This window comes from Symphodus melops, assembly GCF_947650265.1.
Source record: "Symphodus melops genome assembly, chromosome: 1".
Lineage (NCBI taxonomy): Eukaryota > Metazoa > Chordata > Actinopteri > Labriformes > Labridae > Symphodus > Symphodus melops.
Genome location: NC_136691.1, coordinates 28,334,985 through 28,407,073, shown reverse-complemented (window position 1 = coordinate 28,407,073; position 72,089 = coordinate 28,334,985). Strand labels below are relative to the sequence as shown.

Sequence of the window (72,089 nt, the reverse complement as noted above, 5' to 3'; positions counted from 1 at the left end):
AGGAAGAAAAGAGGTCCTGGAGCGGCCTTCCTGCAGTTGTTAGCTGATGGCGGCGTGTGTGTCCAAAGGGGTTGAGCAGGGCCGTCGTGTCCTCCGTCGAGCGAGGTGATCTCCGTGGGTGTCCTTTCTTTAAAGGACGGAACGAGACGTAATCCTTACGATCTCTCTCTATACCGTTTTAACACGGGAGAAATAAACGATCTGCTTGGGAGATGCGTTCAAGTGGATGATCTAAGCTCGGAATTTCGGACGTCGGTGTGCTTCAAGGCCTTTGGATTAGCTGCGCGCCAAAACTTAAACAAAGAGCAGCGTGCTGGAAACAGGAACAAAGTTGGGTATCTTCGGACATCGGCAGGCGACGTTTGAAAGAGGCAGAACAATGAGACATGGCCGGCTTTATACCTCCCAGACTTCACACCTCTGTGTTAGGTGTGGCAAAGCATTCTGGGAGTACCTGCAAGGCATGCTGGGATAAAGAGTCTTTTGTTGTAGTTCTCCAAACATACACAGCCTGAACTTTGCCATCCTGGCTGGACCCAACATCCCCCCTGGCCTGAAGAGCGGGATGCAGGTCATGGTCTTCAGGGCACTATGGGCCACCAGTCCACGTGCTTTGGAGATACTTGTACAAAAGTTAATTTGGCAAACAGTCCATAAATTCAAGAGGCATTTGGTCTGGGCAGACATTGAGGCAAAGTCTGGGCAGACTGTCTAACTATGTCTAGCGCTAAACATCAAAACATAATCAGACATTAGCGAAGCATTGCTGCTCAAGGTGCATTCTTGGACAAAACGCATGAAACAAACAAACAAGAGGAAGAGAGAAAGAGAAGGGTTTCATGTGTAGATGTGTGGGCTAACTCCTTGACTGGGCAGGAGAAAGCCTGTGTGTGTTTGTGGCATGTCAGTGTGTAATGTACATGTACATGTAGAGTCTCACTATGGGTGTGAGGCCACAAAACAAAACAAAACAACAACAACAAAAGCGTGAGTAGAGTTACTGGATTTTGAAATGGGAGCTACTCACGCCTCCCCAATGTGGAGTCAGAACCTGGTTCTTTGTAAGGGCTGGAGGCCTGCCACTGTCTTACCCCAGCTATCACCCCCCTCGGAATTGTGCTAGTCATCTCACTGCTGAGACCTGCTTCCTTATGAAGCTCTTGGGAACTCTGGTTATACCTACCCTTCTGACTTAGGCTTCGGCCATCCCGAGAGTTCCATTCAGGTCTGTCAGTGATTGACTCCTCAGGCTGGAACCTACCCTATGGCTGGCTCAACCCTTCACCCCCCTGGCTCTGTCGTTTTCTCTGCCGGTGACGTGGTCTCTTGGACTTCTTCATAGCACGAGGCAATTTGTTGCCTTCAAGTGCTACGCCACCTCTGTGACTTTCAGGCTCAGGGCGTATGCGTGTCTCCCACACTGCCTGTGCTAACTCCTTGACCTCTTGCATACTCGGCTGATGAGTTCGGTAGTGCAGCTCAACAGTTGGCCGCACACTGCTATGCAGGTTGTACACGAAGATGGACTTGAGAGTTCCATCCTCGTCCATACCTGGAGCCCTATGTCCCTGAAAGTATGCTGACCTTAGGCGCTGGTAGTACTTTCTGGGGGCTTCATGTTCCTGGTGGAGGACTTTGAAAGCACCAACAAGTTTCTCTGCAGGGTAAACGAAGGTGGAGTATTCCTCGCACAAAACATTGCAGAGTGCAGAGTACTTTTCTCTAATCCTGGGCCGGAGGGTACTGATGAAGTCATGAACACTGCTGGAAGTTGTCTTCCAGATCAGCCTGAGTTTTTCACAGGTGGATGCATCAGGGATTTCACGGAGGAGCAGGTTGATCTCTCTAAGATAATCGACTATTTTAAAGTCTGTATTATCTGGATCAAAGCGGGTCGCATCATCCACCAGAGAATCAATGAGCTTTGTGCGCATTATTGGATATCTGGGTGAATAGGAGCCATCCGAGTCATCAGACGTGTCATAACTGCTCAGCTGTGTATCCTGTGGTGGGAACCTGCAGGTGGCAGCAGAGGGCCTGATGTACTCTCTGCCTGTGGGGGCTGAGAAGTCACCCCCCTTTCCATAGGAGCCATCCGACGTGCCATAACTGCCCAGCTGTGTATCCTGTGGTGGGAACCTGCAGGTGGCAGCAGAGGGCCTGATGTACTCTCTGCCTGTGGGGGCTGAGAAGTCACCCCCCTTCCCATAGGAGCCATCCGAGTCATCAGACCTGTCATAACTGCTCAGCTGTGTATCCTGTGGTGGGAACCTGCAGGTGGCAGCAGAGGGCCTGATGTACTCTCTGCCTGTGGGGGCTGAGAAGTCACCCCCCTTCCCATGGGGTGATTCAAACCTGTCAAGGTGTGAAAAAGTGTGACAACTGTCAGTGTACCGGAGCGTTTTCTCAAAGGGAGGGGCTCTACAGTCAAAGTCTTTCTGTTCAGGATTAACAGGGGGAACAATACTTTGTTCAGTCATTAGACTATCCTGGCTGCTCGGTTTTCTACTGAGCTTTTTCAGCAGGGGCGTTTGATCTTCTAAGGGGCTTGGTGCACGATCAGAGTCATATCCTGACGACGTGGCTTGCTCTATGCTTACCTGTGCTCCCTTAATTAATTCAAAGGCGTCTAACACCTTCTGCTTGGCAGTTCGTAGGTGCTGACGAAGAGATTTGTTCTCTTCCTGCAGGGATTGGACCTCTGGCTGGAGTGTCTCCATTGAAGCACTGACACTCTGTCTGGTCCATAGACCATGAGTTACAGCCTGGTGGGAGTTGCCCGAGTCGTCTGAAGACTCATAAGTCCTCTGGTCGTCCAACATGTCTGTCTCCTTCCTCCAGGGATCTGGTTCAGTATCCCATCCCTTGTGTAGGGCTTCCTCAGCTGGCGTGGGAGCTGCGGTGCGTACCTGCTCCTCCTGAATTCCGGGTACCATGACACTTTCTTTCATTCGTCTGGCTAACCTGCAGCTTTCTTGCAGTATTTTATTCTCCTCCTGCAGGGCCTTGCATTCGACTTGCAAGGTCTTAAGTCGGTCCTGCGTCCTTTTGAAGCCGTCCTTTAGGATCTGGTTATCTTCTTGCACCTGGGCGAGCTGTGCATGGTGTCTCTTTTGCTGCAAATATGATTTGCGCTGGAAAGGGAGGAGAAGTTGGCCGAGAACATTCGAAGTTGTGTACTGTGGTTTCCCCGTTAGATGAGTCATATACTCAACCAATTCATTTAATTTGTCTTCGCCTGTGCTGAGGGTGGAGGAGTTCAGACTGTTGACCTTTAAAGGGACATGGTTTAAACCTGCAACTCCAACCTGAGGGGGTGGATTGTGTGATCCACAGGGGGCCTTGGTCCCTGGCTGCTGAAGGTGTTTCGCAGACATTCTGTCTTTGTTGGGGGTGATCTTGGCTCGGGGGTTGGCCTGGTCACCTACCTTTCTCAAGGTGTTCTTACAAATGCTAATTAAATAGCTGTTCAGGTTTGAAATCTCCTCTAAGGAGCGGTGTGTCAGACCAGCAACAGTTTCTTGTGGTGATGTGTGGTGGTCTGATCCAAAAGGAGTCTTAGCTCCTGGCTCACAAGAAGTTTTGGTACCCATGTTAATGTTAATGTTGATGTGGTAAAACAGAATACCTTAGTGGATTACTGTTTGTGAAGCTGCAAGATAAAAAGTCAGCGGGAGGCAATTCTGACCTACGGTTCTAAACCGGATCAGTGCAGTCTGTCCTGGCAGCTAGGTGCGAACATTCACACCTCAAGTCCTTTTGAGGATTGGGGGAAGACACACCTCTCAGGCAGCTGGCTCTGTAACAATTTTAAAGTTACACTCCTGACTGAGCAAATGGCTAACTTGTTGTCTCCAACAACAATAAGCACACAAAAATTATTAAACTACTCACTCGTCAACACGCAGCAGCACAACTATCACACAACTTGATGTTTGCTTTGCTTTAAAAACAACAAAAAGTAATCTCCCAAAGAAAAGAGAATTTCCTTAGAAGAATCACTTCAGGATTAAAAAGTTTGGATCACTGTGAACAAACAATGTAACAAAGCTGGTTTATTAAGGGCCTCACACGGGGCACCATTATGTTGGGAATTTTCAGGAGCGAATACCTGACCAACTGCTATGTTGGGTTTTATGAAGTAAAATTTGATTGTCAAAATAAATTAATAATTAAGTTTATTTAATTATTAATCTAAATCAATAATTGTTATTAAACTGTGTTTAATAAACCTCGGGGCACCACCCTGTAAACAGGGAACAACCAAAATATTACCAATATCAGTCTCAAATTATTTAATTAAATACCAATATCATTAATAATTAATAATCTGTATTTAATTGAAGGTGTGAAATCCGAACACAAAGCCCTTTCACCCAGCCTAAGTCACAAAGCAAATTCACAGTGATCACAAACAACGACTTTGTAAAATATAATAGAATCTATTTAACAAAGCAACATCAAGTTAATCAATGAAACTCAATCAAACAAACAACCATCATAAGCCAAACTACAAGTAACAAACAGAACAAACAAGCGTGGCACATGTGTGTATGTGTGTGTGTGTGTGTGTGTGTGTGTGTGAGAGTGAGAGGGGGAGGGACAGACAGAGACAGACAGCGATCAAAAATGGCGGCGACCACGCGTGGTCACGTGATGGCGGACACAGAACGTGATCTACGTTTCAGCAGCGTCTGGAAAGCCACAGATCTCTATGTGTGTGCGTTTACCGAAAGGTGCGTGTGTGTGTAAAGCGAGAGAGCGGGAGAGATACAACGCCCCTCGACAGCTCAATCTCGGACTGGAGCTCACCACAACTCAGAGCATAGTAACTTTCACTTATCAGAAGCCAGCGGCTGGATTTGTATCAGACAGCGTTCACACTAGTCTTTCTGATAATGAGTCTATTGCCCGGTTATGACGCGGGAGCTCACAGATAAACACAGGGGGCACAGCGACACAAATAAAGGAAACAAAAGAGATTTTACTCTAGTAAAATCTAAGACACATCGGTCAAACACCAAACAAAATATTATCACCGTTTCACCATAATAACTCAGTTATTAAACACACTCTCTATATCTAACTGCCCAGACCTAGCTAAGCCTCACTTGTCACCGTTTCGTCCACGGTTGATGAAAGGAAGAAAAGAGGTCCTGGAGCGGCCTTCCTGCAGTTGTTAGCTGATGGCGGCGTGTGTGTCCAAAGGGGTTGAGCAGGGCCGTCGTGTCCTCCGTCGAGCGAGGTGATCTCCGTGGGTGTCCTTTCTTTAAAGGACGGAACGAGACGTAATCCTTACGATCTCTCTCTATACCGTTTTAACACGGGAGAAATAAACGATCTGCTTGGGAGATGCGTTCAAGTGGATGATCTAAGCTCGGAATTTCGGACGTCGGTGTGCTTCAAGGCCTTTGGATTAGCTGCGCTCCAAAACTTAAACAAAGAGCAGCGTGCTGGAAACAGGAACAAAGTTGGGTATCTTCGGACATCGGCAGGCGACGTTTGAAAGAGGCAGAACAATGAGACATGGCCGGCTTTATACCTCCCAGACTTCACACCTCTGTGTTAGGTGTGGCAAAGCATTCTGGGAGTACCTGCAAGGCATGCTGGGATAAAGAGTCTTTTGTTGTAGTTCTCCAAACATACACAGCCTGAACTTTGCCATCCTGGCTGGACCCAACAATGGTGTTGCGCTTTTGTTTCAAGCTGCGCACTATTCACAGTTGAAACTCCAGGTTTTCCCCCCGACGTTGAGCTGCACTGAAGGGGAACAACAGTGGCATAAGCCTAGAGCTATGGTGAGTTCATTCAATCCAAATTTATTTATAAAGCACCTTTCATACATACATTGTACCTGCTTTAAAACAGTCCGACTTGCCACATTCTGTTTTTATTTTTTACCATATTGCTATAGGGGATAAAGCTGGGAACTGTTGACAAGATGGCTGTGATCTCAGCCAAACCAAAAACCAGAAAGACCACAGAGGGAGTGCGGTAAGTGCTCTATTTATGGGATTTCAGAAAACAACATTACATTGGCCAATAGCATTTACAACCAGCGAGGGGAAACTGGAATTATTGTTACAATGTAGGTTCTATGTGTAATTAAATCCACGGTAGTGAGTTATAGGTCCAAGTAATTTCATCAATGAATGATTCCACTTACTGCTAAGTGTCAAATCCTTTAGCAGGTGTCTATAAAATTGTGTGTGTGTTCTATAATACAGGAGTAAACTGTACAAAGGCCTTCATGGGGAACTTCCTGACCTCTCGGTTCTTCGGGTGTCGGAGGCATACAAAGACTTCGCTGCTGCTGACCGCCCTATGAGCTGCACCATGGGAATAACTGAGGACATTCCACTAGTGGACTCGCTGTTCGGAAAGGTGCAACATGGAAGTCCCATTTCTTACCAGCAACCTGCCAAAGACCAAGCAAAGACTCTCCATGATGCCCCACCCCCTCCATCGTTGCCACTCCAGGCCTACAGACTTGAACCATCAGAGTGCATGTTTGCCTGTTCCAGAAAGCAACAGCTGCACATGCAAAGTCTGGAAGTTACCCTGGATTTGGCCCTTAAAATTGAACATGGTACCCGAGAGCAGAGCTTGTGTGCCGATTGGTATGATATTCGGAAACCACGGGTGACAGCGTCTCGTTTCAGAGAAGTTTGTCATGTGGGCAAGGCCTCTGAAGAAGGACTTGCTGAACGGATTGTAAGAGGGACACGTCAGACCGGGGCTATGAAGAGGGGTTTGGAGTTGGAGACTTATGCAATCTGGGAGTACTGCCAGATAAAGCGCATCAACCACTACAAATGTGAGTTTGTGGTACACCCAGATGCACCTTGGATTGGTGCCTCACCGGATGGGGTTGTTTTTGACCCCTTGGAACAGCCCCAGTTTGGCCTTTTGGAAATAAAATGTCCAAACATTGCAAATTACATTGACGCACCTTATCGATGGTTCAGTGCAGCTCAAACCAACCCATGCCTACTATTGGCAAGTTCAGGGCCAACTGCTAGTGACTGGTATGAGTTGGTGTGATTTTGTAGTCTCTGCCCAAGATGATGTTTTCATCCAAAGAATCCAGAGGGATGAGGGTATGATGCGGACAATGAAGCGTGGGATTCGCGTGTTCTTCTTTAATGTCTACATGGACAAATACCTGGCAGTGGCATGAATTGTTTGCTCGTCGTTCCTGAGTTGATACATTATAGCAGATGACACCTTTAAATCTTATCTTGTATAATTAACTTTGTCATTAGTCAATGTTAATTTGAATGCTTTGTTATTGAAGGGTAGTGACACGTCATGTTAACTATTAATGAACTTAAACGTTTTTCAAATACAGTTCACTTGCAATCTATATGTGTTTTTGCTTTCAGAAGAACAGAGAAATGGTCCTTTGCATCTTTACAAAATCTGTCACAGCTAATAGGAAGCACACAGAACAAAGCTGTAGACTACACTTATGAAGTAAAGCACTTTTATTTAAAGAGTAACAACAAATCACTTCCAAAACAGTACAGAGTATGGTTAAACAGCATGTTTATTTTGCCAGGAGAGTATGGTGTGAGAGTTCATGGATAACAATACCTGGCCACCAGAAAATCAGACCATCCATTTCTTGACCAGGGGCAACAGTGAAAAGTTGATTTATACTGCCACAAATAGAGACAGGTATGACGGTGTCAAAAAGTTTGTTTTCTTTGACCCTCCTAATGAGCCTCTCCATGGGACTCTCAAGCGTGCGATGGACTGGGTTTTAAGGATGTCTACCTCTGACATTTGCTCCTGTTTGCACATAAAAGCTGGGCGATGCACTTTCCCAGAAACTAGCTCATCTATCAAAAACCCCTTGTCTACCATAACCTCCATGGCGGGTATTAGGAAAGAGGTGATGCCAGAGTGACGGAAAATCTCCTTGTCACTGATGGAGCCTTCAAAAAGTGACGACACAAATGTCAATGCTCCATGGGGGGACATGCCAATAAGCGCTTTGAATGTATAGTGCGACTTGTACGTGGAGAATACCTCACTTTGGAGCAGAAGGGAGGTAGGGGCTTGGCATCTCATTTCTGTGCAGTCAAGGATGACCTGGGTGTTCTCATAAATCCCATTAAAATCTGTGGGGCAGTTTGCTCTCACTGATCTGCTGGTCATCCAGATTGAGAGCGATCCAAGCAAGGTATACAGAAAGTTGGACCATGTCACAATTATTCTGCTTACTGTTGCTCTGTTTGATATGGAACTGGTGACCAAGGTCCCTTTGTGTGCAGCAGTTTCTGGGGGAAATAGTTACTGTATTATTAATAGATATAAGCAAGAACAATAACAACATAACAATTCAATTAAAAAAAACTGTATTTGTCCCCGGGGGAGCTATTCAAGGGCACACAGCAGTAAATGAATGACAGTGCAGCTGTACAAAGTGTCAAGAGTGTTAGTACAAAGTTAGAATACAAAATTACAAAGTTGGATAAAAGGAACAGCAGAGTAAAGTGTCTATATGTTAGTACAAGTTAAAAAACACAAGTCACAGAGTTAGATTCAGAAAACAGCGAATAAAGAATAAATCAATCAACCAGGGTGTCAATGCCAGGAACCACAGGGACTCAAGAATGCAGACTCCAAATACAGTTTCCAAAAAAAGGGTAAATTTATTCCAGTCCAGGTCGGTACACAGGTCAATCCAAACAAGCAAACAAATCCGATAAGGGGCAGGCAGGGAATCAAAACGAGAAACAGGCAGAAGGTCAAAAAACACTAAACACTAATCAGGAACAAGAAACGCTGGAACGAGGGTCACGAAAACACACTACGAACTGGCAACATGAGGGAAGAAACACCAGGGATATAAAGACAGACAATCAGGGAATGACGAGATACAGGTGCGGGTAATTAGGGCGGAGTTGACACACAAGGCAGGAACATGAGGAGCAGGATCTGAAAGACAGAGACAAGGGTAAGTACCAAAATAAAACAGGAACAGGAACAATAATGCAAAACAGCAAATAAACATAACTTAAGACTACACAGATGTGACAGTACCCCCCCCCCCCCCCCCTCTAGGGACGGCACCGGACGGCCCAGGCTGGTCCGGATGAAGACGATGATAGTCCTGGATAAGGGAGGGGTCACAAATATTACTGGCCGAGATCCAGGATCTTTCTTCAGGACCGTATCCCTCCCAATCGACCAAGTACTGCCGACCTCGTCCTCGACGACGCACCCCCAACAGTCTATTTACATTGTAGACAGGACCGCCATCGATAAACCGGGGAGGGGGTGGAGGTTTAGAGGCTGGGACCAACCTACTCTCCTTAACTGGTTTAATCCGGGAGACATGGAACGTGGGATGGACCCTCATAGTGCGAGGGAGTTGAAGTCGGACAGCCACTGGGTTGATCACTTTGGACACTGGAAATGGGCCGACGAAACGTGGAGCCAACTTCCGGGACTCCACTGGAAGGGATAAGTCTCGTGTGGAGAGCCATACCTTCTGTCCAGGTGAGTAGGTCGGCGCAGGGGTTCTTTTGCGGTCAGCAGCTGTTTTGTAGCGGGCAGATGAACGGAGTAGCATCTGTCTGGCCCCCATCCAGATCTTCCGACAGCGGCGAATGAGGGCATGGGCCGAAGGGACATTAGCCTCCACCTCCAATGCAGGGAACATAGGGGGTTGGTACCCATAGGCGCACTGGAATGGCGAAAGGCCAGAGGACGAGCAAGGGAGAGTATTGTGCGCATACTCTACCCAGATGAGGTGTTTGCTCCAGGTGGAGGGGTTCTGGGCCACCAGACAGCGAAGACCAGTCTCCAGCTCTTGATTGACACGTTCCGACTGTCCATTAGATTGAGGGTGGTGGCCGTACGACAGGCTAACATTGGCCCCCAGCAGAGAGCAGAACTCCTTCCAGAATTTGGACACAAACTGTGGACCCCGGTCCGACACTACATCCTTAGGAAAACCATGGAGACGGAACACATGAGATAACATAACCTCCGCCGTTCCTTTGGCCACGCCCACATCTGACGCATCCACCTCAACTACAAACTGAAGCATAGGGTCAGGCAGGATCAGAATAGGGTCCGAAGAAAAACTCTTTTTCAGCTTGGAAAAAGCACAGTCAGCTTGGGAGTTCCACTGAAACTTGACATTAGAAGAGGCTAACTTATGCAGAGGTGCAGCTGTCTGACTAAAATTTCTAATGAATCTCCTATAGAAATTAGCAAAGCCTAAAAACCTCTGAACTGACTTACGGCTGTTGGGTGTGGGCCAATCAGCAACAGCACTGACCTTAGACGGGTCCATTTGAATGCCCGCCGGAGAAACCACAAATCCCAGAAAGGACACGGTGGTGATGTGAAACTCACATTTTTCTGCTTTGACGAACAGGTGGTTCTGAAGCAGCCGCTTCAGAACCTGACGAACATGTTGGATGTGCGTCTTCTCATCAGGAGAGAAAATCAAAATATCGTCAAGATATACAAACACAAAAATGTTCAACATATCCCGAAGAACCTCGTTCACTAGAGCCTGGAACACAGCAGGTGCATTAGTTAGTCCGAAAGGCATTACCAAGTACTCATAGTGACCACTAGGGGTATTAAAAGCAGTCTTCCATTCATCCCCCTCCCTTATCCTCACCAAATGGTAAGCATTTCTTAAGTCAAGTTTTGAAAATACCTTGGCACCTTTTAACAGTTCGAATGCTGAAGAAATTAGAGGAAGGGGGTACCTGTTCTTAATGGGGATGTCATTGAGTCCGCGGTAATCAATACAGGGTCGAAGGGTCTTGTCCTTCTTGTCTACAAACAAAAAACCTGCTCCAGCAGGTGATGAGGAGGGCCGAATAATCCCTGCTGCCAGAGAATCATCAATATACCTCTGCATGGCCTGCCGTTCTGGTGGAGACAGAGAGTAAAGACGTCCTCTCGGTGGGGCTGCTCCAGGTAGAAGGTCGATGACACAGTCATGAGGTCGATGAGGTGGCAACGAGGTAGCTTTGGATTTGTTGAAGACCTCCTTTAAATCCAGGTAACAGGAGGGAATCGTGGAGAGGTCAGGAAAATCAGAAGCCGATGAACCAGGGGATGAATTGGATGGTAGTGTAGGCAAAGCCACCCTCTGCAGGTCCATGAGGGGCTTGGGAGTGAAACCAGAAGAGCAACAGGTTAAAACACACTTGTCACTCCAAGACAATATCTCCCCAGTGGCCCAGTTCATGTGGGGATTGTGCAGAATGAGCCAGGGTAGACCCAGGATAAGAGGGTGAAACGGAGAGTCTTACAGGAAAAAACTAATGGTCTCTGTGTGATTACCTGTAACTCTGAGCTGAACTGGTGTCGAACGATGAGTCACTCTGCATAGAAGTCTGCCATCCAAAGCACTGGCTTCCAGAGGTTTGAGAAGCGGCACTTTTCCAACTCCCAGCCGATCAGCTAGTCTCCAATCCATGAAACTTTCATCTGATCCGGAATCGATCAAAGCCTGCAGGGAATTCCACTGGGAGACCACAGAAATCTCCACCGGAGTGAGACGTCGAGAGGAATAGTCTTTTGCAGAGGTGCGGCTCACCAGTGTCCTCTCCTTCGCTGGTGAGCCCGTTCTTTTAGCGGGCACTTGTTTACAAAGTGTCCCAATTGTCCACAGTACATGCACCGTCCCTCCCTCATACGGCGCTGACGCTCCTCAGGAGTTAATCTGGCTCGACCCACTTGCATGGGTTCCTCTCAGCCAACCCAGGGTGCTGAAGGGGGACGGAGCTGTTCCGGGAAGTCGTTCTGTTGACTTGAGGAGTTGCGGGGCGGCAGCCACTGCTGGTTGGAAGAACGTAAAGCAGAGAGCCTCCTCTCTCTTTCTCTCTCTCTCAGACGTGCATCAATCCGAGAGGCCAGGGAAATCAGGGAATCAAGGTCTGAAGGAAGAGTTAGTGGGGCCAACTGATCCTTGAGGGTGTCAGAGAGTCCATTGCGAAAATTAACGCGGTGGTGTTCCAGCCGCTGTCAGCTGCTAGCGTCCGAAACTTGATCGCATAATCCATCACAGTCTGTTTGCCTTGTTGCAGGGTAACAAGATTCTGGGCGGCCTCCCGACCGTGGTTAGATAGATCAAAAATCCGCTTGACCACGATGAAAGAGCTGGCTGTGTAATCGTGGTCTTCCATCAGAGGTGTCAAAGCCAACTCAGCACAACCAGAAACAGGTGTTTTCAGCCACCTCCATGTCCACGGTGGTGTCACCCTCGGGTGCGCGGTCCAAAGCCTGGGTTGCTTGAGGGCGGCGGTCCCAAACTCCGGGTCGTTGACTTTTTTTCGTATAATTATTCCAACCGAACAAGGATGGCATTACTTTAGGTTGAAGACACCGCTTTCCAGAAGAAGAGATTACTATCTCTTCTTCCTCAAAGTGTCGACTACACACTCTGGAGTTGGTGGTGAAACCTTCTCTTCTGATTTTCACAAGCCATTGGGCGCGTAAATTGGGTTCCTTTGGGAAACTATGAAAGCTCAAAACTTTGTTGAATCTCCCCCCGGTCGTTTTTTTAGGTCCATTGCGAACGATTACACAAAACCGTCAGTCTGCTTATGTCTGCTAATGTCAACAATGCGGCAAGCGGAAACGAGAGACTCAACTTCCGCCCTCAAACAGTAAGTTAGCATTTTTCTCATGCACAGGGTGAATTGTAACACCAACAGTTAAAACTTTTGGTACAACGATGTCTGCACTCGTATCCCAGGTCCTCAGTTCTCCAGAGTAGGAGTGTACCTGGATCACAGAGCAGGTATTCTGCCCTTCTAGGGGTGTCAAACTCCAGTCCTGGAGGGCCGGCTTCCTCAGACTGTTAGATGTCTCCCTGCTTGGACGCAGCTGAATCCAATGAGTGACTCGTTTTCAGGCTTCTGCAGAGCTTGATGACAACACACTGGTTTAAAGCAGGTGTGTTAGAGCAAGGAGACATCTAAAAGTCAGAGGAAGCCGGGCCTCCAGGACTGGAGTTTGACATGTGTTCTACAGCATCTCTGAAACCATGACTCTCCTCCACAGAGTCCAGACCACATTCACTCAGCCTCTACATGCTGGACTTTTTATTTATTATGGATGCCGTGCTGAGTTGATATAGACAGAATTCATTTAAAGGGACAAGGGGTTCATCTTTAAAGGGGACATGATGAAAAATAGGTCAAAAACCTTCTCTGCTGCTTGATTCATGTTGTATTTGGACCAAAGCATTTATGTTAGCTGTTTCATTTAGAGCACAGGGGGGCTGTTTGAAAAGGTGAAGAAAGGGGTTAATATGTCCTCTTTAATTTCTCTTACACTTGATCATTATTCATCTTTGTTGCTGAGAGCTGATTGTGGTTACATTGTTCACCTGTCAATCAAACTTTATGGGCGGTACTTTGACATCCTCCCACTTGTTCTGTAAATGTTTGAGTCTCTTTAAATAACTCTGTTTCTGTTTAGTCACAGAGGCTTTACTGCTCATGAGGATTTGAGTTCAGCTGAAGAGAAGTTTTCTCTGCATCAACATTTCAACTTTTCTTCACTTTAAATGTGTTTATAATGAGTACTGATTGTTTTTGTGCTAATTAAAGGGTCTGAAAAGAGAAAGCACTGGGTCTTTTTTCTTTCATATAGATTTGATGTTTTCACCACTTTGGACTTTTGATTTAGAGACATCTCAAATTAAATGTATAGAATGATTTATTTTTTGCAAAATTAAGTTTGTTTCAACTTAAATGGATTAAAAATGTACTCTGGAAAAATGGTAAAGACAAAGGATGAAGGGATTGAACAGAGTTTACTGATTTGAGGTTTGAACAAAGTGTTTTCTTCCTGTCTTCATTGCAGGATGTCAAACAAAGTTGATGGAGAAAATTTGAAACTAATATGAGAGGCAGTTTGTTGGTGTGGAGGCCTGTTGAGACAAGTAAGAAAAAATAAACTTTAAAATGATCAAATAATGCAATAATGATCAAAGTAAAAGTTGAAAGGCTCTGTTGTTTTGACATTCAAAAACAGAATGTTAAATCTTAGATTTCAGAGACACTTTATGAAAAATCTAAATAGTCTTTCATTAGAGCCCTGCTATAATAATGTGTCTACACTTTGTATCTGGCCTTCTCTATAGATGGCTAATTTTGTCTCTGACAACAATGCAGCAGCCATTTAAACGATTTTCTTTATTTCTAATTTAAGTTTTTATAACGTTTTGCATAATTAAAAAAAAAAAAAAAAGTACAATCAAAACACATTTCTATGTGCCCGAAATCAGTAATTAAAAGCAACGGGAAAAAAGGAGATCCTCTCCTAAACACACATTGTGCATATGTACACTGCATGTAGCCTGCATGTGCACAAAAATGATACTAGTTAGCAATAATGGATTATTATTATTATTATTGCATTTCTTTTCCTCAATAAAACTTGAATGGGGTTCAGATTAATGCACATTGATATTTCAAGAGTTTATAATTGTATTCTACTTCTTTCACAAAGAATGAACATAACTAAAGATGGTTTATCGACGATCATCATAATAATCATAATAAACTGAACCTTTAAATATAGTTGTACTTGCGCTCATCCTGTAGATGGTGCTGTTTGTTTCACGACCTCCAATCACATCATCACAAGCCCGTGTGCCGCCCGGGATATCCAGTAAGAACAAGGATGGGATGGGAAAGGGTTGGACCTGGTTTTATCCGACCCCGCCCCGTTGCGCGTGCTGCAGCGACCGGGCGGAGGAGGGACGGAGATTTCCTCCACTCTCCAGTTTCATGTCGGACTTGTTCTAGGACTACAGAGTGAAACGGACATGTTAAGGCAATGGGGAGAACTTATTCCTGGAGGTTAGTGAAGTTACTCGGCTTTTTCATTGCGCTTGTCCTGTCTGTTCAGATCTTAGTGGGTAGAGTAACACAGAGTAAACATCCGCCAGAGCCAAGTCCCCTCCCGGCGGAGGAGTACAGAGTGATATCCCCGGAAACATACCGCTTTATTCTCAACCAGCCGTCTGTATGCAAAGAAAAAAAACCCTTTCTGGTCTTTATGGTACCAGTTGCACCTCTGGAAGCTGCAGCAAGGGATGCCATCAGAAAAACGTGGGGTGCTCCAAGACAGGACACCCTTACCCTGTTTTATGTGGGCTTACCTGAGCAGGAACAGGGGTCAAGGACCCAGAAGGATCTAGAGGAGGAGAACAGGAAACATGCAGATATCATCCAGATGAACTTCCAGGACAGTTACCTGAACCTGACAATCAAGACCATGATGATGATGAACTGGCTGGCGACCCACTGTCCAAACGCCTCCTATGCCATGAAAGTGGACGCAGACATCTTTGTGAATGTGTTCTACCTCATCAGACGCCTGAGCGGCTCTCCCACGCAGGGCTTCATCACCGGCTCAGTGATATGGGACGGCAAGCCAAGGCGGGACATGAACAGCAAGTGGCGTGTGTCAGAGGAGCTGTACCCCGAGGACAGCTTCCCGCCTTATGTGTCCGGAGCTGGATACGTGTTCTCTGCAGAGCTGGCTGCCAGGATCTCCTGGGCATCCAGGTTCGTTCGGATGATCCCGCTGGAGGACGTCTACGTGGGTTTGTGTCTGCGTGTGCTGGGTGTCAGGCCCGTGTACTCCCGCAGCCTGCTCTTCCTCAGGAACCTGTTCGAAATCCATAATCTGGAGTACGACAGGTGCACCTTTAACAAACTGGTCATTGTCAACGGGTTTAATCCATCACAGCTCCTGCACAGTTGGCAGGATTTCTCCATGGGCCATTCAAGCTGCTGAAAGAGAAGATCACCAAGTATGAGGTCTTAAAACAAAGTTTAACATAAAGACACAAGTAGCCTTCTGCAGAGGACACAGAGCCATGAGGTGAGCGCTGCTGGCTGCTCACAAACAACCAAACAGTAACCTTTTCACTTCTCCCACTCACCAAATGAAAGTTGTTTATTTTTTTTTCTCAGAGGACAAGTTGACGTGTCACAGAAGGAAAAGCATGTGTGCAAATGATCAAAGTGTGAGTGTGGGCTGGAGAACATTCAGTGTCAGGGAGCTTTTATCGTTCATGCCTGCTTTGTATGTACTTAGCCAAATGTAGAGTTTCTCCTGGGCTTTTCCTTCAATGACAAACTAAAAATAACTGCTGCTTTAAATATGACCTCAATGATATCTTATATGTAGTTATTTAATAATTATTATTTTATTGTATTATATATTGCTTTATAACTGAGACTTACTTGAACAGGTCAGTGTAAGGAAAGGATCAGAGTGAACTCTGCTCTGCTTGTAAAACAGACTGGACCTTGAGCTGCAGCTTTATTATTCAGCTGGTTATACGTTACAGGGACAGAACAAAGAAAGGAAATGATTGGAGGAAGGAGATTAGTTGACTTTTGTGATTTTCTGAAGTCAACACTCTAAATGCATAAAGAAGAGATGTTTCAGATGTTTTTAGCCCGAAACTAATCTGTCGAACAACCACGTCAGGAATCCAACTGCAGACTTAAAGTGGCTTTGCCAAATAAAGCAAAGGTGGCTTTGCCTTTGTTTAAAACTGATCTCATCAAACCAGTTTTCCCTTCAAAGATCCGGAAAGTTCAGGTGTAAGGTGTAAGACTCTGGGTTGACTTTTCATTTGTACTCTGAATTTTTCCATCTGTGCTTTTTATCTGCATCAGTTTAGAAAAACAGGAGCCAGGGCCTATTGTGTCTCAAAATGTCCCTTAAGTGACCTTCACTCATAACGTTTGCACCTGAAGCAGAGGGCAAAAACAACAAACAGGAAGTGGTGACAGTGTGAGAGTCCAATAGTTGAACATTCAGTGTGGGAGCGGTGAGCCGAGCTGCCTCTCACTGTACCTCAGCTGTCACGCTGTCACGCTTTCACTGACTCCTGAAAACGTCCTGAAATAGGAGGTGAGCTGTCACTGTCAACTCAAACAGCAACATCCTTCACTCTGAGCTGACGTGAGAGCGCGTCAGGAAACATAGGAGGGCTGACAGCGTTTTATACCCTGTGACCTCAGACCACACGGCGTGTGATTGGTTATCTCTGTGTGATCGTCTTTGCTCTTTTGTTGACATGATGAAGATGTTGATGTTGAACTACACGTCTCACATTTATAGATGTAAAAAGCTGTCAGCATAGTGTTGAACTCTGTTGTGTGTCTTACTTTATAAGTCACATGTCAGACAGGGACAGTCTGTTAGAGACGCGTTTGAACAACCAACTCAGGAAGACTTCCACGGCACTGTTCAGACTGCAGACTGTAAGTGGCCCCCTCTCTGTACGCTCTGTGGAGTTAGTAACGGAGGTGTTAGAGGCGAGAGACGGTTGGAGCCAGCGGGGGAGCGCTGTGTGTGTGTAGGTGTAGGTGTAGGTGTGTGTGTGTGTGTGAGTGAGAAGCTTCCACTGTGCCGTGCTTCTGCAAACCCTCACAGTGTGGAACAAGAACATCACACTGTCTCGGCACCAGTAGGCGTGTTCAAAGACGTCGTGATGACGGCTCTGAACAGGGGTAGACTCAAACATTTTCTGGAAATATTCAGGAGTGAATTCATGAAAACAGCTGGAGATGCTGATCAATCTGAACACTTGAAAGTCAGAGGAGGCTCATACACACATTTGTTGTGAAACAAAATACAATTATAGTAGAAGCTCAATCATCCAAATCTGATGAGGCTGACCTAATTCTGAGTGAGGAGCAGATTCTAGTCCCATCATCAGTCCTGTTTCACCGGCTTGTTTAATGTGCACCTGCAGAAGCACCTTGAATAATGTCAGCTTTTGAAGCTTGCTGTTAGAATGAAGGCTGCAACATGAGAACAAAAAGGTGCAGGGAGAAGGAAGTGGAAAGCATTTCCCTTCACTCAAACTAATAAACCTTTATGCAATCAGAAGAGTCACTGTTACGCCCAGCCCGACTCTGGAGCGCAGCAGCCTTTCAAACTAAATATTTACTGCTGGTGCTTCACTTCCTCATCCCAAGTGCTGCAGACTGTCAATCAGTTCTGCAGATTTAACCAAAGATGATGTGATGTATTTATATGATTGATATTTATACTACACTTAGTGCTCGATGGGACGGGTTCAATTGTTGAATAAACAAAAGAACAAAAAAAAGAATAGAGAGAGAGAGAGAAAGGGAGAGAGAGGCAAAAAATCAAATTGCTGAGTTACACCGCTGCTATGACTCAAAGAGCTCCATGTAGTCTCGAGCGTTTAGAATAACTATAGTGTATTGTTCAGGTCACTGTGCCTTTTCTGTTGCTGCATGCCTGTTGTTGCATCAAACAACCAGCAGGTGGCAGTGTGTGCTAGGAAATGATGTGCAGTTTACAGTTATGCTGGAGATACAGTGCCTGACTTAGATATTTATGTCGCTGTTTTTTCTGATCACCTGTTGCCTTCTTTGTTGTCCAGGTAAAATTAAAGTCTTGGGCGAAATTGGAAAATAAAGTTTGTATTCATTTATGCCTTGAAAAGCGTACTGTCTTTGTTGATTTTGTAAAAGCAAAGTTCTGCAAAATAAAATAAAAATAAACTGATCTGACTGTTGATGTTTTCGTCTCCTCTCTACTTCTTTATGTTAGGATGATCATTGAAATCATCACTTCTTCTTTTTTTGCCTGTGTTGGACCTTTAATGTCATTTTTAGTTAAGTTTCATTTCAGAATTAAACAGTGGTCGAAGGTTTAAAGCTAAGAGATTTAAAGTAGCGTTAGAGAGAAATACTGACTCGAGACGTTCAAGCAGGTGATAGAAATACGGCGTCCAAACGAAACAGGATCACTCAACAGGGTTTCAGCTCTGTACGAGCAGCTTCCTGATGAGGTCAGAGACACGACACCGCAGGACGAGTGCAGCGATCCACGTGCTGACATTCAGCACAACATCATGACATCGTTACAGTCCACGCAGCTCATTCAGGAACAACATTAACAGCTGTCCCAAACACCTTCCTGCACTCTCGTATGTTTTAATGGTTATTTTTATAGATTTTTGTAATTATGCAAACAGAGAAGTAAAGTTGTATTATCTAGGACTTAACGCTGCTGTAAAATACTGTAACACTTCAACAAAAAGTCTGGGCTTTTTAACATTTTGTTTGACATACTTTTTTAATCCCATTAAACATTCAGGTTTACGTGCTGTTATTGAGAGACTTCTCACACACGGGTACAAACAGGACCTGTGCACATGAGTGGAAAGATGTCAGAGTGGGGCGCCATAGAATTCATACACAGCAAACATGAGACAGACAATGACATTCAAAATATGCAGCAACACCGTGCAGGCAAGAAGGAAGGACGAGGCCTTTAATTAAAGTTTGACAGTATTCAGAACAGTTGACAGAGGGATGTTTTACTATATATCATTACTCATGAGGTGCATGTCGCCCAATCAGCACACTGGCTGGGGACTAACTGATGTATAGAAGTACTCAGAGGGGCAATATGTAACTCTGACACCGAGTGTTTAAAGCTCTTTAGAGCAGGGGCTCTCAAACTGTTTTAGACCATTCAGCCCTTTCAGTAGAGACATTTTTCCAAGGACCTCCTGATTATTGTAACATTGTATATCGCTGCAACACCTGTTGACCTGATAACTGCTCTCATATCTGGCAAACCCAGGGGCGTCCAAAACGGCCTTCAAAGCCCCGCCTACCTTCTCTGGTCCAAACAAATCCTGAGCATTCAGGAGCAGAATCTAAAGTTAGAAGGAGGACATACTGGCTGCTGCATTGTTGTCAGAGAAGACAGCACTTCAACACAGCAGGTTTCCTTCATGTCTGATGATACAGTAAGATCATTTTATCATTTCAGCCAGTAGATATCTTACTGATTTGATCTTTGAATGGATGGAAATGTAAGGCAATGGTGAACATGAGAATTGAACCAAAATAAGAATACACATAGAATGATTGTGATGTTCATAAACTGTGAGAATGATGATATTAAATGAAAATGAGAGCTCAACGAGTCCCACACAGGTTTTATGAAAAGAACAATAATCTTAAAACCAGATCGAGTCATTTAGCTGGCTTCTGATATCAAAGGCCTTCTGTTACATATTAAATACACAGATGAGATGATGGTGAACTGCATTGACTTGAAGCTAATAGCATTAGATGCTGTTTAATGGGTTGCCCCTGGGACTCGTTTCTGGCAGCAGAAGCGGTGAGTGGGCTCTGAAATGGACGGCTGCTGCTTCGTGATTCACCGGTGTGGCTGAGAATCAGCAGATTGCAGCCTCACAGCGAAATGCTTCCACACCTACGGCAGCTTCACAACTCAACAATGTTCCACAGAAAATAAACCTCAGCTGAGGACTGCAAGTGCTTTTCTTCTATGTTAGCAGTGAACATATCTCTGTTTGGGAGAAAGCTGATAAGAGGAGCACCTCAGATTAGTGATGCTTTATATATTACTTGACACAACATATTGCGTATTACTTTACATATGATAACCTGATAAACACAAACAGGTATTCAGTCTTTTGTTGACACTGTCACAACCATTTTGAAATGTGAGGTTGGCAATAATTCAAAATGTACACAATTATTTAAGAAAAACATTCAAACTCACAAATATTTTTGCTATTTCAATTAAATGTGGGGTCAAAAGGTCAGCCTGAAAGTTGAGAACAGGTCCGTTAACAGGGGCGTGTCCAGACTTTTGCAGGGATGGCATGAAGGTTGTGCAAACGCTAAAGTTCATTTCATATATTCACTCCCCGTTAACAGACTTGTATGGAAGACACTTTTACAACATCCTCTTAGCTTAATTCTTTGAGGACTGAAAAAAAAAACATGTACAAAATCACAAGTTCAAGTATTTTGAAAGTTAGTTTTTGTAAACTATCTGCTTTGCAAAAATATATTTATTGGAAATGTTTTGGCCATCAACATCGCAATTCAGTGCTTTGCTTGTTTGCTGGGCTTTGACCTCTTTTCATTTAACAACCTGATGCTTAAAAAAAGTTTACAAAAACATTTTTGTAAAAAGATTTTTTGTAATTATTGTGCACAGTAATTATCTTGAACTGAGAGAGGAAATATGTAACACTGAGAGTTTGAAGACAACTACAGCAGCCTGTTGCGACAGCCAGAATTGCTGCTGTACATTTTGAATTTCAATTTTCAGTTTGGGGTGGCCAACCCGATGTCAAGGTGGGGGCCTCGCCTGTCGCTACCCCTCTGGACACACCACTGTCTGCTAAGAACTGGTTCATTTCAGCCCCCTGTGGCTGATGTAAGTATTACAACAACAAGCAAAGTAAGTTCTGTAAAGGACCCACAAAATCACAAACACATACAAAAACATGTATTTACGGATGTAGAAAAAACTTTTTTTTGAAAAGAACTTCTTTTTTCTCCTTTATGAATCCAGTTAAATAATGAATCAAGGAGAATGATTACGGCAATGTTTCTCCCTCTTAGAGGAAAAATTTAAGTCCATTTTTTTCTGTCCTTTTAGTTTAAAAATATGCCAGTGCATCTAAATATGATAATCCTCCACCAGGAGCTTCATTTGGTAATAAAAAATAAACAGTATGATAAAGCTGCAGCCCAGCAGCCTGTATTGGCCTGCATTGTTCCTCTGGCCGTTTCTCCATGTGAAGCTCTCCTCCATTCTCCGCTGAGGGCTCATTTGTCTGTTGTTTGTGTGCCTTGTTGTTCGAGTCTATTCATTTCACTGACTGAGTGGGAGTTGATGCTCTGGGCCTGAGCTCCACATTGTTTCAAACCCTCCCACCTCTCTGCTGTATCCAGAGACTTCTGATCGCTTTGACTCAACCTCATTATCAACTCTATTTTGTGTCTGTTAGAAAGACGCAATGTTGTTCTTAGGAGTTTTAAGTGTATATTTTTGTTTTAAGAGGATATTTTGAAAAGTTAAAAAAACATTTTTGAACGAATACAATAAATGAAATAATGACCTAAAATGCATCCTGTCCCGCAGTCTGTGGTCATGTCATCTCTGTTTTCCTGACACAGTCCGGCACTCCTGTCAGGCTGACTGCCGGTCTGATGCTGAGCTCCAGCCGCTCTCCTCTGCTCTGTGGGAGGAGTTTCATCCACCGACGCTCCGGAGAGGCTGGTTCCTAAGACAACACATAAAACATGCATTCTCATTTCCAAGGCTTGCCTCACCATAGAGTCACATCCAAGCGAGCTGCAGGAGCCTGAATGCACCGCCTGCACGCTGTAAGAGACCTTTTCAGAACTGAAGCATTCAAACAACCTGGAGCTCCTGCACGGACAATGACAGAGCCATGATGTGCAGCACTTCACCGAGAACATAAACCCGAGCTGCCTTTTCAACGGAACGGGGAATTTATGTAAGTAGACTATGAAGTTATCAGAAACATTGCATACAATGTCAGTGATATTTATTAGTAGTACGTTTATTCCTATTTTTCAACGGGCTAAACATTAAAATATGCATGCCACACATCACTACGACTAACTATAGCTTTTCAAAAGATCTTTTCAAATATTAAATAAATAAACCCTGAAAAATGATCTTTAGGTTGCTGCAAAGTCAATCAAACATTTTGTATTTGTATAGTTTTAATTCATATCAAATGTTACCTGCAGAAAACACTTCACATAAAGAGCAAAGAAATGTCCCTACTATGTATTATCTACAAAGACCCAACATTAATCCATCAAATTCATCAGTCAATAGCTGAATGGGTTCAGAGAACCCATACAAACATTTTTATAAGGTGAACTGGTTCCAGCACCAGGACCCCCAAACTGGTCCCAGAGTAAATCCACTGGTCTTCTACTCGAGCATATTTAGACGTAAGCTCAGAATGTTTCCTGATGGTTCTTAGTGTGGGGTTGTTTTATTAATTATTCATTAGTTCAACCCTTAATAAACATTATTTTATATGAACAATGCTTCATATTTAAAGATGAGTTGTTTGATCTTGTCTCTGTCCTTTAAGTCCTGTTCAGACTGCGTTCAAGGTGCGATATTTACTGTACGTCCCAGTAGATTTTATCAGGAGTTTCTCATGACGGCCCCCAATGTTTCCACAGATGTGAGAACGTAGCAGGATATATAATCAGGAGGATTCACCTCTCGTGTGTGGGCGACGTTTATTCCCTGCGTTCAGTGCACGATAATAGACGGTCTGAGTGTGACGGGTACGATGTACAGATATTTTCTGCTCCGCTCTTTTCTTGATATTGTTATTCAGTCATTACATTAAACGCAAATATTCTCGTATAGCATTGCTTCGTACATCACTTCCACATTATTCCCCTTGTCTTTCCACAGGAGACCCTCCCCATGCTTCTTTAATAATAATAATAATAACTTTATTTATTTAGCACCTTTTAAAACAGGGATGGTCTCCTGTTGAGGTGCATGTGTAAACAACTAGATCAGGAGGATTTCATTAGAAGTTCTCCTCAAAATTTTCCTAGAAATTCTCAGTAGTGTGTACAGGTGAAAATGGCTTTAGGTACGTTTCCAATATGGCGGCTGACCATCTTTTGGCTTCAAGGTCTCTTTAGAAACCGATGGGTGACCTTACTTAGACTATAAAGGCTTAGGATGCATCTGTGTTGGCTAAAGGTCTATAAACACTTCCAACAGTGTCACGCTAACCTGTGGTGGACTCGCTTACTTTAACCCACGAAAAACATTATTAAGACTGCTTGACTCCCAAGGTTTAGCTATACTGTCATACGAGCAGGAAATCAGTATTTAACTTCCCTCTATGCGTTTTATATGTTTGGTTATTTAATGCAACACATGTTGTTTTGTCCAGTCAGCATGCTTTCACCATTTTGGTATTCTCTCCTATATAACTTTAATGAAACACTGATGTGTCTGACAGTCATCTCTCCCACTCAGTATAACTCATCATAGCGCTCAGTGTTGCTTGCTTGACAGCCTGTGTGTGTTGTTTTTGTGTCCCGTCTCTGTTGCTCATGTTCTGTTGCATGTATGTGTGGTTCCTCCTCAGCTGCAGCACCAGACTTCTGCTTTTGTTCCAGCAGCCACAAGATGCACATGAATAGCTTATTAAATCAGTGGAGTAAGTATTGAGACTTTTTAACTACTTTTTTTCTTTCTAATGTTTACACGTCACATGTGACAGAAATGCACACATTCTCGGCTCGTCTGTTCGTGGGTGACGCACATGTGTCAGAGTGGACTCACTCAAAGGTATGTTGTCCACAAAGTCAGATTGTCTGGCACTGAAGTGAGAAGACACCACCTGTCCTGAGCTGTAAACTGTGAGCTGGATTTTTAGTGGCTCACATTTGTTGCAGCATCTTTGCTCCGTGTTTAAAACATAAATAGTCCTATGTCAGTGTGTCTTTAATGAAGTGCACCTTTAAGCAGGTGAGTCGGCTCTGTGCTGTGTTTGTGTTGAGCTCTGCATTGTTCTAAAATAGAAACACCTTTGCTCAGCGTCCTGTGTCAGAGAAGGAGTGTCTTGTTACCTGTCCTCCACGCTGAACACTTCCTGTTCAGCCCCTAGGTTACTCTTCATCTTACAAACTGCCTCTTGTTACACTTTTCTTTCTACTGTTCTACTTTCATAAAGACACAGCCTCATATTCATCACAGCCATGATGATGACCCTTTTCAGACACCTGCAGGTGAGCTCCTGTTATCTAGAGCAGCAGCAGGTCCCAAAGTGTGGGTCGGGGCCCCCTGAAGGGTCACGAGACACTGCGAGGGGGGTCGCAAGTCGCTTCCAAAAACAAATAGTCCTACAGTTAAAATTATAGTTATCATTGTTGCTCTTCATTAATAAAAACACAGCCTGAAATAACATCATTATTTTAAGTTGAAGTGTTTGGATGAAACCTCTGATCGAGAGCAACAACCTCAGTGATTGCTGCTGTTTTGGGTTATCAGTTTATTTTTAAACCTATAAAAGTAAAGAATAAAATAATTTGACTAATTACGAGGATAAAAGAAGTTCACTGCTGGGAGTGTTGGCGTTCCTACTAAATGTACTTGTCCACAACACTTGCCTGTGTTCTCCTCTTCATCTGATTGAAACATGTCATCCACCAAAAGGCCGCGTCTTCTGTCTTCTGTCTTCTGTCTGTGAATCAATGTGAATGCACTGACATGAAGAATGACCCTGATCATGATAGATCTTGTAAAAACTTCAGGTGTAATCTGTACCCATCAAACTTCCAGCATTTGTCTTTATTCTCCACATTTACATTTGTTCTCTGTAAATGCCTAACTTAGTGAGACTAAAATGATCTGCTTCAATAATGTGCATTTAATGTCAAGTTCCAAAATGCTGCAGATATTTCAAGCGACTTCAGGCCGGTGTGTTTAGCGTATTATTGATTCTCTTCTTCCCACAGTGAGCGTCACAGTCAGTCCCTTGCATGTGACATCAGCACCATTACGCTCTGCTTCGCTACAAATACGGAGTGAAACCGTGGAGCTGACACGGATTATGGGGAAGTTGGTAGTTACACCGTGAACTGGTCTTCATCAGTATGACCATTTAGCATGGGTAAAATTAAGAACATCAATAGTGAAGCAGTATCAAACTAACACAAGTTCTTAAACATGTAAAAAAAAAAAAGCAGATGTTTCTCCATGTTTCTGGTTGTTAGGACTGTAATGCATAGGCTGAAGGTTATAATGTACCATCTCTTTATTTAACATGTGGTTCCTCTTACATGTCTGGAAGGCTGGATACAGGCTCGTGTTTACACTGGCTCTGGAGGTGACAGGCCTTTGAAAACAGCTCTTAGCGAGCCATCTGTGTTGTTCACCTCGTCCCTCTGCGAGGACAGGCGCCGCCGTTAGCTCTGAGGGATAGAGAGGAAATCCTCTCTCTTCTCCCACTTTTCATGCTGATGCTTGGAGTTTAACGGGATTCTCTTTGACCAGGGATCACAATGATCATCACCAGTGTCGTGTCCTCTCAGCCCTAAGCTTCACCTCGCAGATGTTAAATGCCAAGGATAATCTCACTCGCACATGCAGACAGATCCTGTGAAATACTCGCTTGAGCATTTTTAATAGCACCATCTGCATTCAGGATTTCTATCAAGGGGTCTTGGTGTAACCCAACTATAGAGATGTGGAAATAGTCCGGGTGATGTTGTGACGTCCAGGTTACTGAGGGCCATCGATCCTTTCATTTCAGAAATGTTGTACAGCTACACCACGCCGGCCCGTCAGTCAGATCTGCCCCGCCCCTTTAGATGAATACCTCGCATCCTTCAAAGAATCAAAACAGCTGACTTATGAAAATAATCTCCCCAGTCCTGTGTGCCAACAAAAAACAAGAGTTATCAGACCACATGCATCTTTTTTAAACATGCAGTAAACATGCAACCTGCAGCTTTTTTTCCACTTAAGCATTGGCCCAATTTTTTTTTAACACTGGTCGATGGCGCTTGGGTGTAACCCGTGTCAGACACATCACCACAGCCTCTGCAGTCAGGTAGTTGATAGCAGGGCAGCGTCTTCTGCGAGACAAAGCACACTAATCAAAGAGACATTATTCTACTTTTAAAGCAATCCTTCACATACTTTACCAGGATGCTCAGATTAACTCTAAAGCAGTCAATATCAACACTTTAATTGTCTATATGGGTCTACACGATAAAGAGTTAATTTGACTCTTTTTGGAGTTAAGATTGAACACTGGGTAACACTAACCAATCTCACTGTTGCTTAACACTGAAATGTAGTGCTAGAATTTAACTCTTTCAGAGTATTTTTTTTAACTATAAAAAGTGTTACCTTTCTATGAACACTGCAGGGTGTAAACATCGGGGTAATAAATTATCAAAATATGTTTTCAAAATTATGCAAAAATAAAGATATCATGTTTAGTAAGAACTCGTTTATTTATCAAACATGTGCACCACAATGTAATTTCAAACATGTTCTCAAACATTTGGGAACACTGTATTCTGTTTCACTTTTCTTGGAATATTGTTTCGCAAAGAGTCTAAAATAAATAAGATTGTCAATGCACACGACACTGTATTCATTGTTATGCTCCTCTACACAGCATGAAAGTGCTCATCAAAGCAAAGTGTGCACATCCTACAATAAAAGCATACTGTACATGATAATATTGCAGATGTTCTTGAACACAGGTAGTTCGTTAGATGTTCCAGTACATACATATAAATGTATCTGATACTCAGTGCTGTTATTTTTGACCCAATCTGTCGATGTATCTCCACCATCCAAGTCATCTAGTTTTACAGGACCGACCTCAAATCTTTTACAATATGTCATTTTCATATCAATATGCCAGGTGACGCTGGTGTTGCTTGATCAGAGATTTAGACAATGTTACAGACTTTAAAAAAAAAGTTTCACTTCAAACGCATACACCACTGTAAGTAGAATCAGTTCGTGATTCCGCTGTAAGGTATATCTGTATATCTATATCTGTGTTGAATGAACGAGGAGGACATTATCAAACAGACTTGTGGATCATCTTAGATTTATTTATCCATGGTCAAATAACATAACAACATAACAGGCAATAGCTCAGACATGCTTCATGACCAGAACCTTGCAGTCACTGGCCTGCTGGTGGTGGACCAGGACTCTGCAGTCACTGGTCTGCTGACCAGGATCTCACGATCACTGGCCAAGTATTCTTCTTCACAGTGTTCCTTATATTCTAATACAAAGAAAGCCCACAAATACTTGACTCTGTATAAGGCATGAAGAACTCATCTCCTTGACCCAAATGTCAAACATCTATGTTCAGCTAAATCTCTCAGACAACAACAGACACTTGACTATTTGTGTACTTCTCTATAAGGCTAGAACAGAGAAGACCGTTGGCTCCAAACCAAATATAACTGCTGCTACTGTGATGTGATCTCTTACACACCTATGTAGTACATCTTCACAAACTCTTACTCTCACATGGTTAACACAATTAAAATATATATCCACAAATGTATCAAGATGAAAGAACAACATTAACACAGTGAATGTTGTTGTTCCATGTTCTGGGTTCATGCATGCATTTGTCTCTCATCTCTATGTATTGGTCTAGGTGAGTTTGGGAGTAGATACAATTCAGTGATTTGAATGGCATTCAAATTGGTGAATATTGTGGATGCAGACGTAGTGGTGAGAGGAGAAGATAACAGTGAGGCAAAACATCAAGTGCATGAAGTTGTGGAGTGAAACAGGGTATCTCCCATCTGTTCAACTTAAGCATGACACTGTGATGTGCATCGGTTCTCATCCTGAGGCCTGGACAGCTTATTCTCCACTGGCTGGAGGTGAATTCTCCTGAGAATATCCTGCTGTGTTCTCGGACTTGTTGCAGAAAACATACTTGGGTTCTGGCAGGAGAAACTCTGGGTGAGGTCAGAGCAAAAATTCTGCTGCTGAATTCATTTGCCGGAGCTTCTCCGCTCCGGCAAATATCCAGAGTTTTTCAGGAGTTTTTTGCCATTATGAAATACCTCAACCCAGACCTTTACTGATGTGAGATCGAGCAGGATGTTCTCGGGAGATTTCCCCCCGAGCCAGAGGGAGTGTGACTTTCTGTAACTGCTGCATAGAGCGTCCACACGTTAGCACTCTGTGCACTTAATTAAACTGCTGCTTTAGTGGTCGGGAAAATGATCAATTCTGAGATGCATTGCAATGCTTTGTTGAAAGATCCTGCATCGATGCAGGAAAGTCCATCATCGATTACTAACGCAATGGACGAGCCCACTTCCGGTTCTGGGGTTACTGCTACATAGGTGCATGTGCAGTGTTTATTCAAGATTGGAAAAAACATCTGATAGTATGTCTGCTCTTTTTCAGTCTTATCAGAAGGATATTTTAACTGTTTGTGGGATTAGTTTGTTGCAAAGATTTTGAATAAAAGGGTTTAAATTCACTTGATTGTTTGTATTGACGGGTAAATATGAACCATGTATAGATCCAAAATTGAGAAGTGTTGCAAAGCATCGAGACTCGTTTGGTAATCGAATGGTGACCCTCTGAATCATAATCAAATTCTCTCTATGCTGCATTATGTTTGCTGTTCTTCAGTATGTTGTCCTCCGCTCTTCACTTCACAGTGTGATTCTGTAGAACTGCAAATAGCACTGACGCTTCTGCAAACATTCTCATTATAGCGTCGAGTCGGGGACTCTGCTGCTTCGTCTGCTGCTATAAAGCGTTTCATGTCTGCGGAGACCCTGTCTTCTTCCTGGAGTTTCATGTTTTGGTTGACTCTGGATTATTTTAAATGACATTCAGTGACAGGACGCCATTCACACCAGCCAAGGTTACATCTGGCACTCACTCACTTTGGACGGGGAATATGTTCATCTTCAGTCATTTACATCTTGTTAGGGTCTGTGCTGGGTCAGTACGGCATTGCCCTTCAATGCGTGTCAACTTCGCCCGTTGCCTTCAGGAATGTATGTTATCCTGTACTAGCACATTTGGCAAACATTGCAGGGTTTGCAGTAACACTGGGTGAGTTAAGTCTTGTGGTGGTGTGAGGCAGTGAAATAGGACACACACATTGATGCTGTTTACACATTTTTCATGACCTCCAACTGTTGCTCCAGCCCACTCGCATGCCCCTACAAGTGGCATGTTGTTCTCAGACCAGATTTTTCTGGGAAGAAAACAAAAATGGAACAAGGCTTCTCGGTCTACCAACATTTCCACAAAGTTACAATTTCTTTTGTGGGTTAGAATCTGTTGGTGTGGATGCCACAGAAGATCTCAGTGGGATCCTGGCTGTTGTGGCGACGTTAAAAAAAACACGATGACTTGATAGTCGATAAAAAAATGTAAATGATAAGAGTTGTTTACAACCCTGGACAGCAAACCCACAGCCCCATTATACGTGAACCGTACACTTTGTCTCTGGTGTGACGTGCGAGTGAAGGGGCCCAGTGGATATTCGCTTACAGCCATGCGTGGACATTGTTGAAAGCTTGGGGTTCAACTCAACTAATAGCTTTTGAATTATTCACTGATTCAGAACGGGAGGAAGAAGCTTTTTGAATTATCATCCATAAAGAAGCAATCAGTCCGAGCTAACAGACATGATCAAAGTCTGTTTGGTGATAAAGAATCTGCTTAAGACGTAAGACATCACTTGTGTGTGTCTTGATGATGCTTGACTGGTGTGTGTCTGCTCTTAGCTGATCACTCCTGTTTCAAGACAGACTGCTCTCTACTTGACGTCTAAGGTTGATTACAGCTGGTCACCCAGCAAATAATGCAGCCAAAGTTATAGGACTGAACGTCATGACACCACTATAGTCTAACTAAAAAGTGGATTCAAAATTTGAGATGGTTAAACTGTTCATGTAAATTTAAATTAACTCAGTATACTATTGTCTGTCGCTAAATGAAAAGAAAAAAACAGTCCTAGGCTGAAACTGGAATCTGACCTGTGGCTCCTTTTCCACAGGTCAGTCCCCGCACGTTTCCATCTTGGTTTCGGATTCTATCCACTGTCCAGTCTCTATGGCACAAGAAGGCCCAGAATAAGAGATCATGTTTTTTTTAGGTGTGTCACCAGCAAAGGATTTACACAGTCCAACATGCCTACTGTCGACTGAACATCAAATTATGTTTTGTTGTGTGCTCATTAATCCTCCTGATTCACAAAGCAATGTTTGTCTGTAAGTGGCAAATTTGAAACCTCCAGTGTGGAAGAACATGGCCGATGTAGAAGTGCAAAAAAAAATGCAGTTCTTCGAGTGTCCACTTGAGACCAGCTGCAAAAGGTCCCATCAGGTGCCATATTCAAATGTTTACAGCTGATTCAGTGAATTCATTTGGATCATTACTTTATTTCTTTATTTCTACAAACTTTACATGGATTGCATTTTTATAACTCATCCATATGATTTGATAAGCCTGAGAGTTTGTCATATATAGTCAGAGGCATCACTGAAGTGACTGACAACCTACAAACATTCAAAAATCTTCAAATCTAATAAGTGGAGATGCAACATGTGTTTTAAATAGATTCTGTTTGGATGTATGTAAAGCATATAGGGCTATCATACCAGGTGTTGAGTGTGATGGATAATTACTGGATGGTTGTCATGGTCATGAACTTTGAGCGATGGATCTGATGTCGTGTCTCAGGATCAAACGAATCAAAGAGAAACCGTACTTACTCATACAGACATTCCTTTTGGATTGGATTTGTTTTTTACTTAACAATAAATCTCAAAAGTTTAAATTAGTTAAGAAGAACCAAACTCTTTTCTTGCATAAATTACGGAATGACAGCGTTTCTAAAGATGACGGAGGCTCAATTGTCTTTTGTGAACATTACTGCTCTGTTTTATTGAAAATGAACTATCCGCACTGACGGTACATCTGAGTACCTTTTTTTTTTTTTTTTTTTGAACCAACAAAGAAGAAGCGCCACTCTCAGTTCCAATCACGTCTTCACAATAAAAGACTTCCTGTCTAACAAAATCCTGAGTGACAAGATATCAAAATAAAGTGCAATTCCATTACATTCAATTAAATCACCAACTGTAAATTGTATCTCATAACAATAAAATGAAAATAAGTCACAACAAAACAAAACCCTCAGCAAGTTGTTGTGGCTCAAGAGCTGACAACTGAAAAACAAACCAAATAGAGTAACCTGAGTGAAGGCTGGAGGATGTGGAGACAGAGAGTGAGGTCAGTATCGCTTCCTGAGAGACATGAGACCGCTCCGAGGAACAACCTCCGAGAGCCAGGCTTTGGAAATGAGGCTTCTGTGTCCATCAGTTCTAAAAAGTTCTTTGTCAAACATTTTGGAGCTAATAGTTTTACCCTTCTTGCAGCTCTGCTGGCGGCCAAACGCTGTTTGACAAGGTAACATGAATATCTCAAATATATTTGTCCGGCTTTTTTATGAACTTTGAACTCGTCCCTGGCTGATAATGGCTGAAGCAGCATTACGATCAACCTCAGCAGCTCTCTGATTGGGTGATTAAAAACTGAGGTTCTATACTACATGCTTTCTCGTTGCCATGACGGTCGGTCTGACCGAAACGTATAAGTATCAGCAGAAAGTCCGACTGAAACTGGACTTTTAAACACATGCAATCATGTTTGTCCAAATGATACTGATAATTGATTGACGCTCCTCCTGACCTCCTCAATACATTTACATAACTGGAGCTTCGATGAGGAACAACATATTGACTGATGGACACTGGGTTATACACATCGAGATCATGACCTGTAGAAGGCCGAGTCAATACTGCATTGTCTGTGCAGTGGTATGTTGGGATTGGTTTGTATTAGTTGCTCCCGTGGATCCACACACTGTAGCCTCAGGCTAACAGCACAGAGCCGTGGTTCTGAACCGGTCCAGCCTCCGGACCCACCACCTACTCCTTGATGACAAATCGGGAGCCAAAGTTCTGATATTTTTCATTTGTTTGTTTTATGAAAAAAATGTGCAGTTTGGACCTCAGATGGTACAAAACATGACGGAACAAACAGAAGAACACGTTTTAAAAGTGTTTGTTTTAAACTTAGACTTAGACTGAACTTTATTGATCCTTTTGGGATGACTCCCTCAAGGAAATTTAGGTTCCAGCAGCCTGTACAATAAAATGTAGCAGGTAACAAAGAAAGTAACAATATAAAGAATAAGATAGAATAAGAACACTCTTCCGTTGGAAAAACAATGATTATTATTGCACTTTTTTTAACACCTAAATCAGACATACAAATTTTTTTCCGGGCGACATCAGACATGAAGGTCTACCACAGCAAACAGTGTCACATCATGTCATTGATATGTAACGTGTTGCGCAGCCTCGGCTCTCATGTGAGACGTAGAAGGACACGCTGAAAATGGGTCAGTGTGTGTGGAGAGCGTGAACACTTCAGTGTATAGGAGGATAGCTGCTGCAAAACCTAAACCAGAAGAAATAATCAGTTCAAAACAACACAATGATGTCATGTCAGATAATGCATTAGTGTGTTTGTCATTACACAGATAGAGATGCTTATGCACACAATAGATGAAGTACAGTTTACTAAAATCAACATATTGATGTTGTCTCTTTCAGTGGATTGTTTTGGTGTCAGGTCTTGTTCAGTTCGAGTGTGATGCACGTTTTGACCTGAAGGACCTGTTTGTATTTATTTATCAAAACGATGTTGAGGTTTGGATTCGTAGTCTTATCCAGAAGGACTTTCACTCTTCTTTACAGGCCTTGATGTCCTGTAGCTCCAGGTCAGCTTTGTCTCTGGTGTCAGTTGAAGGATTTCTAACTACCAGAGTTCAGTTTCAGCATGACAGTCGGCTGTCTGTCTGTCTCCAGTTTTACTCTTTCACATGCTTACAGATGTCTAAATAACTTTTAACAAATCGGCCTGACTTTCTGATCTGATCACACGCTTACTATAGGCCCTCAAACGGCGTTCTGTACGCTTACTATATTGCTCTTGAATAAACCTCGTTTCCAGCAGCACCAGTTGAGCGCTGGAACAAATCAACACAACAACCTCCCGCCTGTGCAGCCCTGCCAGAAACCTGCTGCTCACCAAACCCACCTACACTGTAGCCCCCACTAGCACACAAGCAGCGAAGGGCTACAAAACCTGCTGCTGCACCAACAGAGAGGAGAACGCACCTGATCTTTTATCTGGTGAACTTACTGCCTTACACAGCTGGTTCATTCAGCCTTATATAGAGAGGAAACAGAAACATTCAGCTGTGGACACAAACACTGACAGGCAAAATGACCTTCTACCTGGTGAACAAACTGCATAAAGGAGCGTAAAGCAGAAAAGAGTTTTCAGAGAGATTTCATCCAGGAGTCGGTTAGCGACACAAACAAAGCAGAGAGAGGTAAAGATGCTGTCCATTTGCCAATGATTGTTTAGTTAAGTTAAACTGTATGAGGATCCTTCGGTCCATGTGGTGTTTTAAGGATCATTGTTCCCAAGTGTCACAGAAGTCATAGTTTGATTGGTGCCTCTGTTGTGGGGTCACAGTTTGGACCCTATTTTATTTTGAACTGCTCTTTCATTGGAGCTGGAGCATTTAACGGAGGGCCTTTACGACTGTATATGTGCACGTAGCCTCACCTTGTATTACTTGTCTTCTTCTTCTTCTGCTCTCTCTCTCTTTGTTGAATCATTCATTTATTTTTTAAACTATTTAATATACTTTATTAATCCCAGAGGGGGAGATACTGGTTCACACTCTGTTATTGTAAAGACATGCTTCTCACACACGCAGGCCTTAATCACACACACACACACACACACACACACACACACACACACGTGCACAAGCAGGATCTGTGGACATGCATCAGTGGAGAGATGTCAGAGTGTGGCCCCCTGAGCTGGTGGTCTGGCACCTCTCCAGCCACCAGACCGACTTCCATATTTTGGTCCGCATCGGGACTTGACCCCTCTGGTTCCCAACCCAAGTCCCTTCGGACTGAGCTCCGGTCTGCCCCCGCTCCAAACCACCTTTATAGCCCTGGTGTTCAGTCTGCACTTTCTGTGGTGAGAGTTGGTTTAGAAGCCTCATGAGATGTTATAACTATAATAATGTATAATTTTGATATATAATACTTAATTGTATTATAATGTTCAATCTGTTTGTTTTGCATTTTACCTGTGAGTTTCTGTCTGAGTTCAGGTGTCACTCTTGCATCTCTCATCACTGCTGAGTGTTGGAGACATCAATGTGGAGCCACATGCTCTTTGCTGTCCCTCATTGAGCATCTGTCGACCAATCTGACATGTCACAGACGGCTCCCCACCACCTCTGCCTTACAAACGTGCAGACCGAAGCAGAGCTGTGGTTCTGAGGCAAGCGTCACTTTGCTTTGGAAAATCCAATGAAGCATTTACCAAGTGTGGCTTGGCTCCGACTTTGAAGTGCTCGGCTTTGATGCCAGGCCTGAAAATGTCATGACTGGAGAGCTGTTGAAGGCAGATTATTGCTCTACTGTTGTGCACGTCTACGTACCGTATGTCTAAACTTGCTGTGCCTAAAAAAGTGTTTAATAAGATCTTTATTCCTTTAGTACACTTATTTGGATTTACTGACTATTTCCATAGAAAGCACATGGAAGTTAGCTTTTTTTTTATAGGAAATGGATGGCAGAGGTTTCTGTGTGACCATCAGAAGGAGCTGATCCTATTCAAACACGTGCTGGTTTGGAGACAACCAACCGAGCCACAACCGCCCTTTCATGTAGGCTGGTACTTTTCAGATTTAACAGCTAATGTCCCCAGGAGAGTAAAATGATCATCATGTCAATTAAAAGCTATTTGTGGAAATAAGAGCAGATTTATACATTATTTATTACATGGCGGGATTGCTGATGTTTTTTTTTCTGTAAGTATTAAACTCTTGAGTCACCATGTTGATGTCACAAGACACCTAAATCTTTTTCTTTATGGGACCTGAACATACGCAGCCCTTCATTGCTGTCTACGGTTTAAGCTCCCAGTCTGAATTCCTCAGAGACAGTCCTTGTTGTGACAGACGGAGCTCTTTGGAAACATCTCACCATGGTGTGAAAAACGTTTACCTGCAGAGGTTTTATGAGCGCCATCATTAGCAGCTGGACGTCAGGCTGACGATGGCGAAGCTGATGTTCCTGTTAATGATGAGTGGCGTCAGACGGGTCAGACTGGCGGCAGGTTGTGATGATGACCTTCAGACATTTTTCCTTCGTGTTGCATGCTTAACCTTCCTGTTGCATTTTGGGAGGAACGCTAACCTTGAGCTTCTGAAGGATCACGCTGTGACTCATGTGCAAGGTCTTTGAGTGGAGATGAGCAAAACAGCCAAATGAAATATTGCTGATGGTACGTGCTGTTCTACATTCTTCAGGGGGGTAAATGTGTGCTGAGCTTCTTATAAGTGGTGGATTTGCTTCATTTTCAGAAACCAGGAAACGTGGTCAACCCAAACTACAGGCTTGGAAATCTTCAGCATGACATAACACTTAGAATATCTATGTTTTTCCATTTTGTGGTCATCATGGGGCATGATGGGACATTACGTGCGCTCATGTGGCTGGAGCTGACAGCTGAGGGGAAAAAGAGAAGGGGGAAAGTGGAACGAAAGGGGAAAAAGGAATGTGGAAGATAGAATTTAAGAGTGAAAAAAAACAAGATGCAAACTGCATAAAGTGAGAATATTAACAGCTAAAGGAGACAGAAAGACTGTTATTCTCTTTGTAAAGCACTTTTTCTTTTGTTCATGAATAACTTGAAGGACGGGTTGGTAATTTTCTCCACATTCACTTTTTAGATTTTGGTTGAATTTGTCTTTAGGTCCTGACAGACGTGCTTGAAAAAGGACCGAAGAAAATTGGATAAACCAATCATGTCTCTCTGCTCGTTTGTACATCTACGTTTATTTTAGTCCACACTCACAGCGCGTCATTGATAAAAGAGTTAATAATGTACGTTTGTTATTAGCCATTGTGAGTAGTAAAGTAGTCACCTTTTTTCAACTTGTATAATGACAAAGTTGAGTGTTTACTTATCGCTGAATGAGACATGAGACCACAGAGTTTCTACACAATGCAAACGATGAGGACTAATGGCGCTCGTGCGTAAGTGAGGGGGCGGGGCACAGAGGGGAGGGGTGGGTGAATACAGAGCACTGAGGGAATGTTGATTTCAAAATGATGCTAGTTTTCAAAAATGACCAGCGCTGCCTTTAAACAATTTTATTGTTATTTTTTTGGTTATATTTATTTGGCTTGTCTTTAGATGGGACAGCTGAAGAGAAGCTGGAGGGAGATGAGAAGAATCGAACCCACGGCTGCTGCAATAGGGATTATATCCTCCATTCAAAGGCTGAGTGTCATAACTGCTAGACTATTAAATTTTTTTTTACATTTTTAAAGTTTTTACTGAGAAAATAAATCAATGACCAGCTGTAACACAGACAGCTACTGAACTGCATGTTCGTCACCTGGGAACATGACCTAAGCGTTACTTATGTTCACTTTATTTAGTGTTTCTGTGGCAGTGTGAGGAAACATAATAATCATATATGCACATAGGTTACTTGTCAGTTACAGTATCTGAAGGCAACAGACTCAACTGTTGATGTGAAGCATGTTGCCAACAACATATCTAACATATCACATCTCTTCCACTGGGGAAATGTAAAGACACATTGAGGTTTGTTCTTTAAAATTTGTTTTAGCTTGTTGGCAAATTGATTTTTTAAATTTTGAAATGTGACATTTCGCTGCTTGCAAAGTGAGGTAGAAAAAAAGCTTGCCTTTTGTTAAAGATAAAGGACATCGAGATGTGGGATGAAAACTAGAAAAAAAAGACGTAGGGAGATGGAGAAAGTGGCAGCGACATGATAGGGAGGGCTGCACTGTAAGCGTTTCTCACTGACAGTGTTAGAACTGAAAGTGGAGTGATTGTTTAGTCTGAAGCCGAATGAACAAAAGCAGCATGAATAGATGGGGTTGATTCCCCCGGCTTGATTGACAAAACCCTGCCAATTGTGTCAGCGTGTCAGTGTGTGCTAACCACGGGCGTCATTGTAGAGGCTAAAGAGACTGTTGTCATGGAAAAAACAAACTCTGATCTTTAGTGTTGGCACTCCAGTCCTCCGGGGCTGAAATAAGGTCACCTCTTTTGAAATGTAATTAAAAAGAGCAATAGTGGAATATAAGTTTCAGAGTGATTTCACATCATCTTTAAACATTCGGCCCTTCAAATGCTGAAAGTTTGCACGTAAGTATAAGGTGAACTAAACAATGAGCTCGTCATGTTTTCTGATGTGCTAACTGCAAGCAAACACAGTCCTTCACAAGCCAAGGCTAACAGGCTATAGATGCAGAGAAACATCAGAGAAGGGTGATTTACATGGATGGAAGGAAAATACACAATGAGGATTCGTCAACTTGGTTTGTGACTTGATAGGTCAACCTGAAGAAGGCCCAAAACTAACAAGCTTAAAGGGTGCATATTACCACCTTCCATATCAGAGTTGGTCATCTATCAATAAGTCGTTTCTCCCCTTTTTTTTAAACTAAACAAGGATACTCTTCTAATTGAAGGACCCAATTGAGCTGCAGCGCGAGCTTAACTGTGAATGTGAACATACTGAGTGTCAGTTACTTTTGGGAGCTGAGTTTCTGTGGAGCACTTTAGGTAGGGGTTTGTGTTTCCTTGGCTTTTAAATAAATACACTTAACCTAACACTAATATGTAGTCCATTTACAAACCCTCCAATCATGAGAAAAGTCCATCCTCTCTGTCTTCTGCCTGGTCCTCTTTTCAGAAAATGTGTCCTCAAACAGGCAGTTTGGAGATTTTCCCTTCATGACATCACAAAGGGCAGTAGCCCCTCCCCCAGGTGGGTGACACTCCCACAGCTAGGTGTTTGTTCTGCCCTCTGAGTCTGCCTTCTCACCGTGAACAACAGGACATGGAGCGAGAAAGCCCGAGTACACCCGAGCCCTTCCAGAGAGGGGGCGTGGTCAGACACAGCTCATTTACATATTTAAAGCTACAGACGCAGACACAAAAAAGACACTTTACGGCTGTGAGACTTATTATTCGAACTTATTATTCAAACTGGTTTAAAGGGAGGGGAATATGTGACCTTAATATCTTTACAAGTGCCCCGTGAAAAGGCTGGAGCCATACATGTAGTCTTCACTAAAACTCTATTGAGTGAAATGCTGCTGTATTTTAACATGTGCTCTCTTTCAGTAATATAATGGACTAAATGCTACAAATATTTGGTCAAATAAAAGGTTCTGATAGATGATACAGTTTTCTTTCTGTCTTATGATTTACAATCTGCGTGTTGTCAGATTTCCTCATCAGAAACGAGATGAAACCTTCTCGTGAACACAAAGCTCTCTTGACATCTCGGGAAGGAGAACCTGTGTTGATGACCAGCCCTGATATCTCGCCTCTATTTTCAACCTTGCATTATTCAGTGTCTTTGTTTCTCTCCATGAAGTAGAGCCACTCTCCTTTTTTTCATGCAGCTCACAAGTAGGAGAGTAAAATTAGACCTTTTGTGAGCCTCTCTTTCATCCAGGGTCGCTTTCATTCTGTTTAATGCACACTCCTTTTGTCCTTTGTGTTGGTGTGATCAGTTAAGCAGCAATACGGGGCTGATTTTATAGCCTGACATGGTTTAAATGTGGATACAGAGAATATACAACATGTGCAACAAGCCTTCCTCTTTTTCTAAATAGACTCTGATCTTTAACTCTGTGTGAACAAAAGTCTCATAGTTACTTGATGCTGTGGACCAGTGGGCACTTCCATCTTGTTACATCTGAAAATAAAATGTATTTCAGTTTTTGCATCTCTTCATTAGAGTCCCACAGATTAATTTCTCAGCCGATAATATCGGCCAATATTACGGTATCAAGTGACAATCAGTGTTACTAGAGTTATTCATTTGAGTTTCAGTTGCATTTCTCTGTCACCAGTAGAGGGCGCTATATGGATTGGAATGAACATTATAACCCTGCAGGGCGTCATGCGCTGGTGCATGTACATGAACGGTTACTAAACTGAGTGAACAGCTTGACTTGGTTGTACCGTCAAACTTTTCTGTGAGTGTTTAATCACTTAATTTGATGGAAAATGTCATTCGTTTGCAAATCAGTATCCGTCTAAGTTCCGAAGTTTCTTAAAGAAAGAATATCGGCCTATTTATCACTATCACATATTAAGGTTAAAAAACAACAGGCACTGTACAATGGTCTGACACTTTATAGCTTTTAAGATCGAGAACAAGGCTTCAAGCAAAATGAGCTCTTCCGGTTTCAAGTCATTTTGGAGAAAGTTCCCTGCAGAGAGAGCAGCAAAACTAAACGCTCTTTTCCAGAGACAGGAGGAACAGATATTTTAATAAACATCACAGGAACACCAGGCTTAGTGTGCTGCTGTCCTCTTGACTAGATTAGAAATCTGCTCTCAGTGGGTTGAGATGACACTAAAAACGGACTTCACTCATTTCAAGTCATGTTTTTTTTTAGGTAAACTCGTTTTTCTTATATTTTTTATGAAGATGAAATTAATGTCTTTCCTCTCTCAGCGGACATATCCAGGATGTGTGATGTGGACGTGTCCTCGGAGCCCAGCAGTCCCACCTTGTTGGGGGAGTCCTCAGACGAGTACTACCATGTGGACCGCTGGCAGAAGCTCCGCACAGCCGTCCGCAAGCTGGAGTTCTGGGAGAACTTTACGGCCGAGCTCATCGGGAGTGGCTTCTTCTCCAAGGTTTACAAGGTAATCCCCCACCCACCTTGTTGGCCTTGTTGCCTGACGACGTGTGAGCTGCTATAAAAGCTTGCTTTGTTTCTGTACTAATTGGGACATTCTTGCCATTCCACGATTGGCCCACCAGCTTTTGAGACCATGGGGGCGCGACGTTCATCCCCAGCTGAGCTCTTATATAACTCCTAACAGTGCTGTGGAGAGCAACAGGAGGAGCAGGTTTACATACATGTGTTCTTTGTCCCTGATGACATGAGCTAGAAAGAGGCCACAAGATGGACAAGGGACTGAGGAAGTTTCCCACAGAATGACGAGACACCTGGGCGGTGGAGTTTGCATGCACTCACACACACACACACACACACACACACACACACACACACATACAGTTGTGGTCAAAAGTTTATATGCACTTGTAAACAAATTGTCATGGCCATCTTATTTTTCTGTGATAGAGTGATTGGAACATATACACAAAAAACGTTATTGAAGTTTAGTTTGTTTATGAATTTATTTTGGGTCAACTGAAAATGTGAACAAATCTGCTCGGTCAAAAATATACATACAGCTATGCTAATATTTGGTTACATGTTACTTGTCCATTTTCACTTCAACTAGACACTTTTGGTAGCCATCCACAAGCTTCTGGTTGAATCTTTGACCACTCCTCTTGACATAAATGGTGCAGGTAAGATGAATTAGTTGGCTTTGTGACATGGACTTGTTTCTTCAGCATTGTCCACATGTTCTCAATGGGGATGAGTTCAGACTTTGGGAAGGCCATTCTAAAACCTCAATTCTATCCTGATATAGCCAATCCATTACCACTTTTGATGTGTGTTTGGGGTCATTGTCCTGTTAGAGCACCCAGCTGCGCCCAAGACCCAACCTTACCCTAATCCTGCTTCTTCATTATCCCATTTACCCTCTCTAAAGAAACTGTTCCATTGGCAGCGAAACAGCCCCAGAGCATAATGCTACCACCACCATGATTGACGGTAGGCATGGTGTTCTTAAAGGCCTCACCTCTTCTCCTCCAAATGTATTGCTGGGCATTGTAGCCCAACAGCTCGATGTTTGCTTATATGCTCTTGGGACCTGGAGCTGCTTTGAAATGACTTTCCTGACTTGTTCAAGTGAATGATTTGCTTTTTCGGATCCATGCTGAGCTCCTTTGACTTTCCCATTGTAGCGTTTGTGAGCAGGTCTAATGATTGTATCAGATGAGCCCTATTTAAATGGGCTCAGAGAAGTCACCAGCTGCCGTCATTCAAAATCACTCCCAAGAAGCTAAGTGGCCATGCTATAAGGCTAATTGCATTGACACAACTGTCTAAAATACCAACATTGCTAATTCATGTTGCTGTATGTATATTTTTGTCCCTTCAGATTTGGTCACATTTTCAGTTGACCCATGATAAATTCATAAACAAACCAAACTTCTTTAATGTTCTTTGTGACAAAGATTGTGTTCCAATCACTGAAGACAGCCCGGACAATTTGTTCTTTACAAGTGTATGTAAACTTTTGCCCACAACGCTACACACACACACACACACAGGCCGCACACACACACACTGGCCGCACACACACATACCTTAAAAGATATTTGAATCTGGATTTTTTTGTAAGTGTTATCTAGAATATATTCTAATACTAGGATTGCATTGAGATCAAAAGCATTTTCCCTCTAAATTAATTAGTTTTGCAATTAACAACTTTAATCTGCTTATCTTTTCCGTGCACACGCACAGACGCTCACCTTTTAAAAAGTTCTACTCGATATTTAGTCATTTATAGAAGTTCAGCACAGCCTCAACTGCAAGCAGCTGTGCGTTGACATTATTCAAACGCAGCCATGAGAAGCTTTCAGTTTTAGGAGTAAAGCTACTGAATCGATTTGCAAGAGAGGTGTACGGACAGTGGACCTTCTCTCTCTCTCTCTCTCTCTCTCTCTCTCTCTCTCTCCCTCTCTCTCTCTCTCTCTCTCTCTCTCTCTCTCGCTCTCTCTGAAGCTGTGATCCTGAATCGGCTCTCTTGGTTTTGCTGTGTGGAGCCATGTGGCATGTACTGGCCTTACTCCAGTTTCTGACAGCTGACGACTACAGTACCTGCACTGGCACCGCCTCAGCCAAGTACCATAAAAGCTGTCGGATCCTCGCGTGCATCTGCACTGTTTGCACGCTCCCTCTCTTCCCCCCTTCCCTTATTCCCACTCACCCAATGCACACAACAATTTTATGAATAAATTAAAAATTCAATTTAAAAAAAGTTCAGAAATACACTTGGGCGGCCCGCCCAGGTATCGTCTATGTGTGGGAAACACTGAAGTCAGATTGGTTCCGTTTGAGTGAGATTTGTGTTCTGATTTTGTCAACATATAAAAAAACAAATGCGATTAAACTCTTAGAAACCTTAAAAATGTACCAATTCATGTATGACATCAAAGTGAAGAGCTGCTAGCACTGATTGTCCTGCCGCTTGTCTTTTTTTCTAATGGACACTGTCAGGTGATGCACAGCACCAACCGCAAGGTGATGGTAGTGAAGATCTACAAAAACGATGTGGACCAAGATAGCATTGTGCGAGAGATCAGCCTGCTGCAGAAACTCTCCCACCCAAATATTGTCAGGTAAAAGAACCTTTATGCTCCATTTCATACCAAAAAATGTTTAGTTCATCCAGTTGCTGAAATTTCACAAAAGCTAAAGAGTCTGACAAAACATTTCAACCAGTTTAAACAATTCTCAGACCTCCCCAGAACATGTGTGTGAAGTGATCCTGATCCTGTAAATCCCTCTATTTCAGCCCTGCTCAGAACAGGCCGTTTCTGTGTCTGTAGCTTTAAATATGTAAATGAGCTCGGTCTGACCACGCCCCCTCTCTGGAAGGGCTTTGGATGCTTATTTGGTGTATCTGCTGTCTGATAGGCAGTTGAAAATAGTTGTTCGTAATGTTTTCAGGGGAAAGTATTGATAAAAAAAGTAATGAGACCAAAAAAAGAAGAGCCAAGGACCCTGAATGGAGCAATGAAAGAACTGTCTGTAGAGTTAATGGAGCTCTCTGAAACTCATAGTCACTATGTTAGATCTGTTTTGCGCTAAAAGACAGTTTTCTTCCAATATGAAGATGTTGATTAATGATGCTTGTAAAAAAAAAAAAAAAACACGTAAAGAAGTGAAAAACTCTTAAATTGTGCATGTACAGTCAGCCTCGATGCTGTGACTGCAGACAGTGAATGAGACCTCAGTGCTATAACTTCGGTCCTGTCACCTACTGCTGTTATGTAACATGTGAAGCCAGGCGCATGTAATGTTTGGCCAAGCCACCTTATTTTAGCCACTTACCAAGGTCACAGCAGTGAGGTTATCAGAGGGCAGCTTTACCGCTCAGGATGGAGTTTATACTACAGGAGATTGATGAACAAAGTTTCCATATTGATAGTGTCTGACACACAATGTAATGCTCACCATGCGAAGGCTAAAACCAAATACAAAGTGTGTGTACATTGTGTGAGTGAAGCCATTGTACCCAGTACAGCACTGTGGCTCAATCTGAACTTTTTAACTTAGAGTGGTGAGGTGTAAGCCTGTGAGACCAATACAAATAAAAAGGATGAAAATATGAAGAAGAAAAGTAACATTTATTTAAAGTGGCAATCTGTAAAATATCTACTGACTGAAATAATAAAATGAGCTTCTGCATGTTTCTAATAAGCTCCAGCAGTAGAAAGCTGCTCAAACTAGGATCAATGTTGGAGATGCTTTTGAAACATGGAGAGAGGTTAGAACGCAGAAAGCTTTACAGACCCATGCAGAGCTGGCTAAACACTGAAGCTACAGTGTCCACCACATGCAGAGCTGGCTAAACACTGAAGCTACAGTGTCCACCACATGCAGAGCTGGCTAAACACTGAAGCTACAGTGTCCACCACATGCAGAGCTGGCTAAACACTGAAGCTACAGTGTCCACCACATGCAGAGCAGGCTAAACACTGAAGCTACAGTGTCCACCACATGCTGAGCTGGCTAAACACTGAAGCTACAGGTTCCATTTCACCTAGCAGACGCTTTTATCCAAAACGACAAACATTAGAGAGTTAGTATGAGACAAGCAAGGATCTAAAGAGGAGGAAACAACGTCCACGTCAGTAAACAGCTTGAAGTCCGATCAAACACTAAGGTGCTGACAGGAAGTGACCAGAGGCAAAGCACTGTTTAGTAATTAACTTTAAGTAATTAAAGTTGATTTATCAGCAACTACTAGAGTGCAAAGGTATTTATGAACGTGCTGGGTCTTTGGTTTTTTTCTTACAGGTGCAAAGAGAAAAGTTAGATTAGTTTGCTGTAGCCCCACTGGGGGGCAACAGAGGAGAAGAGTGCAGCTAAACATTCTTCAGAATAATACATGATAGATATGATTGGTAAAGTCAACTGATAATGAAATATGTTTCCTCTCCTTCTAGATATCTGGGAATCTGTGTGAAAGAAGACAAACTCTACCCCATCCTCGAGGTGAGACCAACGTTAGCTTGTATTAAATGCTTGTCATTATTTGTTTTCTTTAAAGTTGTGAGTCATCATGACTCCTCACATGCTGAATGTGTTAATTGTGGGTAAAAAACAGACAGTGATATGAGTTGTTGACTAGTACAGAAAATGGTCTAATTATTTGTCTGGTGCATTGACTTATTGTGTGTGTTAGCTTAATGCTATGTTTTTGATAGTGTATTTCCTGGTCTGTTACAGTATGTAAACGGTGGCTGTCTGGAGGAGCTGCTGGCCAGGAAAGACGTCCCCCTGTGCTGGAGAGAAAAAGTAGACCTGGCCTGTGACATAAGCAGAGGGATGATCTACCTGCACTACAAGAACATTTACCACAGAGACCTGAACTCTAAAGTAAGTCTGTATCTCTGCTAAGCTAATGTTCCAGACGAGTTTCCCTACAGGGATCAGTCATGTTTCATGTCATCAGCTGCTCTCACACCAACCATCACAGTGGATACACCAGCTCAACTGTAAGGACACACCCACACTGGGCCCAGTTGTACTGAATCGTGCTGGAGCACGATAGCCGATCCTTCCCATTCCCAGGCTAGCTTGCATTCTCACTGCTCCAGATCTAACTGAGCCTGAGTACGGATTTCTTAGAGAGAGAGGGTGTGTGAGAGTGCAGGCGCACACAAGAAGCGCACTGAGCACACTGAATTTTAAACTGTGTCTGGGTCCTCTGCACCTCTGTGCAACATAACTAAACTCCCATTTATCATCTCCTGCAGAGAGGTAAGACACGGCAAAACCAAGAGAGCAGAATCACATCAGCTTCAGAGAGAGAGAGAGAGAAGGTCCACTCTCTGGTCACCTCTCTTTTAAATGTAATGATTCAGGTGCTTTGCTCCAATCAAAACTGAAGCTTTTCATGGCTTTGTTTGAATAACAATAATGTACAGCTGCTTGCTGCTGATGCTGAACTTCTGGAACTCAAAACGTGAGGCGTGCTTGTGTTTGTGCGTGGAAAAGATGAACTACATGTGGCCCCTTTCTCCAGATGAGCAGATTAAAGTTGTTTGTTGCAAAAATTAATTTTGAGGGAAAAACAAAATTAAAATATTCACTAACACAAGAGTTAAGAAATGCTGTGTGTGTGTGTGTGTGTGTGTGTGTGTGTGTGTGTGTGTGTGGTCTGCGTGGTTGCCAGGTTTCACAGACAAATCAGCCACTAATGCAAAGAAACACGGCTAAATGACAGTTGCTCCATTGTTGTGTAAATAGATAGTTGCTCACTAGGTGCTGCCGTGTCACACACAAACTGCTGAATCTTTCGTGCACCCTGGATTTGTGTGTGAATGGGGCCCCTTTCTCTCTCTCTGCACCATGCACGTCACCCTGAGGCCCCTCATTTGGCCCCTTTCTCCATTCACTTTATTCCCACACAGTGGATTCACATCACTCTCATGCTGCACAGTGACCGTTCACTCACTAAGATTGGATGGGTGGATTATATTGATTTTTCAGGAACTTAAAGTTAAAGCTCTGTTTAACATGATTTTTTGATAGATTTATCCAACATATCTTCTTTACACAAAGAGTACTTTCACTAAACTCAAGTCAACAAAACAATAAAACTTTCACATACAAACACTAATGAATTCAATGATACAAGATAAAAATATCTTAAAAAAAAAAAAGACTTTTGGGTGGAGTCTTCTGAGCTGGCAGCCCGGGTTCAAATCCGACCTGTGGCTCCTTTCATGCATGTCATTCCCCACTCTCTCTCTCTCCTCATGTCTGACTCTATTCACTATCCTGCCTCTGAAATAAAGGCATAAAAAAGGGGCTTGTAACACTTTTAGGACTGTCACTGTAATCACATTTAATGTGATATGAGCATTCACCATCAGCACAAAGCAGAAGTCTGTCTCTAATGGGATAGAATATTTTCTGTAAACAAGCAACGCTTTCTCAAACAGCATGCATAAATGTTAAACATTGGATGTAAGCCGGGGAATATTGGCCAACCATACTTTCACACATTTTTGATGCATTTAGATGAAGCTTAAAGGAGCAGTATGTAACTCTGACACCCAGTGTTTCAAACGGGTACTGCAGCCAATTTCTAACATTAGAGGTCTGTCTCGACCCGCCCCCTCCTTTCTAGAGTGGATGCTCACGCAGGTTGCCATGAGGTGGACCTTAAAGCTTCAGTCTTTAGCCAGCTCTGCATCGGTCTGTAAACCTTTCTGAGTAGCTGACTGTTTTTTTTTTATTCTTGTAACAAATGTTTGAGCTTTGTGTGAAAGGTTCAGTGGTTGTCACAGTCTCTCATATAATGTGTTCTAGGAACTTGTGCCTCTAATAGACACCACTTTCTTTCTAAATTCAGTTCTACTTCTCGGTACATGTTCCTGTCAGGTTTTCTAGTACAATCAATTGCTTCCACTGCACACCCAGTTAAGTGTCTGAGGCCTCTGATCACAACATTTACAGTTGTCCAAAAGGCAAGCGACATACCAGAGCAACAAACGCTGCCTTTGTGAGTACGCTTCAGTAACCCTGCAAGTTGACTTCTTGCAGAGTTTAAGCTCCTGGAAAAGTTGAGGCCCCTTTTAATTAGTGCTCACAAGCTGCCCCTTTTTTCTCAGTGTTCACTAATGTGCTCTATTTTTTTTTGTTACCCAAACTGTTGCTTTCCTTGGCAGAGAGGGCCAGGACTAAATTTAGAAGCCTGGGACTGAGGCCCTGTCCCCGGAGAGCCTCGTAATGACAGGTTACGCTTGATGGGAAAAGGCGTCTGGGAGCCAGATGATGACACGTCACTTCCTCAAACACACACACACACACACACACACACACACACACACACACACACACACACACACACACACACACACAAACACACACACACACACACACACACACACACACACACACACACACACACACACACACACACACACACACACAAGCACTCACAACTCCTTAGAAGAAGAAAAAAACTACATTTACATACATGCAAACACTCACATTTGCATCTTTTCTATTTGTATTTTCTACCTGACACACATGTTAGGTGCAGTAACCAACACACATACATCGACACGGCACATAGGAATTGCACACAAAAACCCTAAAACAGACTCACAGCCGCCCACTGTTGTTATGCAACTAAAGCCCTCCCACAGTCGGCCTCTCATCACACCTCCAGCTCTGAGCCTGTAAAATCTATGAACCGTGATGGATTTTCTTTTCCACGCAGATCACAGACTGTTATTAAAAAATCACTTTACAGTTAGCCTGTCAGAAGCCCCACAGGCTGCCACACAGAGTCTTTGTTGTGTCGTCCCTTCAACAGGGGGTCCCGGTGAATTATTTAGTGTTGTGCAAAGGTTCTGATAACAGATCCTTTTGAGCAGAGCAGTCGAGTCTAAAGAGAGCCCGTTTGTCTGAGAGCTGGATTAAAGGTTATTGATGAAAGACTATTTTAAAACCACGACTTTATAGACTAAAAGGAAAGTTGATATACCAGCCTTTTGAAGATATCAACCCAATGCCTCCCTCTGCTGGCAAAAGAAGAACACTGCACTTGAATTACATGCATTTGTTAGACCTGAAAAGCACCATAGCAAAACTCTTTGTTAAAACTTAGCAGATTGTAAACAGTGAACTACTACAAATACAAACAAACAACTGTTATCTTTTCGTGTTCTTCTCAGTCACCGAGCAGACTAAAAGTAATATACAACTTACTTCAGTGGCTCTGAACAGAAAGAGAGGGGACTTTTTCTTAACATGGTCGTGGCTGTGGCTCAGTGGGAGAGGCAGTCGTCTCTGCACTGGTAGGTCAGGGTTTGAGCCACATGTCCGATGTGTCCAAGTTGTTCCTGCTGCGTCGTCAGTGGCGTGTGAATGTGTGCAGTTAATCCTGATGGTCACTTCACGTAGCAGCTTCTACCATCAGTGTGTGAATGTGACCTGTGGTGTTAAAGACCTGTGAGTGGTCAGAAGACGACAAAAGGAATTTACAAGTTCAAGCCCATTTACCATTGTGACCCTTGATCTTGATATTTATGTTTGTGCATGTGGGACTGTGTATTTATAATGTAAGCTAAACTATATTTACCATTAGAGTTACCTGCACAGATCTGACTGTACAAAATGTTTGTATGTTTTTAGTCTTGCTCTTGAGGACAATGCCTTAAATGTGAAACGGTTTGACAATACAACAGTATATAGATAGATAGATAGATAGATAGATAGATAGATAGATAGATAGATAGATAGATAGATAGATAGATAGATAGATAGATAGATAGATAGATAGATAGATAGATAGATAGATAGATCCAATCCCAAAGGAGAATTCATCACTTTTCCAGTCTGTTATCCAGGTCTACACTCCCTCCTGCCCTCTATGCTCTGACAATGAAGGGCGTCTGATCCAACCTTCGCTAAAGGGTCCAAAGACACTTACTAGACTCCTCTCCTCTGTCGCCCCCTGATGATGGAACAAACTACCAAACTTCATTCTATCTACAGAGTCTCTTTGCACCTTTAAGAAAAAGCTAAAGACCCCGCGCTTTCAAGAATTCCTATAATCTTAATGATGATGATATTAGTGATGATGATGGTAATAAAGATTGTTTTCTTTGTTAAAAACAATTCTACTAGTTAGAGCTCTCAATAACAGCCGTGTTGTAGTTTGACTCTGCTCACTTCCTGTCATCGCCTGTGTCTAATTAGACTTAAAGCTGTTTGTTTACACTTCCTGACATTGTTTACTCTCTTCTACATCCTTGTGTTGTACTTGCTCTTTGATGTACGTTGTTTTAGATAAAAGCATCTGCTAAGTGAATTGTAGAATTGTACAAGATAGATGCAGTCCACAGTTAGATAAGTACTTCATAGATAATAAAACCTGTTTCTTGATGAGGGGTACAGCTGATAACATTTACCAGGACAGGCAGAGTTAAACTGTAACAAATCAAAAAGGTATATCAATCCTAAGTTAATATGAAGTCCTCAAAATGTTAGCATGTGCAGTTATAGTTATAATAGGTTTACTTTGAGCTGATAAAATTGGATAAAATTTGCTAAAGTAAAAAATATACAACAGTTAGTACCTGTCGAGTATTCTTATTGGAAAAGAGAAACCAGCTGTCTGAAATCACTCACATATGCCTTCCTCACTATATAGTGAATTTAATGCAGTGGATTATATAGTGGACTCACTCGCACACTGTGAATACCTTCAGCTAAACTGTTACTAACATTCATGTGTCCCCTGTGGTGCTTTTCCAGAACTGTCTGATCAGAGTGACGCCTCGGGGTCGTGAGGCCCTGGTGACTGACTTTGGCCTGGCCAGAGAGGTGGTGGAGCTGCCAGTCAAAGACCCTGCCAGGAAGCTGTCACTGGTGGGCTCAGCCTTTTGGATGGCTCCCGAGATGCTCCGAGGAGAGCCGTATGACCGCAAGGTACCAAAGTCCTGTTGTTCTTTAGAGATGCCCCTCAATTTACGTTTTTACATTTAGAAATACTTTTAGGACGGTGTTGATACAGTAGGCTATTTTGTCACACACACACACACGCAGAGGCATGCTAGACTGATGCATGTAGTAAGCAGCTGTTCAGATGCAGTAATCATTTTAGCTTCCATCATCACTGCTCCCCCTGGTGGATAGATTAACGGTTGCAACTAGATTCCACAAGTGGTGCTGAGGAGCGTTCTGCCCCGTGTTGACCACGGCCATCGACTGCGTCCTGAGGGATCTCATTACAGTCATTGACCCAGCACCTGAAATGGTGGAACATTTAAGTGGCTTCACCTGTGTGAACATTTAAAAAATACAGGTAAAATTGTACATATTTTGGAGAAGACCTTGAGCTGCACAGCAGGAACTCAAGGGAGGTAGTGCAGTTCTTAAATGAGTCTGTGCAAACCTTTAGGTGCGATTTTGTTAATATATTATTTGTAAAGATAAACATTAAAGTGTCCAACTGGAGGCTGTCTCTTTAAGAAAGGTGTGCAGCTAAAACATTTAAATATATTTTCTTTCCCTCAACCTTAACACTGACGCTTTGTACACTTGTGTGGCCAGAGGGAGGAAAGATGTTTGCTATAAACCTAAATGACGATGTAACGTCTTTCTGGTTCCAGGTGGATGTTTTCTCCTTCGGCATTGTGCTCTGTGAAATCTTGGCCAGGATCCCCGCTGACCCGGAGATACTTCCCCGAACACAGGTAGAGTTTGGAGGAGTTGTCCTCCGTCTTGATGTGTCTGGGAGGGGAGAGGGTGCGTTTACTCGAGTTTGGGAGTGGATAGAATTGAGCAGCTATAGACACCAGAGTGACAGAGCAAAAAAAGAGAAGCAAAATGGCAAGCAGCTTGAGATGGTTTCAAAACAGAAATAAACTTTAGCTTGCACCCGAGGACGCAGAGCTGGCCTGCTTTCTTTTGGACAGTAAGGTGCCAATCACTGACACTTAGATCATGCGAGCATGCCAAATGATCGGCTTTGTCATTAAAACAAATTCTCAGGTAGCTTGTAGTGTAGGTACAAACAGTAAAGGTACATGCTAAGTCTGATGATTGTCCTCATCTTAAAGGCTTGTGAACAGCAGTGTATTTGATATTTGTATGTTCTCTCATATCCCAAGCTGTGAAGTTGTTCCAGTACGACGATGTGTTAAACATCCCTTGTAGGTAAAATGTGAACAATAAATGTTTGAACTTCTTTCAGGACTATGGGCTGGATGTGGACGCTTTCAGGGAGCTGGTGACAGGCTGTCCTCAGAGTCTCCTGGAGCTGGCAGCCAGCTGCTGTATGGTAAGCAGACAGGGAAAAGTGTCAGCATGCTCGTGTTTTGTTGAATGAAGCTGATTTTCTAAATGTGTGAAAACATGAAATACACCTGATCTGAAGTTCTTTATTATCTATGAGCTCACCTAATTGCAGCTAATTTACAGGATGTATTGGATGCTGTTTGAGAAGTTGATAAAAGCTATAAACTGAGAGGCAGTGGAGTCGCCCCCTGCTGGCAGTTCGACTCAAACTACTTTGTTTGTTGCCAGATTTCAAAAGCACAAAGAGCCGTAACATGAAGACAAACACAAGTCAGTGCGAGGGAGACAAATATCAAAACAACATTAAAATAAAGATATAAGTGGACAGTGATCGGACTATTTGCAGTGGACGAATACTTAGTGTGTAAAATGATAATAGTGAAATAGGACAACAGGAAGAATGTACTGTATAAACCAGCAGTAAGTGTGGGCGGCTGTGGCTCAGTGGGAAGAGTCGTCGTCTCTCAATTTAGAAAGTCCAGGGTTCGATTCCCAGCTCCTGCAAGCAACATGTCTGATGCCTGACACTTAACACAGAATATGTGGGTTGCTGCTCCTGTGGTCAACTGCTTGTTGTGCTAGTTGCCCCCCGGGGGTAAATAGAGTTTTTAAAAAAACATGTAAGAATGCAGAATTAACTTTCATCAGCTTCTCTTTGAAACACAGTCAAGACACCAAAATATGTCATAGTTTGTGCTCCATCATCACTCCTCGCAGGTTTAATTTACATGCAGACATGTATGGAGTGATGGGATGTCATATTAAAGCCTTGCTCTGCTACAGAGTCACATTCTTCTGCTTCACTCTCAGGTGGAGTCCTTCAGACGGCCGGCGTTCACAGAGCTGCTCGACGAAATGGGAGAAGTCTCAGAGAGTCTGGAGATGGAGTCAACGTCTGACGTGAATGACAGCTGAGCGGTCGGTTTGGGGTCTATCCTTTTGTGTTTCTTTCTATCAGGACAGGAAGGTGGACTAAACCCCACTGCGTACATACGCACAGCTGAACTGGTTCAGATACACTAGAAGTGTTTTTGGGTAGTGTTAGTGGGCAGTGGAGCCCTCCTGACGGAGGTCTTACGGGACATTTGACTTGGATACAGCAGAAAGGATCAGCTCTCATAGTGAGTACACAGTGTGTTCATGTGTCAGCTGAACCTTTCACAAACGTCTTACTTGACTAAAAGGTCTTTTCCTCTCTCCCTTTTGTCGGCTCTCTGTAAGTAGTTTGTAACGACACGGATGCTTGAGTCTGTTGATGTATTTTACGCTTCTGCTGTCAGCTCACCTGCACGCTTTTTACTCTGCAGGCGAGGGATTTGATTTATGCCAATATCTGACAGGACGCTGCAGAGGCATCTGCTTTGTAGCGTAACTAAAGACACAAATCGGAGGATTTCTTCAAATATGACGGGACAGAACTTTTTTCAGAAAGCAGAACAGCCAATGACACGTACACGTGGCCCTAAGGCCCCGTGTCCATCTTTGTGTTTTTTTATAATTGTTCTCAATGAGCAGAGAGAGTAAAGAAAAAGCCCAGTCTCTTTTTTCCACGCTCCGCCTTTTTTGAGCGGCTGCTCCGAACGATTCAAGTTGGAATTCTTTGGAATAATCTTTCCAAAATGTTTGATTTTCCCTGTAGTTTTGCCTACGGATTGCGTCTTTTACAGATCTTCCTCGCTCTGTGTCCAATCGGGAAATGAACAACCTCAAATAAAAAGCATGCAGTAAAAAAAGTCACGGAGCAGTGTCGGTCATACACCGGCTGTTGTCACAGAGACATGACGGACCTGCAGCACTTTTATTCTCAGAGCACAAACGCTTCATGCCAGAGCTCCTGAGCTCACAGCCAGCGCTCTTCTGCCCTGAAAATACATTGAGTGGACACAGAGCTTAATGCATGTTAAATCAGGCGCTGAGGACATTTAACGACGTCTTAAAGACGATCAACAGAAGCAGAAGTTGACTGAAACCTCGAACACTCAAAGGTCCAAAACAGTTTGAATATTTTAAATCCAGCCTTCAGATTTACTGATCTCACCATCAGCTCTTTGAAACAGAGAACATACTACTATTGTCAAAGTTTTTTCTTTGTTTCTGGTTTGTGTTGTCTCAATGATTTTTCAGGCAGCTATATGATGTAAAATCAACTCCAACAAAAGACACACTTAGTTTAAACGTCTTGTTTTCCTGCACATACCTTGGAGACTCAACCAATGGAGAATATAAAACACAGAAACACACACATCAAATTAAGCCTGTAAAGTTTGTTTCTTGTGTTTGCAGGATGTTTCTCGTCTTCTCAGTAATTATCTTCTCAGAGTGACTGTTTAAACTTTAATTATCTGACACTGTTTTTCACGTTCCTGGAAAACTAATGAAACCTTTTTTCTTCTTTTCAAAAATACATTTTCAGTCTCATTGTCATATTGAAGTCTTTGTGCAATTTATCTTGTGACTCGTTTTCACTCAAGTCAAAGTTTTATAAAAGCCACCTTCTGCAGGAAATGCTCCCTATATAAGTTCTATCCTTCAGCTGTCAGATCACATCTGGACCCGGACCAGTCTGCTTACTTGGTCCTGGAGGGGGGCTGAGGATGCTGTCCTTCAATTGGATCCTGTTAATCGACTTCAGTTCTGCCTTTATCATCATACAGTGACCAAAAAGTCCACGTCACGTCCCAACGATTGTTGCTTTTCCTTTTCTGAATGAATCATGTTAAATACAGCTTTAGGTCAATCTGTATAATATTGTCGGATTGGACACACCAAGTGGCAACCTCATGCATCTCAAAATGAAGGCAATGTGAAAGTGCAAAAAGCTGCAGTTCATTGAGTGTCCACTTGAGGCTCGCTCAAAAAATCACATACACAACCGTTTTAAAATGTCAATTTTGGCAAAAATGAACATTTCTAGTACAAAAAACTATTTGTTCTCAACAGCTCATGTCTTTATAGACTTTCTATAACTCATTTATTTTGCCTTTTGAAGGATTTGTGTTGTTCATTTTAAGGGGCGTGGCTGATCTAACTGACATTTCAGTAACCTATGTGTGACGTCACTGAGACTTCGTCCATACAGCCAATGGAATATACCAGTTTAGCCCCATTGGCTTTAAAGGCCTTCAAGTTATACATCATCAGGTTCAGCCTTGTCAATGTGAGCTTTTAATAGATTAAAACTAAAGCATCCGAAGCCAATCACATAAACATTCAGATTAAGATCTACTTAATGTAAACTCAAGTTACATCATCGCACAGTGTGACGTTACAAGCCCAACATGATATATCCCCGTCTGTACGAAATGATCACTTAAATGGAGTTTCAAAAAAATCTTTACCCTGGAAAGGATTTTTTTTTAAAGCAGTGTTTTCAGTGGCCTAAAATGTTGTTTGCGTACGAAAGGCCAAAATGTAAAAAAGAGCCTATGTTTGTAAAAATACCCGTCTACATGCTGACTAGGCTTTAGACTCTTGCTGTTCAAATTTACCTGCAATGTTTTCTTTCTTTTTTTTAAACATTGATTTTACAAAACATCTAATCTTTCCTTTTCTGTCTGCTTCCCTAAACACTCAGACTTCCAAGGAGCAGATAATGAGGCAAAGATAAATATGATAGAGAGTGTGCAAAGATAATAGTATTATTATCAGTATTTCTAATTAAAGGTCTAAAGCGGAGCATCTCTTTGTGCCTCCAAAAAAACAGCTAGTTGTTCAGATTTCCTGCTGCCTTTCAAGACTGTCCAGCTCTCACATTTTATTCACACAGCCAATTAGAAAACCTGCTTTGTGTTGTTTAAGTGCCCGTCTCACATAAAGGCTCCACGACAACACATCAAAGGAAATCATGAAACATTCAACGTCCTCCACACTATGAGATTATCAAGAATAGAGATGATGAAGATGAATAATGCAGAGGCCAAGCTTTTGTTTATGGGTGTGTTTCATCTCAAAAGAAAGATGGTGGCTCCCATGTTGGTCTTTAAAGGGAGTGTTGGTAAGATTTTAGGTGAGAGCGGAGAGGATGCTACTTTCAAACTCATGCTAGTTTTCAAAAATGACCTACCCTGCTTTGAACTGTTTAAATTCTCAACTCATTCAGTAAAGGGGAACTTACACTAGTCCTTCAAAATACATTTTTGTCCAGCTTTCATGTCATGATGGTAAATGTAAAGGTAAATTGACTTTGACTACTAGATTGTCCTGTTTTGTGTTCAGAGGGATTTGAACCTCTCCAATCTGTTCGGCTGCCAACATTTGAAATAGTAAATATTAAACAAAAATCCTGATGTGTTGGGAGAAAGGAAAGCTGAACACGGACTCTGTGAACTGTCACGTGTCACAAGCTGACAGAAGCAGGAAACACAACAAACAACAACAGCAAACGCCAAGTCAGACACTGTCAGAAATTGAAGACCAGCTTTTTGATTTGTGGCAACACCACAAATGTTTCTACATATCCTGTAAAACCAACCATAAACAGAGTTGGACCAAACTGTTTACTGTACTGGATGTACAAGCTAACAGCTAGCCACGATTAAATTGACCATCATGTTTGTTTACTCATCGGGTCACACGTTTTTTTTAGTGGAGACTGGGATTGTTGGTGAGTGAGTCTGTTAGTGTGAGGTGTGCTCAGTTGGTTTTGTTCTCTCCACTGAACTGTTAATCTGTCATGATGTCCTCATGTGCCTCTCAGGCCTTAGTCCCTCTCACTCGTGATGCACGGAGCGATGCAAGGAAACAAAGAAACATGAGGTATTCAAAACCAGGTGTGACAAACAAGACAGGTGAAACTGATGAGGCCAATCGAGCTATAGCAGAAAAATAAATGGTTAAAACTAAACCATAACATACTTAGTGTGTCCACATTATATGATTCTTTTCCTGTTTTTTGTTATTAAGGTGAAAATGCCTGCATTATTTAGACTGCTCTTAAAGTTTACACTTCTTAAATTTGTCCCGCTGGAAAACCTTAAACCTGCATCATCACTATTCAGCAGCCAGTCGACCATGCAGCCCATATCACACCTGCTTCTGGGTGCTTTGAATGTGCGGGTTTGTCAATGTGGACAATGTGAAGCAGTAAAAATGATCTTGAGTAAATGTTCTTGAGTATGTTTTAGTTGTTCACCAACAGACAGCGAAGGGAAATCTAATGTTATCAATATTATCAATCTGTGAAGGGGAAACGAGCAGACTTCACCATGCTGTCTGTCATGTTTCTCCACCAGGTGGCAGTGTTTGCTCAAACTAAACTGTCTCTCTCAGCTCCTGCATCTCTGGTTCTGCTGTTGTCAGAGTCTCCCGAACATGTCAGTGTGATCACAACGAACAACGAGCCAGACTGACCACAAAGGGAGGAGAGGGGAAAACTTTTTGGGACCTGGCTGCACGGTGGACCCTTAAAGGTCAACAAAAACATGGTCCATCCTCAATGTCAGCAATGACAAATACATTTTATTCTGAAAGAACAAAATACTGATTTTATTCTGTGTTGCTTCAGTGAAATGAAATCTGTTTTAAAGATTAAGTCCCATCTTCTTAAGATGATACAAGGATTTGTTCCTGTGTTGATGATGTCATAGACGGCTTGAACTAAACTGTTCAGCCAGTCATGTCAGACTGATGAAGCCAAACCAGTACGAGCAAAACAAGAAAAGAAAGGATGCCAGAGAAGAAAAGGAGAGCACTGGCTTGGACATTTGACTCCAACAATAAGCTTTGACAAACTTTGTTCTGCTTTTTGTCAGCTGATTGGAGACAGACAGAGGGGGCTGATGTTAGCCAGGAGGCTAACAGCTCTAATCAAGCTACCATATAGTGATAATTTAAATCAGATATAGGAAGGGGTCATCCACTGGGCCTTACAGGGGCCCAATTATGACGCCTTGTATTCTTCAACATACAGAGCCACAGCACACACCTATGTCTCTCCTCTGTGTTGCCTTCAGACCTCTGATTTGTTGTTTTTTTCATCTTGTGTCCGCAATGATTTACTCTCTACACCATGAAATCTTCTTTCCTGTGTTACTTACAAGTCCACAGGAGGTCTTGACGTTGTGAACACGATATTTCTCCTTTCAATCATTATGGTAAAGTAACATGGTTGTTTTTGAAAAGGGTGAAAGCTGAAATCCGCCTCTGGACCAATGGCGCACGTGCATGCCAGTAAGGGGGCGTGGCTTTTGAGGGAGCACAGAGGGGAGGGGTGAGTGAAGAAGGAGCACTGAGGGAATGCTACTTTCAAAATCATGCTAGTTTTTGAAAATTAACAACCCTGCCTTTAATATGAACTGTTTTTATTACTCATAGGTTACACACACACACACACACACACACACACACACACACACACACACACACACACACACAGCCTTCTCTAGATTACAGTCAGGAGAGACTTAATTAAGAATGAGCAAAGTCTTTGGGGATTAGACTCAGTCGTGACGACTTTGTGTACTCGGAGGGGTAATGAGTCCGACAGCAGGACAGGATAACCCCCCATGGAGTCCAGACCCTGGTGGGGCTGGTGATAGGAGAATACAGTATGTGATAAGGAGTGAGTTTCTTAGTCTGAACTCTGCTGAGCTGGAGGGGACCGGGGTGGAGGAGGAGGACTGTGGAAGACAGTCAGTTTGGGGTTTGCAAACCCCTCTCTGATCTGTCAGCATCAGCTGAGCCCATGAGAAAATGCTTCACTGATATAACCTGATGCACTTTGAATGCATTCTACATGATGGCTCGAGAGACAATACAACCATCGCTGATAATACTGGATCCCTGAAAAATACTGTGGCGAGGATGTTGTTCTGAGAAACGCCTCGTAACTCTGAGTTAATTATCTAAGCACAACCCAGATTTAGCCTCCGAGACGTCTGTCCTAGTTACAGAGTAGACTCTCTGCTTTCTGTTTGTCCAAGCTGGCTGCTTGTGCGGGTAAAGTATGAAAAGCAGTGTGTAGGTGAAGGTGTGTACCCGTGGCCTCCTTGACACTCTGATTGGAGTGTGATGAGCCCACACCTGGCACTGTAATGAGTTCCTGGACTTGTGAGAAAGACCATCAAGAAAATCTCTCCTCTGTCTCACTGAGCGCACGCAGAGCCATAAATGTCTCCGAAGAATGATTCAACAGAATGAACAAACATTATGAGAGCCTGTGTGTGTGTGTGTGTGTGTGTGTGTGTGTACCCTTCGGAGAGTGAGGACAGTTTGTTCTGTATGCACCCGGCTGTGTGTGTGTGTGTGTGTGTGTGTGTACGCATGCCTGTATGTGAGTACATGTCTATGAAAGACTTCATTTATGTGCTTTCTTCTCTGCACTTGCTGTTGATGTGTGTGTGTGTTAGTGTGTGTGTGTGTGTGTGTGTTAATGTGTGTCCTAAGTGCTTGGAATTGAATTTAGATAAGCATAAAAAGACAGTGTTATGTTTTTGGAGTCCTCTTGGTATCAGTGCAGTAATCATTGCGAGGCAGACAGAACCTCTTGGAGTTGAATGTTGTGTGCAGAGTGGAGACGATGAGGTAAATGTGATGGGAGGAGCAGCTGGCTGAGTAAGGGGCTGTCAAGCTGAACTCCAGTGTACTCGTAGTAAACCTCACTGTGGAAGAAAGACGGACAGAGACAGACGGCATCGATACAGGCTGTGGAGGTAAATGGACAGCTGGGATGTGGGAAGGAACTGGGAAAGACAAATGATGGAGAAGAAACAAAGTGACAGGAGCGATGTTGATTCAGGAAATCAGAGAGAGTGACTGATATGAAATTTGTTATCGTGATACCTTTGTTTGCTATTTAACCTCGTTTGGTCATTTTTTTTGCTCTGTGTTGTTTTGAATGTTGGGAAAGGTTTGGGGTTTTGTTGTTAACATCACTCTCATTCTGTCGGACTGTAAAGAGTCAAACTATCTCCACACTCCTCATGATGAGTGGCCTTTTTTCCTTGTCTCTCTGCTTTCACACAGTAGACAGCATTTTCTTCTGTGTCGCCGTGTCTCATTTCCACTGTGTTTCCATTCTGCTCCAAGCGTCTATAAACCACCTCCTCGTATCCCTGCGAAGTGATTGGCTGTTCGTTGTCTGTTCTTCTCTTTTATCCCAGAGTTGCAACTTTTGTTTCCGGTGCATGAGCGTGATCAGGTGGTGTAATCACAGCAAAAATCTGTCAAACTTTTACTGAACATTTTCATATTTATACTGAGAATAATGGTATTGGCTATAATATATAATATAATATATAATATACTATAATAAATAATATATAATTATGGTTACAGTTTATCACCGAGGACCAGATTAGAATAAGAAATTAGTGTTTGTTAAACGTAGGCTCAGGACACTGAGACCCAAACATTTAAAGCTGTTCAACCAACCGGATTCATTCAATTCAATGACATAATATGTGACAGAACAAAGGAACTTAAGAAAACAAATGTTTGAAAAGCACTTTACCAGTTTAGAACCACTGGTTGGTTTACAGCTTTCTGTGAAGTGACTACGTTTGGGTTTCAACTGTATCCTGTTTGTTAATCAAATTGACACTTTTTACAATTCAAATTGTTATTTTTATGGTCATGAACGGGAGGAATCAGAAGTTCTGAAATAAACAAATAATTGAACAAGAAGATTTGGTAAATAAACGATAAATAAAAGGTGTGTTTCTGTTTTGTCAGAGGTGAACGTGTGGGTGTGTGGTTTGAAGAGTGCGCTAACATAAAGAACTAAATCCACAACTGTGCACGCGTCATTAACCCCTTGATGCCTGAATTTGTTACCAAGTATTAAAACGTTTTTTACACATGTTTCTGCTTTCAAGTAGATGCTAAATGAAGTTGAGAACGTTTATTTGAAATCAGCACATAAATAGATTTTACATAAAGATAGCACATCAAACGGCTGTTGTTCTGTCTCCGACTGGTCCAATGACAATGTAATGCTTGTATTGAAAGTGCATCAGTGGAGGAATACGGACGCTGTTTTGGCTGCATTTGGAGCGGAAGTGGTTTGATGCAAATTTACAACAGTAGGCGTCGAGGGGTTAATGCTGATAGAGGGATTGGGGGGGGGGGGGGGGGGGGGGGGGGGCACAGGAAGCTGGATCTGGGTTTCTCAATCCCGGGTGGAGCAATGGGTCCAGATGCTTCAGATGGGACACAACATGTTTTATTTCTGAGTTTAGTCTCTGGTCGTCTCCTGTGTTGTCGTTGTCGTTTATCGTCCCCAGACTTTCTTGTCTTTACTCCTTCTGCATGTTTCCTCCTCAGTGTTGATCGCCCTCATTGTCCTTACCAGAGTTACCTATTCTACCCGTGTCACAACTTTACACTGTATACAGACACGATGTAAGCCAACATAGAAGGTTTCAGCTCCTGCTCCACTGTAACAGAACAGACCTGTGGGAGAACAACAACAAAGGCTGAAGTCATGGTAACCTGATTTCACAAATAAAGAGCATGATGAGACAAATCCTGCCTGCTCTTTGAAGAGGAGAAAAACAGCCCCCAGTGTCTTGTCTTTTCATCTCAAGTTGTCCAGAAGTTCAAGTCCTAACTCAGATGTTCCAGAAACTGTCAAACCTAAAGCTTTGATTTCTAACGAGTAAACAGGACATGAACGCTGCCGAGGTTGACACACTCCGGGGAGGCAGCAGCGAACAAGTTTCCAACTGTTTCTTAAAGGAAGTTTAAAAAAAAAGTAATTTTTTAATTAAAGATTCTGAGAATGATGATCAAAATCACATCGCCATTATTTAAAAGAGCAATCTACTTAAATCATAACATGACCTTACTCTATTATCAGACTAATTAAGGAAACCTGCTGTGTTGAAGCTTCTCTGACAACAATGCAGCAGCCAGTATGTCCTCCTTCTAACTTTAGATTCTGCTCCTGAATGCTCTGGATCTGATTGGACCAGAGAAGGTAGGCGGGGCTTTGAAGGCCGTTTTGGACGCCCCTGGGTTTGCCAGATATGAGAGCAGTTATCAGGTCAACAGGTGTTGCAGCGATGGAAGCGGGCAGTGGAACTGCTTCAGATAGAAGTGATTGTACCCGAGCTAAAAAGCCTCTGCATGTTTCTAATAAGCTCCAGCAGCAGAAAGCTGCTCAAACTAGGATCAATGTTGGAGATGCTTTTGAAACATGGAGAGAGCTCAGCGTAAGTTCAAACAGGAAGACTGTTGTTCTTTCATGCATTCATTCACCTCCTCATTCAACCTCAAACCACACAATCCTTCTAGCTCTCGCTCTGGTGATCAGCTGACTGTGGGCGTGTATCATCTAAGTAATTAACCAACCAGAATCTGCAACGACCTTTCCCAACCAGTCACCCTGCTGCTGTCAAACACTAAGAACAGTCTCTCTGTTGTTTCAGTGCAAACGCTGCAACCCTCCTCCGCCCCACTCACCTCCATCCAGCTCAGCAGAGTCCAGTCTTCATCACAGCCTCCATTCCTCTTCACCACCACCTGTGTCTAGACTCCACAGGGGGGATTCCTATCCTACGTTGACCTCATCATGATGGAGTCTCGCCCCCCAAAAGACTTTGAACATTTCATTCTATAATTGCACCACATGTCATTGTTAATAAATAATGGTTCATTCTCAATTAAGTCTTTCCTGATTGAAATGGAGAAAGGTTAGAAGACAGAAAGGTGATGAAGCTTCATGGTCCACCACATAGCAAGCTGTGTGAGCATCAACTCTAGAGAGGAGGGGAGGGAACAACAACACAATGTTTTGAATTGGGACTGCAGTACCCATTTTAAACACTATCTGTCAGTTACATACTTTAAACCTATGATTGCTATAAAATAAATATATCTGCACTGATAATTCAATTCACTTGCAACTCCTTCTGAGGGATTTTCAATCTGTTTAATGAAAATAGATGTTTCTGGCAGGCAGATTTCAAACATATATTTAAATATCCCTTATTTACTGACATTAACCACAGTGTTTCATTGTTACTCTGGATGTGAAATCTGATGACACTGTTGAACAATACCTCGTCTGTTAGGTTTAGAATAATGTAGAACCAAAAGCACAAGACAGAAACCGAAAATGAAAACGAAGGAACAATTTATTATACACGAGTGATCAAGAATACAAGAAATATAAGTGACTCTAAAGTGTAACATGAAACTATGTGACTCGAAGAATGTGTACAAGTTATTTAATGTGACAATCAACTGTGTAAGCAAAAACAATGTGACACTCAACTATGTGTGCATGAAATCTAAGTGACTCTAAATGTGCAACAACAAACTATGTGACACGAGGTGTACAAGGCACGCGTGAAGAAGCCAGATCAGACGAACAAGACGACGACGGAGTCAGGGACAGGAACGCAGGATTGGGAACACTAAGAGGAGAGAGAACACGGAGGTTAATAAACACGACAGGGAATTATACAATAAATATCACTGGAGCACTGAAAACACTAGAGAGCACGAGAGCTACTGACCACAATGGAACAACAATAATCTGGCGCTGGCCTCCTGGCAGAAGCCAGCTTAAGTAACCCGGTTGATTGGATGAGCCACACCTGTGGACACTGATTGATAGTTAGTAGACACAGAGGGAGTGACAGACAGGAAAACAAAACACACACACGTGGGGAAGAGACACAAAACACCCAAACATGACAGTACCCCCCCCTCAACGACTGCCACCTGGCGGTCTACCAGGCTTATCGGGGAACTGTCTATAAAAGTCTCTGATCACCGAGTGATCCAGAATAAGAGCTCTGGATATCCAGCTCCGCTCCTCCGGTCCGTACCCCACCCAGTCCACGAGGAACTGGAACCCCCTTCCTCTGCGTCGAACGTCCATGACTTTGTTGACGGTAAACGCTGGATGACCATCGATGAGCCGGGGGGGTGGAGGGGCGACGGCCGGAGGGCTCAAGACACTCGTGACCACTGGTTTGACCTGGGAAACATGAAAAGTCGGGTGAATTTTCAGAGCCGGGGGAAGTCTGAGACGGACCGAGGAAGGATTTATGACCCTTTCGATCTCGTATGGCCCAATGAACCGAGGAGCCAATTTTCTGGACTCAACACTGAGAGGAATGTCTTTAGCATTTAACCACACTTTCTGTCCCGGCGCATAACTTGGCGCTTGAATTCTGTGTCGGTCGGCCAAACTCCGATTCCGCTCCTTAGTCCTAAGTAAGGCCGACCTGGCCTCCCTCCAAGTCCTGCGAATCCTCCGCAGATGGTTCTGGACGGAGGGAACCGCGATCTCCTCCTCTTGACTAGGAAACAGGGGAGGTACATAACCTAAAGCGCACATGAAAGGTGCCATACCTGTCGCCGAGGATGACAAAGAATTATGTGCGTATTCTACCCACGCCAGATGCTGACTCCAGCTGCGTGGTCTCTGAGCACACACACATCGAAGCATGGCTTCCAAGTCCTGGTTGGCCCGTTCCGTCTGACCATTAGACTGCGGATGATATCCCGATGACAGGCTGACGGTGGCTCCCAAAGCACGAACAAACGCCCTCCACACTTGTGAGGTGAACTGCGGTCCTCTGTCTGAAACTATATCCATAGGAATGCCATGCAACCGAAACACGTGGATGGTTATTAAATCCGCGGTCTCAGCAGCAGAGGGCAGCTTGGGTAACGCCACAAAATGAGCTGATTTGGAGAAGCGATCAACAATAGTCATAACCACAGTGTTACCTTCTGAGTCTGGAAGGCCCGTAACAAAGTCCAGAGCGACATGCGACCAGGGGCGTCCTGGCACAGGAAGGGGGTGCAGCAACCCTGCTGGCGGCCGGTGAGACGCCTTGCCCCTCGCACATACTGCACACGCCAACACAAAGTCCTTGATATCCACGCCCATAGTAGGCCACCAGAAGTGTCTTTTTATAAACTCCGTAGTGCGAGCAACTCCGGGGTGGCACACCATTTTGGAGGAATGCCCCCATTGAAGAACCTGGGAACGAACACTATCAGGCACAAATAAACAGTTAGTTGGACCTCCACCGGGGTCCGGGTGATCCCTTTGGGCCTCTCTCACTAGAGACTCCACCTCCCACGTAACAGAAGCTACCAAGCACGAGGAAGGCAAAATAGTGTCAGGTGAACTAGAAATCTCGTTCTCTTTGTTAAACCTTCTAGAGAGAGCGTCTGGCTTAACATTTTTGTTACCTGGTCGATACGTAACTGTGAAACTGAACCGGGTGAAGAACAGCGCCCACCGGGCCTGCCTTGGGTTCAGTCTTTTGGCCGTCTGGATGTAAGAAAGATTCTTATGGTCTGACCAGACCACAAACGGCATTTCCGCTCCCTCCAGCCAATGACGCCACTCCTCCAAAGCCAATTTCACGGCCAACAACTCCTTGTTGCCGACGTCGTAGTTCTTTTCGGCTGGAGAGAGCTTGCGGGAGAAAAAAGCACAGGGATGCACCTTATTATCCTTAGAATCCCTCTGAGACAAAACAGCTCCTACCCCAAGGTCCGAAGCATCCACTTCCACGATGAACTGTCTTGTGGGGTCCGGCTGCACAAGGATCGGGGCTGAAGAAAACCTCTCCTTGAGGTCCACGAATGCCCTTTCCGCCGCCGGTGACCAGGAAAAGGGCACGTTGGAAGAAGTCAACCTGGTGAGTGGTGCTACTACCTGGCTGTAGTTCCGGATAAACCGCCGGTAAAAGTTCGCGAAGCCCAGGAACCTCTGCAGCTGCTTCCTGGTAGTCGGTGTCTCCCACTCCAACACTGCTTCCACCTTCGCCGGGTCCGTCCTGACCCGTCCGCCCTCCAGGATGTAGCCAAGGAAAGTAACTGAGTCAGCGTGAAACACACATTTCTCCGCTTTCACGAAAAGTCTGTTCTCTAAGAGTCTCTGGAGCACCTTCTGCACCATGACGATGTGCTCGTCCAAGTCCTTAGAAAATATCAAAATATCGTCCAGATAAACGAACACAGAACGGTTAAGAAAATCACGGAGAATGTCATTAATCAGAGCCTGGAAAACGGCTGGTGCGTTGGTTAGTCCGAAAGGCATCACTAGATATTCAAAGTGTCCTAGTGGTGTATTGAACGCTGTCTTCCATTCGTCCCCCTCTCGAATGCGAACCAGATACGCGTTCCGCAGGTCCAACTTGGTGAACACAGTAGCTCCGTGTAGAGGCTCGAAGGCTGAACTGATTAGGGGTAATGGGTACTTATTTTTAACAGTAATATTGTTCAACCCCCTAAAATCAATGCACGGACGAAGAGACTTGTCTTTTTTCTCTACAAAGAAAAACCCCGCCCCAAGTGGTGAGGACGAAGGCCGAATAATGCCAGAATTCAGTGACTCCGTGATATATTTCTCCATAGAGGACTTTTCGGGACCAGACAGGTTAAACAAACGACTTGACGGTAGGGGGGCACCCGGAAGAAGATCAATGGCGCAGTCATAGGGTCTGTGCGGGGGTAAGGATAAGGCTTTCTCCTTACTGAATACTTCCCTCAGGCTGTGGTAAACTGAAGGTACTGCAGCTAGTTCCGCGGACGATACCGAGGAAACACGAGGAGTTACATCACAGGACGGATTAGCCGCAGTAAGACAGTGCGCGTGACAAAAATTACTCCACCCGGTAATCCGACCCATGGACCAGTCGATATCCGGGTTATGACGTTGAAGCCAAGGTAGACCGAGAACTAAGGGAGCGTTAGACGATGGCATGATATTGAAGGTTATCTCCTCCCTGTGGTTCCCTGCAACGGTCAGCAATAACGGGGAAGTCTCGGACTCTATGCGGGCTATGAGCTGACCACTTAAAGCGTCCACCTTGAGAGGTGTCGAAATGGGCTGGCTCGTGATCTCAGCTTGGTTAACTAATTCCACGTCAATGAAATTAGAGTCCGCTCCCGAATCCACTAAAGCAAGGATAGTAAAGGGTCTTCCTTTAACAAGGAAACTAGCCTCTACGTTGAGGCGTTTCTGAGGGGAATTAATCACTTCGGCCCTGCTCACCAGCACCCCTGCCGTCACTGGTGAGCGTGACAGTTTAACCGAACCGGACAATGAATTAGCTGATGCCCCGCCTCCCCGCAGTAAATGCAAAGTCTCAGAGAAAACCGTCTGTTTCTCTCCGCCGGAGACAAACGATTTCGCCCCAACTGCATGGGCTCCTCACTCTGAGCTGCGGTGTGAGACCTAGTACTGAGAGTACATGACGGTGACTGCTGCCCGACCGCAACGGGTGGACCCAAAAACTCTCTCTGGTCCGCTACCCGAGACACACTCCTGCTTCGCTCCCGTTGCCTCTCCCGGAAGCGGTTGTCGAGGCGGATAGCCATGGTTATTAACTCCTGGAGCGAGTTAACTTCAAGACGCCCCACTAACCCGTCCTTAACTGCCTCACTTAACCCCTTAAGAAAAATCCCCTGTAGCGCCTGGTCGTCCCAACCCAACTCTATGGCTAGAGTTTGAAACTCGATAGAGTACTCTGCAACACTGAGCGCTCCCTGCCGTAGGCTGAGTAGCCGGTTACCGGAATCCTTGTTAGCAACCGGGTGGTCAAACACAGACGTCATAATGTCAGCAAACACTTTAAACTGAACATTATCATTACCAGGGTTATTCCAAAACGCAGTTCCCCATGTCCGTGCTCTGCCCGAGAGCAAACCCAAAACATACGCAATCTTAGCTCTGTCAGCGGCATATGTAAGAGGTTGCGTTTCAAACACGAGAGTGCACTGGAATAAAAAAGACTTACAGTCTCCATGTTTACCACCAAACCTTTCGGGTGCCGGGACAAAGGGCTCACGAGGCTGAGTGGCGCTGGGGGTAGAAATCACAGGGTTAGAGGGCATAACCGGAGCTGCTTGGGCAGTGAGCAGCTGATTTTCCACGCGATTCAGGCTAGCGTAAATGACGTGGAGTGATTCTGAAAAACCCCGGAGAGTCTGGTCATGATGACCGAGCATAATTCCCTGCGAGGCTATCGCGTGACGCAACGTATTATTTTCAGTCTCTGACTCGGCTGGTTCCATGTTTTGGCCAGATTATTCTGTTAGGTTTAGAATAATGTAGAACCAAAAGCACAAGACAGAAACCGAAAATGAAAACGAAGGAACAATTTATTATACACGAGTGATCAAGAATACAAGAAATATAAGTGACTCTAAAGTGTAACATGAAACTATGTGACTCGAAGAATGTGTACAAGTTATTTAATGTGACAATCAACTGTGTAAGCAAAAACAATGTGACACTCAACTATGTGTGCATGAAATCTAAGTGACTCTAAATGTGCAACAACAAACTATGTGACACGAGGTGTACAAGGCACGCGTGAAGAAGCCAGATCAGACGAACAAGACGACGACGGAGTCAGGGACAGGAACGCAGGATTGGGAACACTAAGAGGAGAGAGAACACGGAGGTTAATAAACACGACAGGGAATTATACAATAAATATCACTGGAGCACTGAAAACACTAGAGAGCACGAGAGCTACTGACCACAATGGAACAACAATAATCTGGCGCTGGCCTCCTGGCAGAAGCCAGCTTAAGTAACCCGGTTGATTGGATGAGCCACACCTGTGGACACTGATTGATAGTTAGTAGACACAGAGGGAGTGACAGACAGGAAAACAAAACACACACACGTGGGGAAGAGACACAAAACACCCAAACATGACATCGTCTTCAGATAGAACAAGCTACTTTGTCATAAATTAGGTGGTGAATTGTTTGGCTGACAGCCTCAGGAGCTTTTTAAACTGTAGTATCATTATTTAATCTACTCTGCAAGATTCATGTTAAACTGTTACAGCTGATCAGTGTGCTGCAGCGGAGGAACAGGTATGTGATGTGCTACAGTAGCGTCAAAATAAAGGGGATTGCTAGCGGAAAAGTGAAGCGCTGAGTTTTTTTTCCCACGTCATACCTTAACCGATAACATTATTCTCATCTTCATCACGTTTGGACTTTTAGGGTTGGTAATTTTGGAAAACTAGCATGATTTTGAAAGTAGCATTCCCTCAGTGCTCCTTTAACCCTTTAATGTGACTGGTTAACTTATCGACCAACACCATGAGGTTTCTGAGTGATGGACATCCAACAATGTCAGTCCTCAAGCTTGAAAAAGCAGGCCAGAGGGAAACATGGGGATTCTGCATGACCTCTGATCTGTTCCCTGTGGATCCACAATGACTTGGCTGCACGATTCAGTGAGATGATCTGTGAAGTAGTGCATGAAGGTGTGTTGAGGGATGTGGGTTTTTAGATCAATACTTTGAACTAAAAAAAGGGTTATATATTAGTGATGTATGCAGTGTGACCAATAAGTCATGGACTGCTGAAAACGTCCTGTGATGCAGGTTTGGACTGCCCCACCTGTCTTATGTAGGACACACATGCCTGTCATATCAATCATATCACTCGTGCTATGCAGGCGCAATCGTGACCTTATCACAGTGCACTGCCGCCATTGCTGTATCTTTTATCAATACCGTTCTGCAGTGTGTCAAATTGTATGACAGGATTGACAAAGAGAACTCCCATGATTCCCCACAGGCCTCGACGCCATCTTTTGTTAATCTATTATTGAGGGCCCCCTGGTGGCTGAATATACTTACTGTGCCTTTAATGTAAAGTTGCATTTTATTTGTGGCTATATCTGTTCATCAGGAATGACACTGGCACCACCAACGTTTCTTTATCTATAGGCTCGATTTGTGATTATAACTTGATTAATAGATGACTTCATTCCATAGACTGATTTGTAAAAATCTTTCTCGTTGTTTACAAGATATATACACAAGTCAAAAGTCTGGACACACAGCAGGAACCGTTTTAGCAAAAATACATTATACTGTATTGTTATAACTACTGTAAGCTGTTTCTAGGGCACACCAAGTGTATTTCTTTATTTTATTTTTTAACCTAATTTACCTTTTAGGTAACACATCACATGATAAGAAATATTTTTATGATCACTGAGACTAATTTACAATCAGCTGAACACTTATATCAGCCCCTTCATTTTTTTTAGAAACAACAGAAATTTTCCAAAAGGAGAAAAGCAGGAAGTGACCCGGAGTGAGAGGTCAATCCGTTCGTTTTGACAGAAAGACTTTTGTCTTTGTTAAGTGTCTCAGGTTAGTTCTGCAAACAGACATAACGTCAAACATCACTTGATCACAATAAAATCTGTAAAACACCTTTTGTATCAGTGGATATAATTGGCTGTAAAAGTTTCTGTTTGCCAAAACATTGATGGATCACTGACGCCATTAGGTGCATTCCCTTCACAGCCAGTCTCTGACGCTTGTTAATTCGTCTCAGCACTTGTAAATATGCTTCTTGTAAACTTGTTTGAGTTTTGTCCTTGGTTAAAGTGTTTCACACTTTCTAGGTTTGATTTGTACTTCCCAGCCACCGTAACTCCCTGTTGATGTTCTCCATCAATCAGATCACTGCTCTTATCAGAAGAAATAGGACAGTACATGTTCACACACTGTTACATGTCTCCATACAGCCCAGGGCATAAACGCCTGTTTGGCAACACTAGGTTTCGTAATCCTTTTTCATCTGCAGGTCAAAGTCAAGATTCAAAAATTGCACAAAGTGTGTGTGTGTGTGTGTGTGTGTGTGTGTGTGTGTGTGTGTGTGTGTGTGTGTGTGTGTGTGTGTGTGTGTGTGTGTGTGTGTGTGTGTGTGTGTGTGTGTGTGTGAGACTGAAGTAGGCCAGGAGGAGCCTCTTTGGGCTGCAGAGAGCCATCGCTGGCCAAGGTGACCTAATATCAAAAATTGAAGCACAAATTGATTTTGGAGGATGGATCTTGGAAGGACATTTGTGTCAGCAGGCAGTATATTTTGTGGAACCTTAAACCCCCTGGATGGAGGACCAGTACCATGAGGGTCCAAACATCATATCCATCTAAATTGGAAAGTGCCAAGTGCATTGCAGAGACATTTAGTCCCACATGTCCAAGCTCCAGAATATTTCTAAAGGATGAGAGGAGAGAAAGTGATTTGATTCTCTACAAACTACCATAACAAAAAAAAAAAAAAAACACTTCCTGTATGAAACACTGTTGTTGAGTTTTAGGGGTATAGAGTGACTAACCACCAATAACATCTTTAATATGTGTATTATGATTTCTTCACTCATTTTTTAGATGATGTTTGTGAACGATCTGTCTTCAGTATCAACTAAAAATGCTGACTGATTTTGTTGAATGTGTATGGGGAGTAAAAGGGTGAGGGGTTGGATTCTCTCTCAGACTAGCTTGAACCGCTTCTCAGTGCAATCGTCTGTAATCAGCAACTGTCTGCTGGATTCGGGGTAATGAATATCGGTTGTGCTTGAGCTCCCATAAGTGAGGTTTCTTCCAGGAAATTGACCAACAGGTGAATCATACTGTATCAGCGAAGACCCTCAGCGGACCATTCATTCAATTAATGGCTCAGGAGGCCAGAGAGGTCCTTGTTATGGTTGTACAAAGGTGAGGATTTGGACCCAGACGCACGACTCAGAGACAGGTACGGTGTAACAAGTCGTTTTAATAAACAACTAAATAAACAATGTACGGTGAAAGGTGCAAAGTCCTCGCTCTCCAGTGAACGGTGAAGGTGCGTGAAATCCCAGTGACAGTACTCAATTCCCAAAACGCGTGATGTGAAGACTTGAACGGAAGAGCAGCAGACAGGCAGGCAGGCAGGCGAGCAGGAGTGAATATGAACTGCTGATGAGCAAGGGAAAAAACACGAGGGGTTAAGCACAGGAATCTTCAACAAGAAAAACCTTGTCAAACAAAGTACGGGAGCCAAGATACTATTTACCACTTGTGTTGACAATAATCCGGCAGGGAGTGGTTGACCAGACCAGGTATATATAGACAGGAGGTTGATGAGAAGATGACATACAGCTGGGCTGCCACCGCTGATTGCAACAAGACACATGGGGTGAGAACCAGGAGGAGCAAGACAGACAACACACAAGTGGGAGGGCACTATACTGAACAGAATCATAACAGTACCCCCCCCTCAATGACCGCCTCCAGGCGGTCCACCTGGTTTACCCGGATTAGCACTATAGAAGTCCCTGATAAGAGAAGCATCCAGGATGAGGGCCCGAGAGATCCAACTCCTCTCCTCCGGGCCGTACCCTACCCAGTCTACCAAAAACTGGAAGCCGCGCCCCCTGCGACGGACGTCCAGGATCTTGTTGACTGTAAAGGCAGGGTGATCGTCGATGAGCCGGGGGGGTGGAGGGGCGACGGCAGGAGGGCTAAGAACACTGGAGGAGACTGGCTTGATTTGAGACACATGAAACGTGGGATGAATCTTTAAAGCTGCAGGAAGTTTGAGGCGGACAGCAGTGGGGTTAATGATTCTTTCGATTTCGTAAGGACCGATATAACGGGGAGCCAACTTCTTAGAAACCACACAGAGGGGAATGTCTTTGGAGCTCAACCAAACCTTTTGACCAAGAGCATAGTTGGGTGCAGGAACCCTGTGGCGGTCCGCCAGTCTCTGGTTGCGCTC

The 72,089-nt window shown here is 43.4% G+C and overlaps 2 protein-coding genes and 1 long non-coding RNA gene across 6 annotated transcripts; all 3 read left to right on the top strand.

Moving 5' to 3' along the window:
- The first annotated feature begins 5,683 nt into the window (after positions 1 to 5,683).
- LOC306829654 lies at positions 5,684 to 6,926 on the top strand. 2 transcript variants are annotated; one of them, XR_013779887.1, is made up of 4 exons: positions 5,684 to 5,798; positions 5,915 to 5,994; positions 6,228 to 6,547; positions 6,793 to 6,926. It is a non-coding gene; the product is annotated as an uncharacterized lncRNA (long non-coding RNA). The 2 variants fall into 2 exon arrangements; XR_013779888.1 differs by lacking the exon at positions 6,793 to 6,926 and having other exon boundaries at positions 6,228 to 6,731.
- Positions 6,927 to 14,481: 7,555 nt separating this feature from the next.
- Positions 14,482 to 18,573, top strand: b3galt8 (beta-1,3-galactosyltransferase 8). Its single transcript, XM_079347124.1, has 2 exons — positions 14,482 to 16,798; positions 16,927 to 18,573. The coding sequence occupies exon 1, from the start codon at positions 14,833 to 14,835 to the stop codon at positions 15,796 to 15,798; it is 966 nt and encodes a 321-aa protein (XP_079203250.1). The 5' UTR covers positions 14,482 to 14,832; the 3' UTR covers positions 15,799 to 16,798; positions 16,927 to 18,573.
- Positions 18,574 to 21,958: 3,385 nt separating this feature from the next.
- On the top strand, positions 21,959 to 54,011 carry LOC306830314 (dual specificity testis-specific protein kinase 1). Of its 3 annotated transcripts, none has more exons than XM_079353711.1 (10): positions 21,959 to 22,357; positions 24,002 to 24,073; positions 40,070 to 40,263; positions 42,762 to 42,883; positions 44,717 to 44,765; positions 45,000 to 45,149; positions 50,049 to 50,222; positions 50,906 to 50,989; positions 51,490 to 51,576; positions 51,717 to 51,949. In XM_079353711.1, exons 2-10 carry the CDS (start codon positions 24,043 to 24,045, stop codon positions 51,735 to 51,737), a joined length of 912 nt encoding a protein of 303 aa, XP_079209837.1. In that variant the 5' UTR covers positions 21,959 to 22,357; positions 24,002 to 24,042; the 3' UTR covers positions 51,738 to 51,949. The 3 variants fall into 3 exon arrangements, with proteins under 3 accessions (XP_079209837.1, XP_079209835.1, XP_079209836.1); XM_079353709.1 differs by lacking the exon at positions 51,717 to 51,949 and adding an exon at positions 52,404 to 54,011 and having other exon boundaries at positions 21,962 to 22,357; XM_079353710.1 differs by lacking the exons at positions 24,002 to 24,073; positions 51,717 to 51,949 and adding an exon at positions 52,404 to 54,011 and having other exon boundaries at positions 21,963 to 22,357.
- The last annotated feature ends 18,078 nt before the right edge of the window (positions 54,012 to 72,089 follow it).

Excerpts from the sequence above, each read along its gene's own strand:
- b3galt8 (XM_079347124.1), top strand. The coding sequence starts at position 14,833 with ATGGGGAGAACTTATTCCTGGAGGTTAGTGAAGTTACTCGGCTTTTTC.
- LOC306830314 (XM_079353709.1), top strand. The coding sequence starts at position 24,043 with ATGCACATGAATAGCTTATTAAATCAGTGGA. Across the intron at positions 24,074-40,069 it reads TAGCTTATTAAATCAGTGGA|CGGACATATCCAGGATGTGT; the intron begins GTAAGTATTGAG and ends TTCCTCTCTCAG. Across the intron at positions 50,223-50,905 it reads GAGAGCCGTATGACCGCAAG|GTGGATGTTTTCTCCTTCGG; the intron begins GTACCAAAGTCC and ends TTCTGGTTCCAG.